At 40.7% G+C, this 72,089-nt stretch overlaps 1 protein-coding gene and 1 pseudogene across 1 annotated transcript; both read left to right on the forward strand.

The window, feature by feature from the left end:
• Window positions 1–23,371: 23,371 nt before the first annotated feature.
• Window positions 23,372–23,717, forward strand: LOC150040898 (small ribosomal subunit protein eS26 pseudogene; annotated as a pseudogene).
• Window positions 23,718–31,763: 8,046 nt separating this feature from the next.
• LOC150040899 (PWWP domain-containing DNA repair factor 3B-like) lies at window positions 31,764–40,870 on the forward strand. The gene is made up of 5 exons (XM_090326630.1): window positions 31,764–31,841; window positions 31,927–32,002; window positions 34,367–34,478; window positions 35,759–35,925; window positions 36,621–40,870. The coding sequence occupies exon 5, from the start codon at window positions 36,785–36,787 to the stop codon at window positions 38,924–38,926; it is 2,142 nt and encodes a 713-aa protein (XP_090182756.1). The 5' UTR covers window positions 31,764–31,841; window positions 31,927–32,002; window positions 34,367–34,478; window positions 35,759–35,925; window positions 36,621–36,784; the 3' UTR covers window positions 38,927–40,870.
• Window positions 40,871–72,089: the final 31,219 nt, after the last annotated feature.

Here is a 72,089-nt window from a genome sequence, read left to right on the forward strand (position 1 = left end):
TCCTGAGTAGCTAGGATTATAGCATAAGCCACTGCACCCAGCTTTTCTATGTATGAAGTACCAAGGAATCGAACCCGGCTCTCGATGCATGCTAGGCAACTACTCTACCACTAGGCCAAAGTCCGGGTCCCTAGACTTACTTTTGTTTTTATTGTAATGAATAGAGGGGTCACAGTTACATTAACCAGAGGGTAGATCACTTCTCACACATGTTTTTTGTCCCCATTTCCCTCTCCCCATTCCCTTCCCTTCCCTATTTCAAATAAATAAATAAATAAACAATATACCAGGTAACAAAGTCAGATACTGTAACAATATGAGATTAACCAAAAGGGCAACAAAAGAAAAGAGAAATAACATAGTACATTAAGAACAACCATCACATCATACAAAGATCTTGTTTCCACATTGTGAAGATACTTTCATTTAGCCTCATCCTATATAACCTTATGTATCTAGCTTTTGAGTTATTGTAGTCCTCTGCTAGGAGAGTCTTAGGTTTGTACTATTACAAATGAGGGAAACCATTGAGCCTATGTTCCTTTGTGTCTGGCTTACTTCACTTAATATGATTTTTTTTCCAAGTCTTTCCATTTCCTTACAAATGGGGCGATATTGTTCTTTCTGATGGCAGCATAGAATTCCATTGTGTATAAATACCACATCTTTTTAATTCACTTATCAACTGAGGGGCATCTGGGTTGGTTCCATATCTTTGCTATGGTAAGTAGTGCTGCAATGAACATCATTGTGCTAGTGGCTTTATTATGACCTTGTTTCTGGACATTTGGGTAAATGCCAAGTAGTGGAATTGCTGGGTCATAGGGGATGCTCTATGTTTAGTCTTTTGAGGAATTGCCAAACTGCTTCCATAGTGATTGAAGGAGTTTACACTCCCATCAACAGTGTAGTAGTGATCCCTCCTGGCCACATCCCTGCCAGCATCTGTTGTTATTAGATTTCTTGATCATAGCCATTCTAAGAGGAGTGAGGTGGAATCTTAGAGTTGCTTTGATTTGCATTTCTTTTATGGCCAGAGATGTGGAGCATTTCTTCATGTGTCTGTAGGGCATTTTTATTTCCTCTTCAGAGAAGTCTCTCTTTAAGTCTTCGGCCCATTTTTTAATGGGATAGTTGTTTCTTTGAATATTTGCTTTGGAGAGATTCAATGTTTTTAGCTGTAGAACCTGGACTTAGTTTTGAGTGGCTTGCTATACAGGTAAGAGCAATGGGAACATACATGTTTCCATTGGAATGCTGTATCGCTTTTTATAGTAAACCCCTAACTGGATATTAAACTACTTTGATGCATTTTTTATGGTTTTGTACCCCCTCACCCTATATTACAGTTTTGAAGTTCTAGATGGTGTGAGATGTGGTCTGAGTATTTTAAATCCACAGAAAAGTGAAACCTGGTATTCATTCATGAAGTAGTTAGCCAAGTCATTATGTTTGTCTTGAATACAATTACTTGCTGAGTTTTAGGTATTATTTACAAAATGAATTTGAAGCATAAGGTATAAACAACTACATACTAGGTACAAAAGCATCATGTAGCAGAGCTTGGAATAAAATAGAGGAAGTTTGTGCTCAGAGGGTGAATCTGTAAGTACTTTGCTAATTTCTTATCAAAAATTTATATCTGGGTCATGGATCACTTATGTAAAGGGGGATTGTGTAGGAGGAGAGCAAGAAGGAAAAAGAGGGAAATGAGGATGTGTGCGTGTTTGTGTGTATGTGCATATGTTTGTATGCATGTATGTATCAATCTATTTATTTTTATGCATATATAATTTTCTCCTTATTCCCCTCTTTATATATGCATCTCTCTTTATATGTGTGTGTGTGTGTGTGTATCATGAGCACTAATAGTGAAACCTACCAAATATAGGGAGAGGAATGAGAACATAGTAGGGATGAACATGTTTAAAATGTACTCGCTTTTTTAAAAAAGATTTCATTAACATTGATTTTTACATCCTATTTCAAATGCCATGTTTAACAAACAAGTATTCAAGAAGGGAATCTATGTACAATCATTGGCACATCGATTTTAGAACATAATTAAAATTAAGCTGAGGGTTTGTATGTCATAGATACATATCAATCTAAATAACATTATGTCTATAGAGTACATATCCCATCATATATGTATGGAAATACTACAACAAACCCCCTTTATAATACAAATCTACACTAATTTAACAATTAGAAATGGGTTGTTATCAGATTAGACCAATTGCCTATCATATTTAAGGTCCTGGGTATGATTCCCAGCATTAGAGAAAAGAAAAACAAAAACAAAATGACAAAAATCCTGAAACCAAACCAAACACAAAACACCAGCAACAAAGTCTAGGGCAAGTTTGCAATGGTAATTCATGTCAGTAATCACAGCACTTGAGAGGCTGAGGCAGAAGTATCTAGAGTTCAAGGCCAGCTTAAGCTATATATTGGGATCCTGTCTCAACCAATCAAATAAGAATTTACTCAAGCATATTTCTTCCTTTTATTTTTAAATTTAATGTTATTATCAAGGTGATGTAAGAGGAATTACAGTTAAATATGTAAGGTAATGTCTCAACCAACCAAACAAGAATTTACTCAAACATATTTCTTCCTTTTATTTTAAAATTTAATTTTATTGTCAAGGTGATGTAAAAAGGGTTACAGTTAAATACGTACATTGTTACCCCCTCCCACATTTTTCTCCCACTTTCCCTCCCCCCATCTTCCATCCAAGTTGTAAAGTTTATTGTCTTGTAAGTATTGCTGCTGCTTCGGTTCACCCTTTGACCTTTTTTTTTTTTTTTTTTTAAATCTTATTGTGGAGGTGATGTATAGCGGGATTACACTTACATTCATCAGGTAGTGGGTACATTACTTCTTGAACATTGTTACCTCTTCCCATGTTTTTCTCCCACTTCCCCCCACCCCCTCCCACTCATATTGTTTTTTCTGTCCCTTGCCTATATGAAATAAGCAAATAAACATGTACAACTTACCAGGTACCAAAGTCAGATACAGTAACAACATGAAATAAACCATAAACAGAAAAAAAAGAGGAAAGAACACTTTGTCCTTTCTCTCACCATTTGTTGTTCCCTTTCCCTTCCCTAATTCAAATAAATGTATACACAGTATGCCAGGTACAAAAAACAGAAACACTGACAACAGAGGATGAACCATAGGGAAAAATGAAAGAAAAAAGAAATAATTTCACATAGTACATTAAAAAAAACAACGACAGATAAAAACCCATTGTTTCTCTATGTTGGAGTTCATTTCACTTAGAGTCATCTTATGTGGTCATATGTACATAACTATTGAGCTACTGTGATCCTCTGCTAGGAAAATTCTAGAATATACTAATTATTACAAATAAGGGAAATCATGGAGTCTATGTTTCTTTAGTTCTAGCTTACTTCACTTAAGAAGTGCCATATCACAGGCATGTCTGGGAAATAAACTCAAGAGACTTGAACAGCTGCAACGTTCCCCTTGCATAAAACAATAATCAAAAATACAGTCATAGACTTTTTTTTTGCCAGTCCTGGGCTTGAGCTCAGGGCCTGAGCATTATCCTTGGACTTTTTCAAGGCTAGAGCTCTACCACTTGAGCCTTGGCACCACTTCTGGCCTTTTCTATGTATGTGATACCAAGGAATGGAAACTGGGTCTTCATGTGTGCTAGGCAAACATTCTACCCTAGGCCACACCTGTAATCCTAGCTACTCAGGAGGCTGAGATCTGAGGATTGAGTTTCAAAGCCAGCCCAGGCACTAAAGACCATGAGACACTTACTGCCAATTAACCACTAGAAAACTGGAAGTCGTGCTGTGGCTCAAGGGGTAGAGTGGCATCCTTGAGCTGAAGAGCTCAGGGAAAATGTGCAGGCCCAGGGTTCAAGCCTCATGACCACAAAAAAAGGAAATATGTTAGTGAAAAAATTGCATTAATTTTATAAAAAATAATTTCATTGAAAAAATCACATTAAATAAAGAAATGCATTCATTACCTTATATAAATGAAACCCTTCTGTTCATAACCTTCACAATAAAATAATTTTAAAAACTAAGAAAAATAAATAGGAGATCCTGGAAATAGTTCCCCTCCTGAAAAGCCAGAAACACAGCAATTGTTACATATATTAAGATGCCAAATTTCTTCAACCAAGCCTTCCCATAGTAAGTACTCTTATTTTGCCAGTCTTGGGCTTGAGCTCAGGGCCTGAGCACTGTCCTGGACTTTCTCAAGGCTAGAGCTCTACCACTTGAGCCTTGGCACCTCTTCCGGTGTTTTTCTATGTATGTGGTACCGAGGAATTGAACCTGTGTCTTCGTGGGTGCTAGGCAAGCACTCTACCACTAGGCCAAACTCCTGGTCTGTAAGTACTCTTCTAAAACTAGGTTTAACTTGGTTGTGTAGAACATTATTCTAGAACTTGTGAGCACAAGTTCAACTGCCTTATTCTCTCCAGTTACTTGGTACTACAGGCAAAAACCAGCTGACATAGCTATCTATCTATCTATCTACCTAATGATTTATCTATAGATTTATGTATCTACCATAGACTTGTCTATAGACAGATATATAGAATGACAAATACAATTTCCCTATTTAAAGTATGTAATAATTTCTAAATCCTTAACACTATAGAAGATAAGTATTTCAAAAGATTAAAGAAGAAACTGAAGGTGTGGCTCAAATTGTACAAGTAAGCAAAAAAAGCCTAAGGGAAAGGGAGAGGTCTTGAGTTCAAGCCCTAGTATCAGCTTAAAAAAGGGAGAAGGAATAAAGAAGGTAGTGTGAAGACAACTTTCTCCATGCTGACTCTACAACTGTCTTCCTAAAGCCACAACTGCGCAATATCATTGACAGACAAGTAATGCAATAGGTAATACCAATGAATCTCAAAAACACATTGTTTTGAATGCATTGAATGAACAATATTGTTGGAAATAAGGTAATTTTCTTGCTGGGCATTGGCTCATGCCTCTAGTCCTACTCAGGACACTGAATCTGAGGATCATGGTTCAAAGCCCGCTGTGGCAGGAAAGACTGAGACAGTCTTACGTCCAACTAACTACTAAAAAACAAAAGCTGAAAGTGGAGCTGTGGCTCAATGTGGCAGGGCACTGGTCTAGAGAACATAAGCTCAAGGACAATACCCAGGCCCTGAGTTCAAGCCCTAGTACCAATACACACACACACACACACACACACACACACACACACACACACACACACCCACACAAAGATACCACAGCAATACATAGAAAGTGTCTTCATAAATGTTCATAAAACTGTTTAGAAGTAGCAGTCCTTCAAATTAAATTCAATTCTTGGAGATGATCCTGTTCCTAACAGCACCAGGAATGTACAATATGTACAGAGTAGTTTTAATTTTTGTCAGTACTGAGGCTTGAACTCATGACCTGATCACTGTCCTTGGGCTTTCTCAAGGCTGGAGCTCTACCACTTGAGCCACAGCACCACTTCCAGCTTTTATTCTATGTATGTGGTACCGAGGAATCAAATCAGGGTCTTGGTGCATGCAAGCCAAGCACTCTACCACTAGGCCAAACTCCCAGCTCCATAGGGAGTGTTTAGTGAGAGCTACGTGAGTAGCTTGAGCCATCTAAAAGATAACTTGAAAAAACAGAAACGCCAGTTGCTTACTGGATTGGAAAGTTTTTCATTGTACACACAGCCACAGGTGTTCACATTTTGGCATCTTGAAAAGAACTGCAAGGATGTGTGGTGTCCACACACCACAGGTTTAGAAGTCCAGAACACACATGTTTTTTTCTTTCTTTGTTTGTTTGTTTTTCACAAGTACTTCTGGCGATGCTTGAACATTTGTTTGTATGTATTTAAGCCCTGTTCAAGTAGGGCAGCTCCTTGGTGGCCTCTTTCCTGGGATCCCCTGCCGTCGACATCCTCCATGAATGCTGCGCATGCACACTCCCCTACATCCAGGCAATGAGGGGCCACGCAGTACACTGTGGGGAGGTTAGACATGGCAGTGTGGAAACTCTGCTCGTCGCGTCTGCTGCAGCAGCTGTGAAGCATGGACGGGTAAGTGACCATACTCTCTGGCGCCCTGCAGTAACACGATGCGCCGAGAAGAGGACAAAGAATTGATGGGGTTACTTTTTGTGGTATAGTGGGCAGCGGATTTCGCCATGGCACCCCCTGGGTTACAGCTGAGGCCTCACACCTTCCGGAAAGTAGTCCCGAACACCCATGCAGTGCGCGCAGGTCCAGCTCAGTTGGAGCGGGAGGGGAGAGGGGGAGGCAAGAGCCAACGGATTCTGCGCTGGCGTCGTCCCCGTCGGCGGGATTTGCAGTGATCTCAGGAGCAGCAGATTGCTGGGACTCGCCGCCACCACCGGTGCTTCGGCTACGCCATTGTCAGTCACCACTCGGCTGCTGCCCAGATGTAGCGAACGAAGCAAATGTACAGGGCAGCGCTCACAGCGAGCGCACATGAACGAGCGAGGGTTAGGGTACACCGCGGGAGGATTTCAGGTAGGACGCATTTGTCTCTGTCTAGAAATCGCTTGCCCATGACACCGACAGTCTGTTAAGGCAGTGCTTGGGGGTGGGAGAGAGCGGGACGGGGGTAGTTCTAGGCTCAGCCGCTGAGCAGACTGCTGGTGTGCACTGACACGATTGTCCACTTGTTGAATTTGATGGAGCTGTCTCTCCCTTGACAAGCATCACAGCAGGCTGCGCTCCCTGCAGCACACTGGAAAGACAGGCTTTCGATTAGTGAGTGCTGGAACTCCAGGAATAATATAGGTGAGCTTGGAGGGTGGGATATATATTGGCTTTTCAAAGCATTTCAGCTTGTTTAGGGTTAGTTATACAAAAACAGTAATCACCAAAAGGAGTGTGGACAGGGTTTCTGGGAACCAAGAAGAACCTCGCTTGGAATGATACGTGGGAGATGCCAGAAAGGACTCGTGCGCTCTTTCTTCTTGCAGGATAGATTCTTTATTAGTGAATGTTTTTTCCCCCCAACTCTAGTAGTTTTCCTTATAATGAAGCCAATCTAAATATTATTATAGCTGCTTTTAATGTTAATGTTCAAAGGAGGTGATTTTTCCCATTGTTTCTCATTTCATTTGACTCTGTCGATGGAAGTGAAAGTGAGTTTTCATGTAAATAATTGTACAAAGGTGGTATATGAGTTTTTCTGACACTGTCAATTTCTTGTTTTTCATGGTTGCATTTAGCTTGTGTAATTTTTCCTATGGACAGGTTTATGTCTACAAATGGATTCTTTGTGTCCTTTAGTTTCATTGGTGATTTAACCAATTCTTATACATATTTTCCTGCCTTTCTGTAGTTTACTTAAACACTTTACTGTGTTCAAACAATTGGGCATGTTGCTCTGTAAACTGTCTCCGTGGTTGCTCTGGGATTTGCAATACTCACATAGGGTTAGATTTATCTCAGGCCTCTGCCAGCTATACTTCTCATTAGTTCTCCTGGACTGTAGAAACCTTAGTTTTTTTGTCTGCCTTCCCCATTTCTATACAAAGCTCTCTAGGGGATCTTAGGTTTTTTTTTTAAATCATTTGTTTTTTAATTTTCAAATGAGATTTCTCCCATTCACCACAAAATGCAACGCTATCCAATTAGGATGCTTATTTACTAGTCTACATGCATCTCTTCCACTCTTCTTTCTTGTTCCTTTTCATTTAAGCATTTATATTTTACCCTCTTTTTCAGCACAGGTCTGCTAGAATCTGTTTTCCTTTACCTGAGACTGTCTTGATTTCCCTTCACTTGTGAAATAGTGTTGCTGGATTCAGAATTTGTAGCTGCCAATACCATGACTTCAACACTGGAAACTGGACACTTCCTAATGGACCTCCCTGAGCAGAGGAGGAATCTCTAACCTCATTGCAATCACGCACATTTTTGTTCCCTCTAAGCTGGGTTTCTTTTTGGTGTTGCTGCTTTCATGTTTGGATGATTTTCAGAAAATTAACTAGGCTGCATTTCAGCATGGATTTATCTGCACATATTCTGTGATTCACGCATTTTCTAGAGTTGTTACATTCATACCTTGCACTGGAATTTGGACCTTATCAGCCATTCATTCTTGTAGGAGTAGCCCTGAGTTTTATCTTCAGTATATAAAAAAAGCACAGTAAAATGTCCCAATGAATTTAGCATGTTTTATATTACTTTGTCTTTTATTTGGTCTTGAACTAGCATACATTAATAATATGAGGGTTTTCACTGTGATGCTTCTATAGATAAGCATAATATTTATTTATTTATTTATTGCCAGTCTTGGGGCTTGAACTCAGAGCCTGAGTACTGTCCTTGAGCTTCTTTTGCTTAAGTCTAGCATTCTACCACTTGAGCCCCAACAGCACTTGTGGCTTTTTCTGTGTATGCAGTATTGAGGAATCAAGCATAGGGCTTCATGCATGCTAGGCAAGTACTCTTCCACTAGGCCACACTCCCAGCGCCAAGCATAATATTTTTTTCAACAAGTACATCCTTCTTTATTTTGTTTTGCCACTCCCAGGGCTTGAATTCATGGCTTGAGCACTCTCCTTGGGCTTTCTCAAGCCTAGAGCTCTACCACTTGAATCACAGCACCACTTCTGGCTTTTTCTCTGTATGTAGTACCAAGGAATCGAACCTGGGTCTTCGTGCATGCTAAGCAAGCACTCTACTGCTAGGTCAAACTTCTGGTCCCTACATCCTCCTTTCTATTATATTGGGTAACTTTAACAAATGCACCTTTGGGGATTGGTAGAATTTTAGAAGTGGGCTTTGTATTCACCTCCTGCCTTTGTTCTTTTGTGACTGAAAGCTTTTGTTGGTGGTAATATACTTTTTGGCAAGCTGTTTTTACTTGATTTTAAATTTTATTATGGTCCATCCTTCCCTTTGCAGGTTGCCCCATTCTGGTATCTTGTTTGCCTACTCTGTTTATCTAGGGACTTCTAAATTGGGGAAGAAATTGCTTGGCATAATCTCTCTGGGAGTCTCTGCCCATCAGACACACCTTATGACATTACCCTGACATACACACACACACACACACACACACACACACACACACACACATATAGAAGGGAAAGAGGTCTATAACAACACTTGGAAATGTCAATGCATTCGACTCAATATATAAAACAGAATGTATATAAAGTAATTGAATAAAGAAATGAAAGAAGTAAAACTATGGACAGCAGAAGTGGGCAATACATTATTAAAAATTGGAGGGGGGAGAATATTCATCGCATAATGGGCCGAACTCTAAGCAGGATTGCAAGTATGTGGAAAAGTTGAACTTGAAAATGATAGATTTGGCTATATAGCTGAGTTATCTTTAAAGCCAAGTGTCCACACAGTGTCCTGGTTTCTTCTTGTTGCTATGCATAATGTGAGAAGGATAAGATAAATTGTGGGGATAATGTGAAACAAAAGTAAACAAGACTTCATGAACTGGACAATCTCAACCTATCTAAATTAGGGAAAGTTAAAATCAATAGACTGCCTCTGAAAGTGTAGCATATGCAGAAAACAGAAACTGGCTGTCTAATTGTTTTTGGTTGTGGTGGTGCTAGCATTTGAATTCACTCTCCATGCTTGCTAGGTAGACACTACCATGAGTCATAGCTCCAGTCTTTTTGGGCCTAGTTCCTTTAAGGTAGGATCTCTCTTTAGGGTCACATCCGTTTAGGGCCACATCTGTCTTCTTTGAGATGAAATCTTGTGAATTTTTTTTTGCCTAGACTGGAAACACAACCCTCCCAATCTCACCCTTCTATATAGCTGGGGTGACTTTACCCTTAGGTGTTGTTTGATAGGGGAAGAGCATGACAAGGCTAGCTTCTAGTTATGATGATTCCTATCTCTGCCTACAAATTAGCTAGAGTGACAGGTATGAGCCATTGGCACTGGGATCAGCTGTCCAAACTTTTACTGAAAACTCAAAATACCTAAAGTGGCCGGGAATGATGGGCAAGGCCTATAATCCTAGCTATTCAGGAGGCTTACATCTGAGGATCGCTGTTCAAAACCAGCCCGGGCACTAAAGTTCGTGAGACTCTTAACTACTAGAAAACTGGAAGTGGCGCTGTGGCTCAAGGGCTAGGGTAGTAGCCTTGAGCTGAATTGCTCAGGGACAGCACCTAGGCCCAGAGTTCAAGCCCCACAACTGACCAAAAAAACAGCCCCAAACCTAAAGTTCAGAGTATTGAGCCCACAACAGATTATTTTGTTTCATCAGAAGCCTCTGAAAAGCTATCCTTTATCCATCTCAGCAGGACCCCAAATGAAGAAGGGTTTATCTTCAGAAAATGAATGGTAGAGCTTTTTTTTTTCCAGTCATGGGGCTTGAACTCGACCTGGGCGCTGTCCCTGAGCTCTTTAGCTGAAAGGTAGTGCCCTACACCTTGAGCCACAGTTCCACTTTCTGCATGGTAGGGCTTGTGTGTAACAGGGAATGCTACAGAAATTCATACAGAATTCTGCAAAGTTCTTAGAAACTTCAAGCAGCACAGACACTTCCATCTTAGAACTATTTCTGATTTCTTGAAAGGAAATCAAGAGTACAATATAGAAAAAGGTACAGGACCACATTTCCAGTAGATCCAAGAGTCAAGTATAAACCTTGTTCACAGCCATGTGAAAGGGTATCAATGTATGTGAATTAATGCACCTTCTATCTGGCAAATATCATGTAACCCTTTTACTAATTACAATAAAAAAAAAGAAAAAAGGAAAAAAAAAACAAAAAAAAAACAAAAAAAAAACCTTGTTCACAGCACCATTTATACCGATGCAGTTCTGATTAATCATGCACATATAAGCCATTACAAAACCACATGCACACAAACACTAGCTTCATATACCTCTCATAAAATAAGCCATAATTTCTTTTTAAAATGTGATTATCCATTAATGACTTCCAAGCTATTAAGTGGCCATTTCTTTTTTTTACGTTATTGTAAAGGTGATATACAAAGGGGTTACAGCTTTATAAGTCACGTAATGAGTATATTTTCTTTTGAACAGTGTCATCCCCTCCCTCTTTTGTCCCACTTTTCCCTGTCTATCTTCCCTACCCCCCTAAGTTGTATAGTCCATTTCTAACATAGTGTCTAGTGAGTATCGCTGTTGAATCGGCTCTCCCTTTGTCCCACCATTTCTGTCCTTCCCCTTCCCCTCCTCAAATCAGATACACTTTTGTTGTTGTTGTTGTTGTTTTTGCCAGTCCTGGGCTTGAGCTCAGGGCCTGAGCACTGTCCTTGGACTTTTCTCAACGCTAGAGCTGTACCACTTGAGCCTCAGCACCACTTCCAGCTTTTTTCTATGTTTGTGGTACCAAGGAATTGAACCCGGGTCTTCGTGCATGCTAGGCAAGCACTCTACCACTAGGCCAAACTCCCGGCCCCCAGATACACTTTTATACAAGACAAAGGGTAGAAAAATAAAAACAGCAATGAAAGAGAATAAATCAAAAAATAAAGGAAAAACTGCAAATAGTACAATAAAAACATCTTATTTTCATTTCTTGGAGTACATATCGATAAGCATCATTTTATATGATCATATGCACCTAGCTATATCCTCCTTTGTTCTTACTGTGTGAATATTTAGAGTGCTCTTTTTTTTTTAACCAGTCGTGATGCTTGAACCTAGGGACTAAGCACCGTCCTTGGGCTTTCTCAAGGCTAGCACTGTATCACTTGAGCCACACTTTTGGCTTTTTCTATGTCCATAGTACCAAGGAATTGAATTCAGGGCTTCGTGAATGCTAGGCAAGCACTGTACCCCTAGGCCACAGTCCTGGCCCTAGTGTGTTCTTTAATGAATTATGTTCAAACGTAATATTTGTCTTTTACTACCTGATGAGTTTACCTGTAGATTTATAGGCACATTCTAATTATTAAATACAAGGAAAATAATGTGGTCTATGTCTTTTGGCTTACTTTGCTTAGCATAATTTTTCCAATCTTTCCATTTCCTCACAAATGAGGCAATATTATTTTTTCTGATGGAAACATAGAATTCCATTGTGTATATATACCACATTTTCTTAATGCATTTATCCACTTATGGGCAACTGCGTTGATTCTATATATTAATTGTGGTAAATAATACAGTAATGAACACAGCTGTACTGCTGGCTTTAGTGCATCTTGGTTTGTGGTCATGTGGGTAAGCACCAAGGATTGGGTCATAGGGAAGTTCTAAATTAGTCTTTAGGAATCTCCATACCGATTTACAGAGTGGTTGAACAAGTTTATCATCCCAGTAACAGTGTATTAGCATTCCGTTTTAGCCATATCCTCATCAGGATCTGTTATTGTTAGTTTTCTTGATGGCCTTTCTAACTGGGGTGAGGTAGAATCTCAATGTTGTTTTGATTTGCATTTCTTTTATGGCCAGTTATGCTGAACATTACTTTATGTGTCTATTGGCCATTCATATTTCTTTTTCCAAAATTCTCTCTTTAAGTCCTTAGCTCACTTCTAGTTGGGTTGTTCTTTCTTTATGTGGCCATTTCTATTTTTTTTTTTTTGTGGATCATGGGGCTTGAATTCGGCCTGGATGCTGTCCTTGAGCTGTTCAGCTCAAGGCTACCACTCTACCCTTGAACCAAGCCCCACTTCGCATTTTCTATAGATTAATTGGAGATAATAGTCTCTCAGGTCCTTTTGTGCCGGGCTGGCTTTGAACCTTGATGCTCAGATTTCAGCCTCCTGACTAGCTAGGATTACAGGTGTCAGCCACAGCACCCGGCTTCTTTATGTGATCATTTCTTTTCTTTCCATTTCATTTCATTTCTTTCTTTCTTCCTTTTTTTTTTGCTGACGAACTTATTTTTTTTTTCATTTTATTTTTCAACATCAAGCAATGTGTTACAGTTACATTCGCCAGATAGAAGGAGCACTACTTCTCACACATTGATATCCCTTCTCATGTTTTTGTCCCCATTTCCCTCCCACAATCCCTCCCACTCATCTTTTTTCTCCCCTTCCCTTTCCTATTTCAAATAAACTAATAAATCCATATACAACATACCAGGTAACAAAGTCAGATACAGTGACAATATGAGATTAACCAAAGAGCAACAAAGAAGAAGAGAAATAGCATAGTACATTAAGAACAACAATCACTCAAGACAGAGATCTTGTTTTCATATCCTAGAGTTACTTTCATTTAGTTTCATCCTATATGACCTTATGTATCTAGGTTTTGCACTATTGTAATCCTCTGCTAGGAGAATCCTAGATGTGTACTAATTATTACAAATGAGGGAAACCATTGAGCCTATGTTCCTTTGGGTCTGGCTTACTTCATTTAATATGATTTTTCCAACTCTTTCCATTTCCTTACAAATGGGGTGATGTCATTCTTTCTGATGGCAGCATTGGATTCCATTGTGTATAAGTACCACATCTTCTTGATCCATTCATCTAGTGAGGGGCATCTGGATTGGTTCCATATCTTTGCTATGGTAAGTAGTGCTGCAATGAACATCATTGTGCTAGTGGTTTTAGTATGCCCTTGTTTCTGGACGATTGGGTAAATGGTAAGGAGTCAGATTGCTGGGTCATAGGGGAGCTCTATGTTTAGTCTTTTGAGGAACTGCCATACCGCTTTCCATAGTGGTTGAACAAGTTTACACTCCCACCAACAGTGTAGTAGTGATCCCTCCTGTATGTGACCATTTCTATGTCAAGCATTAACATCAAATCATCAACTTGATCACCACCTCTTAACCTCAGAAACCCCTGTGACCAGCTGTCAGACTATCTTCCTCTAGAAACAAGGCCTTCTGCCCTCAGGCTCCTGACCACTGCTATTCTTCCTGGCCTCATTGTGGGTGCTCTTCCCAGTCACACCAGCCTTGCTTAAATATGTCCTACTTATTTTCTGACTCTGCTTATCTCCCTAACCCTTCCTTTTCTTTATTCATCCTTTTTTTTGCCAGTCCTAGGACTTGAACACAGGGTCTGGGCACTGTCCTTGGGCTTTCTCAAGGCTAGAACTCTACCACTTGAGCCACAGTACCAGTTCCAATTTTTTCTGTGTATGTGATACCAAGGAATCGTATCCAGGTCTCCGTGCATGCAAGACAAGCATTATGCCACTAGGCCATGCTCCTGGACCCTCTTTATTTATCTTGAGTTAAACTCTTTGAACTTCTCTAAACCATGTTATAAATTTCCTATGCTAAAAAACATTAAGTGATTGATAGTACATTATTTTGCAGTTCCTCACTTCATAAGTCAGCTAGTATAGTATGAGCATTCTAATCTTTTGTTATTTAATTTTCTTATTTTTCCTTTAAAATTTTTCTGAATTTCAAAAGTCTACAAGGCGGTTGTAATTTAATGCATCCATCTAAATGTTTTGTGTTTCTTGATCAGAGTCACTTTTTCTGTCATTCTCCCCCAGCCCTTCTGTTCCCTACCCCTAGATTCATTCACTTCGTATTAACTTTATCACCTGTATAATTTAGTATTCTGTCTATATTTGCTCCATGCTCTCTTTTTCACTCATATACCCCCTCCCACTAACTCCCTCTTGCAATCATGTTTCAGCTTCCTGATATTTATTTTTTCATTTTTTGTTTAATAAGTTATTAACATTGATTTTTACATCATATTTCAAATGACATGTTTAACAAACAAGTATTCAAGAAAGGAATCTCTACATACAATCACTGGCACTTAGATTTTAGAACATAATTAAATTTAAGCTGAGGGTTTGTATGTCATAGATACATATTAATATATGTAATAAAACATTATGTCTATAGAGTCATAAATTTTTATGTCTATGTAGTTATGTTTATATTTCCAATACCATGTCCATAACATTGGCTATGCAAATCGCTCTTGTACTGTTTGGATCCAATTTTCATTTTTTTGGCCAGTCCCCTTGATTCTTTTGCTGAAGGCTAGCACTCTACCACTTGAGCCACAATGCCAATTCTGGCATTTTTTGTTTATGTGGTTCTGAGGAATTGAACCCAGGGCTTTATGGATGCTAGGCAAGCACTCCACCAAGCCACATTCCCAGACCCTGTTATTCATTTTGTTAGACTGTTTATTGTTTGAAAGGTTCACTCCATGGAATTTCACTATTGCATATATTATAATTTAGTCAACTCAATCATGTGTCTGAACGTATCCCTCTTTGTATGAATGCATATATTTATTGTAGCACAATTCACAATAGCCAAGTTATGGAAACAACTCAGATGTCTTACAACAGGTAAATGAATAAAAATGTGATACTCTCACATATACACACACACAAAATGAGATTTTAAGCAGCCACCAGGAAGAATGAAATTTTATCATTTGCAGGGAAATGAATAAATATGGAAAATATCATACTGAGAGAAGTAAGCCAGACCCATAAAGACAAAGCATGCATGTTTTCTCTCACATATGGATCTTAGAATCAAAATGCAAATTTTCATATAAACACACATAGAGGCATATGTTTCTTTTTGTTTTATTTATTTTTTGAGACAAATCTTATGTAGTCTAGACTACTCTCAATCTTCCAGTCATTCTGTGTTTGATTTCCAAGTGCTGGTGTTAAAGACATGCATCGCTATGCCTGGTACCAATACCTTTTTGGATAGCCCTGGGTAGGGCTTGAGGCTTTCATCTAGCTATAGAAATCAGAACCTTGTGTTTTACCTTGGCTATGGAGTTCAGGATGTGGTAGTTTTTTCTTAGTATGAAAAGCAGGGCTTGGTGGTTTGGCCTGGCTGTGGAAGAGTCTGGTGCTCTGATCTTCGTGTGAAAGGTAGGAATTTCTTTGAGTGCTTGGTGATAGAATAGAGTCTAGTTTCACTGTGACTTTCGAGAGCAAAGTTTAACCTTGTTGCAAAGGCCAAGGGTTTGTTTCTTGTTCTGGCCATGGAGGATAGAACCTGGTGGTTTGTCCTAGCAATGGAGGGAAGGGCTTGGTGGTTTCCCTGACTTGGGAGGATAGTGCTGACTTGGGAGGATAGTGCTTTGTGGTCTGATTTGGCTGAGGTTGGATGGGTCTTTTTTTGCCAGTTCTGGGCTTGAGCTCAGGGCCTGAGCACTGTCCTTGGACTTTCTCAAGGCTAGAGCTCTACCACTTGAGATTCAGTACCACTTCTGGCTTTTTTCTATGTATGTGGTACTGAGGAATTGAACTCCGGTCTTCCTGCATGCTAGGCAAGCACTCTACCACTAAGCCAAACTCCCGGACCCAAAGATGGGTCTATCTTGATTGCTTGACTATGCAGAAAATATCTATTGGGTTTGCCTTGTGGGAATGGCAGGGCCTAGTGGTTTGACCTGGCAGTAGAGAACCGAGTCTGTTGGACTGACACAGATCAGAATCTAATGAGAATTTTAAATTTTATTTTATTTTGCCAGTCCTGGGGCTTGAACTCAGGGCCTGGGCACTGTCCTTGAACATGGTTTGCTCAAGGCTAGTGCCCTGCCGCTTAAGCCACAGTGCCACTTCTGGCTTTTTCTGTTTATGTGGTACTGAAGAATCAAACCTACAGCTTCATTCATGGTAGGCAAGCACTCAAACACTAGACTACACTCTCAGCCACCTGATGAGATATTTGAAAATCAGGGTGTGAATTCCGTGGTGTGGAGAAGAAGACTTTCTGAAGCTGAGTCACTGCAAGGATCAGGAAATGGTACAGATTTCTGGGGTTGGAGAAAATGGCCTTGCAGTGTGGTGGTACTGCAGAGAGCAAGACAAAGCAGTGAAAGTCATTATGGATGACTTGGGTGAAACATTACTCTAAGTGCTGTTCAGCTGGGGAGATCAGTACCTGGTACCAATGAATGGCACGAGAGAGCATGGCCTGACATGGTGGCACTTTGTAGGCCTTGTAGAGATGAATGGCATTCTTGAAGAGTTGGAGTAGGATTGGCTATGGTGATCTATGGCTGTCTAAGTAGGGCAGACATGGAGATTTGGACATGTACAGTTAAAAAAGGCCAGAGTGAGTAGGTGTGACCCAAAGTCATTCCTATGGAGAAATGGGCCTAGTGGCCTGGTTTCGGAAATCCAGGCCTGCTTGATTGACCTGAACACAGAAGTTAGCAACTGTCTGTGTGGTATGGCTGGGGAACTGAGTACCTGACACAGATATGTGACAGTGCAGAGCAGAACCTGGTGCAGATGTAAGGCTTTTGAAAACAAAAAATAACAGCACAACCGTAGCAGGAGTGGTGGTACTGCATAGGACAGGACCTGAACAGGATGCCTGACTACCATTAGAAACTGCTAGATGGGGGTTGTTGCTGGGCTGAAAGCTCAGAAAAGATAACAGAAGTGCCCTTGACAGAGACCGGAAGCAGAGGGTGTTCTAGAGGCTTTTCAGTCTGGAGCTTCTGGAGTTACTTTCTGTAGAGTTGGTTTTCAAGGTTCCTGGTTGGACCAGGGGTCCACTGGGTGAGCTAGTGCCATTTGGGGGTTGCCTAGTCTCTCTGTCTGTCTGTCTATATGTATGTACATATGTACATATATGTGTATGTATGTGTGTGTATATGCATATGATTCTGTGTATGTATGCATGTGATTCTATATATGCTTATATTTGAAGTCTAATATTCACATATGAGAGAAAACATGTAATTTTTGGCCTTCTGAGCCTGGCTTCTTTTACTTAATATGATCATTTCCAGTTCCATTCAAATGATATAATTCCATTCTTCTTTATGACTGAATATGTTAAATTATGTGTATATACCACATTTTTATCCATTCATCAGTTGTAGGGCATCTGATCTGCTTCCACCACGTAGCTATTGTGAATAGCTCTGAGCATGATTGTTCAGCTGCCTTTATTTTGGACATAGAACATTTTGTTTGGGTTGCTATCACCTTTTGAATAATGCTGCTAAGAACACTGTTGGAAATTTTGTTTGATTATCTGTTTTCAGTTTTTGGTTTATATATTTAGGAGTGAAATTGTTGAGACACATGGTAATTATGTATATTTATCTTTTGAAGGGCAACAAAACTAATCTCTCCCTTGGCTGCAAGGTTTTGACTTGTTCTTTGTTCCCTTTCATTTCAACAGTGTTACTCCTTTTTTGCTTCATAAGGCCTGATTATAATAGCTTCTTTTAAATCTTTGAAAATTCTAATCTAGGAGTCATCTGGACATTGATATATGCAGCTTTCTTCCTAGTATTATTTTTGAAATATTTCTGATCCTCCATGTATAGTATAATTTTTATTCTATTTTTTTTGTATTTCAAATTTTATATTGTCAGATTCAGGGGCCCTATAATATTCCTGAAGTTTTGGTTCTGATTTGATTTAGTTGTGTCAACTTAGTTAGATTTAAACTAAAAGTTGTAGTTCATATTCATTGGATAATAATTTAATGTACAGTTCAGTTTGCAAAGTAATTGCACGGTTACTTTGACTCTCCCTACACCCTCCTAGCCACTACCTAGCCACAATTCTCAGGTTTACTCTGAGACTTGATTGCTGTTTTTTTTGCCAGTCCTGGGCTTGAGCTCAGGGGCTCAGCACTGTTCTTGGACTTTCTCAAGGCTAGAGCTCTACCACTTGAGCCTCAGCACCACTTCCAGCTTTTTTTTTCTATGTATGTAGTACCGAGGAATTGAACCAGGTCTTTGTGCATCTTGGCAAGTACTCTACCACTAGGCCAAACTCCTGGCACTTGATTGCTGTTTTATGTCATTAGTTAAGTTCAGCGTACTTTCCTTGGTTGCTCTGAGTCAATCCCGAATATTTGTAATTTCACAGGAAGTCTAAAATTTATAGGAATTCGTTCACAGAACCAAGAAATTTCCTTGTCAATCCCTTTCATCCCCTGAACATCTCCCTCAGCACATTTTACTATTTCTAGAGCACTTATCACCAAATCTTGGTCCAGAAAAATTGGTTTGTCTCGGGTTTTGTACATGCCACCACAGGGAAACTCTACAAGTAAAGATTTTCCCTACCCATGAGTAATACTCTTTCCTAGGTCAGAACTACTTCTAGTGAACTATGTCTATTAGTCTAGCTTTCTGTCTCTCTCTCTAAAGAATGTACTCCATTTGATGAATGAGCATGACAATAGGAGCAGCTCTATTTGCCGAGTCCTTTAAACTTAATTATGACTCTGTCCTCTCCTGTAAGTGTCTTTTACTTTTGTTGATTAGATAAATACCCCCATTCTCCTTGATGGACGTTTAGAAAGATAGAACTCCACCTTGTAGATTTCATGGAGACAATCTTAGCTATTTCCTGAGGTACTCCTAAGTTTCCCAATGTTCATTAGAAGTGAATAACTACCTTGGGCATAAATTATCTATAACTCAGCAGCTCTAACATAATGAAATTGTGATCAGCATCTGTATTTCCTTATGTACAAACTGTGAAATGGTAAATGGTCCTATGTAACTCAAATTAGCTGCATGAAAAAATGGTATTAAGCATGAAAATGAAAGATTTTCCCAGCTAGTCGCTAGTGGCTCACGCCTGCAATCATAGCTACTCAGGAGGCTGAGATCTGAGGATTGTGGTTCAAAGCCAGCCCAGGCACAAAAGTCTGTGAGATCTTATCTTCAATTAACTACCAGAAAACCAGAAGTGTCACTGTAGCTCAATCTAGTAGAGTGCTAGCTTTGAGCTGAAGAGTTCAGGGAGAGCTCCCAAGTCCAGAGTTCAAGCCCCATGACCAAGAAAACATAAAAAGAGATTGCCATTCACTAAAGCACTTTATGAATACAGTACATCTTGATCGATGTCATCCCTTTCATCATTCTGATTCACTCGTCCTAAAACACCCCTTCCCTTAAATAAATTTAGGCTATATATTAAACTTTTCACAATTTAACAAAGCAGTTTATGTGTATAGTGCACCTTGATCTTTGTCACTACTTCAACATCTTCAAATGAAAGATTTACCTCTATTCCCTTCTTTTTTCAATTCAGTCATATACAATGAATTCCTCTCTGTATTTCCCCCCTTTCCCTTTCATTTGTCTAACCCTCTCCCCTAAGTGCCATCTTCCCCTCAAGTAATTAAAAATAAAATACTTTTTTTCTGTGGGTCCTGGGGCCTACACTCTGAGCCTGGGCGTTGTCCATGAGCTCTTCAGCTGAAGGCTATACTGCCCTACCCCTGGAGCTACAGCTCCACGGCCCATTTTCTAGTGATTAATTGGAGAGAAGAGCCTCACAGTCTTTAGTGCCCAGGCTGGCTTTGAACCAAGATCTTTAGATCTTAGCTTCCTGAGTAGCTAGGATTACAGGCGTGAGCCACTGCACCAGGCAAAATAAAATACTTTTTAGGTGTTTGATATTTACCACTTAATATGGTTACATACTTCTTAAAAGTATAATTCTGACTGAGTGCCGGTGGCTTACACCTGCCTGTAATTATAGCTACGCGGGAGGCTGAGATTTAAGGATCATGGTTCAAAGCCAGCAGAGGCACAAAAAGTTTGTGACCCTGTTATCTCAAATTAACCTCTAGAAAAACAGAAGGGCACTGTGGCTCAAGTGGTAGAGCACTGACCTTGAGCTGAAGAGCTCAAAAATAATGCCCAGGCCCAGAGTTCAAGTCCCACATCTGACAAAAAAAGGTATAATTCTGGGGAGGCACTGTTGGGTATACCTGTAATTCTAGCTACTCAGGAGGCTGCAATCAGAGGATTGTAGTTCAAAGCCAGCCCAGGCAGAAAAATCTGTGAGTTTCTTATCTCTGAAAACTACTAAAAAGTAGGAAATGGAGCCCGACAACCAACAACAAAAAGTATAATTCTCATCCATGAAAGACTAATGTTGTACATACAAATGTATTTAATCTAGAACATTGACATTGCATTATGAAGGAATGTTATGGAACTTCTCATCTATTGCTTCCTTCCCGCTTCTTCTGCCACCCTTTCTTTTGAACTAACTTCTTTTCCCTCTCTTCTCTTCTTTTCCACCTCTACTGTCCATTCAGATTAAGTACATGAAATGTTACCAAACATTTCCACAGATTTTTTGCCTGTGAAGTAAAACATTTCCTCCTGCAAAGAAACAGGCTCATACTTCTGAGAAAAGCAGAACACTAGGTAGATCAGGATTGCTGTACTGATAAAACACCCAAATATGGTGGTGACTGACCAGATCTAGATATGCCCACAAATTAGGCACTGTACATTTAGGACAAAGGTCTTGAAGTTTAAATGAGAAGTAATGGGGACAAGAGCATTGCCTAGTGGTAGAGTGCTTGCCTATCATGCACAGAAACCTAGGTTCGATTCCTCAGTACCACATACATAAAAAAGCCAGAAGTGGTGAAATGGCTCAAGTGGTAGAGCTCTAGCCTTGAGAAAGCCCAAGGACAGTGCTCAGATCCTGAGTTCAAGCCCTAGGACTTTCAAAGAAAGTTTTTAAAAAGTCAATATGTATATTCAAGAGTATACACTTGTACATATAGAATATTTAAGTATGTAAATAAAATAAATGCGAGGAATTTGATTTACGTTCTTTTCTTCCTGCTGACTCGGGTGCTTAAGTCAGGGCCTTAGCATGGTCATATCTTTGGTGTTCATAGTTAACACTCTACCACTTGAGACAGCTCCACTTCTAGCTGATTTTGTGAGTTTCTTTTTGCAGCTTAACTGGGGGATAAAAGTCTCAGCTTGGGTTGGCTTTGAACTGCATTCCTCAGATCTCAGCCTTCTGAGTAGCTAGGATTGTGAACTTAAACCATTAGTACCCACTGATTTATTTACTTTTAAATGAGTTAATATATGGGCACAAGGATATATTTACATGTTTCATAACTTGTGAAAGCATTGGGTAATTTTTTTTCCTTTTTTACTGAAGTGGTAAACATACTACCCTGAATTTCTTGCCTTCAATAGAAAATAGCTATGTTTTACTTTACTGTGATTTACTGTAGTTCTCATGGGACTACAGTTAGTCTTCTGAGAGTTGGTTGTTAAGAAAAGAATAGAATCCCCTCTCCAATCTGTGACTTTCAGTCTTTTTTTTAATAATTTGTATATTTTATTATCTTTAATTAGTTAGAACAAGAAGTTACCATTTGATGAATGAGTTTATGAATACAATGCATGTGAGTCCTTATTTTACCCTGTGATCTCTTCCTCTTCCTCTTCCCTCAATGTATTTCTTTTTTTTTCCAGTCATGGCCTTGAGCTCAGGGCATGAGCACTGTCCTTGGACTTTCTCAAGGCTAGAACTCTCTCACTTGAGCCACAGCACCATTTCCGGCTTTTTTCTATGTATGTGGTACCAAGGAATCGAACCTGGGTCTTCATGCATGCTAGGCAAGCACTCTACCACTAGGCCAAACTCCTGGCTCTTCCTTCAAATTGTGATGCTCCCAACCATCAGGTCCTCCCCTGTTGGAGTCCTTCTTGAACGTCTGGGAGGGGGGTAAAATGGCAACAGAGCCCACAAATAATCCTGAGAATACAGACTCTGGAGACCAGACTCCAGGTGCAGATCTAACTTTATTTTAGAATACTCACTAAAATACAGATCGAGTGGTGGCCACCATGTTATACTAGCAGCGAATAGGGACCTTCCTGAATTCGACCATCAACCAATGGTGTCCTAAGACACACCCCACTTGCCAGGAGCTCCTGGGAGCTCCAGCTCCAGGCAGAAGGAGCCAGGGCCCTCTGACTCCGGACTGCTCAAGTCACTGGGTGTGCCCAGGAGCGTACATGCCTTTCGGCACAGAGTCTCAGAAGCACAGATAGCTACCTGGGCTTCTGTGCTGCCAGCTTAGGAGGCCCTACACTCCCACAAGTGTGCAAAGAGAATAGACATTTTGCTGGGGTCAGAACACATAATGGGTGTAATTCTTTACATGCTTCAGCAGAATGAATTAACACACTAAAGTTTGATACTCATCTTTGTATAGATTGCTATGAAGATCCTTCTTAACTCAGATTTTGTGCCAAATAACCATTTAACCTGAGGATATGTTAAATGGAGGCATTTTAATTTTTCAAATGCCACTGAAAAAGCCAATGGTGTGAGGGCAATATTCATGACGTCCACTAGAGGGCAATATGCTCCTGCTGGTACCCTGACCTGTGAAACTGGACTTTACTTACAAGTTGTCATAGCGCATAGCAGATGATAAATAAAAGATGCCTCTTCAACAGATGTGAGGATGTAGAGAAGAAGGCAGAAATGACATCAGTCTTGCCTCTGCCACCCATTTCCTTATCCATGATGCCGTGTAATCTGGAATCGCAGGTATTCTAGAATGCTTCCCCTGCACACTGATGGATGACTAATGCAGGACATGCAGGTAATGTTTTCTCTTAGAAAACAGCATTTGGTCTCTCTGGCCCTCTCTCCCAAGATGACGAAAAAGAGGAGGAACAATGGTAGGGTCAAAAAGGGCCGTGGGCATGTGCAGCCTATTCGCTGTACAAACTGCTCCCAATGTGTGCCCAAGGACAAGGCCATTAAGAAGTTTGGCATTTGGAACATAGTAGAGGCCACAGCTGCCAGGGACATTTCCGAAGTGAGTGTCTTTGACACTTATGTGCTTCCCAAGCTCTACGTAAACTCCATTACTGTGTGAGTTGTGCCATTCACAGCAAGGTGGTCAGGAACCGATCTCATGAAGCCCGTAAAGACTGAACACCCCTACCCCGATTTAGACCTGCTGGGCTGCTCCACGACCTCCACCAAAACCCATGTAAGGAGCTGGATACTAAAGGACTGAAGAAGAACTGTTTTTTTGGGGAAAATAATTACAATGGAAATTATACTTTAAAAAAAAGAAAGAAAACAGCATTTGGGGGAATCTCATCCTGCAGAGAAGACAGGAATAGGGTGTGTGTGGGGGGAGTGGTATGGTAGCTGATTGAGAGATGAAGACACTGAAACTGAGGCTTGAAGTTTATTAGTTTCTGTAGAATAGAGGTGTTGGTAGGAGAGCTATTATACTCATACCTGCAGCTCTTAGGAGGCTAAGACAGGAGAACTTCTTTAGCCAAGTCTTAGAGGGCAGTACGCACAGCACAGGAAGAACTGCTCTCAGGAAATAAACAGTAACAGAATAGGAGTCTCTTATCTGTGTTTCCTAGCCTTCTCTTCTTTGTCTCTTCCCACTGTGGTAAGCTGAGGGTTGTCTCAGCCACAGCATGGAAATAAGGAAAGCTTAGAGATGAAATTTCTTCATTGTTTAATACAATCATGGAGAAAAATTCTGGGCAATGGGGAGATGTGAAATAGGCAAAAGAGAGAAGAGATTCCTGTTTCCTTTATCTAGGTTGCTGCCTCCATTATCAGCTTGGAGAAATGCAGAAGACATGTCCAGAAAGATAGAAAAGACACGAAATGTCTGATGAATGTGTCAGAAGGAAGAGTATGCAGTGTCCTGTGGACTCTTGCTCTGTTATTCCTCCACTTGCTCATTAAATTGTTCTAATTCTCTTTTGAAGTGTCCCCAAATGGTACCTGATTGAATGTTCATGACAGCATCTAAACTCTACTCTTGCGTGTCATAATCACTAACTGACCTCTCCTCCATTTTTTCTAGTGTCCTGACCTCTTTTTCTTTTATTTTTGGTAGGTAATGGGGCTTGAACTCTGGGTCTGGGCACTGTCCCTGAGCTCTTTTTGGTCAAGGCTGTACCACATTGAGCCACAGGGTCAATTCTGGTTTTCTGGTGGTTAATTGGAGATAAGTCTCACCAACTTTCCTGCCTAGACTGCATTTGAACCATGATCTTCAGATCTCTGCTTCCAGAGTAGGTAGGATTGCAGGTGAGAGCCACTGGCACCCAGCCTGGCTTGATCTCTTAACAGTAATACATCATGGAAATTCTTATTGAGTGCTTGTTAGCTGAGCTCTCTCTTTCTGGCTTTGGTGAGTCTCTGGAAGAATATAATCTCTATTAGCTTGCTTTCCAACATTGGGCTTCCGTGTTTAAGATTGGTGGTGAAGTTGCAAGGGGGAAAGTTTCTGTGGCCTCTGTGCTGGCTTGCCTCTTACAGGGCATTTGCCTAGCTGAGGGACACTCAGATTGTCTTGTATGGGACAGGGCAATTTCTCCCAGGGCCCCCATTAAGGAATTCCTTTCTGCTGCACACCAACAGGGCTGGTTTAGTCCACCGAGGTTGGGTGAAACACTGAGAAGGAAACTGACCTCTGGAGTTGGTTTTCTGGGCACCAGGGACCTGTTGCTTGTTGGCAACAGAATATCCAGGTCCCATTAACAGGGTATTTATTGATTATTACACGCAGGAAACAAATTAGCAGTCCCTTTAAAGTTACCCATACAGACAAGGGAAACCATCTCAGGATGGGTGACAGATGAGTGATATAATCTCAGGATTGGTGACTTCCTTATCTTAGGAATCCAAGGTAGACAGCAAACAACCACAATTTGTTTAGGCCTTCACCTGACTCCAAGGTCCAAGGAAGTTTAGATTATGATTAACTCACATTTGGGGCAGAATCTTGAGTTTCTGTAACACTAATAGAAATTATTTTTCTCAGGCCACTCTCAGCTCTTTGGGAGTCAGAGAATGGCATTCCGATTCTCTGTTAGACTTCATGACTCAGCAATTTACAGGTTCCCACATTCTCCTCTTTAGGAATGGAAGCATCTGCTCCTTACTGGTCTCAGGCCAAGATTTTAGAGTGCCTGGCAGATACCTTTGTGGATACCCATCCAGGTGGTATTACTGTCTTGTCAAGGGTAACTCCTGCCAGGGCTCAATCCTTCCTTTATGACTTTCAGATTCAACTGTGGATTGGGATCTGGTTGTGTCTGTATTTTGAGAATACTGTGCCTTCTTATTAATCCAAAGTCTCAAGGGAACACAGGCCAATCACCAATATCCTTTTTGTTAGTTCTTATTTAATGCTATATCTCCAGTACTAAGAACAGCTTTGATTGCACCATATGGCACAGTTGAAAATGACACAATTCTATGCTTCCTTTATAAGAGTGTGCTATACTGATTGCCAAATACAGTTGCTCTGTGTTATATAGTGCTTAAATTCTTATTATATGAAAAGACACAGTACTGGGTGCAAGTTTGAGGAAGAGAAAAGACCTTGGTACTGAGGTGCTGTTTACAATACAGTGCAGGGACAATTAACATGAGATATACCCTCTCTATACATGGTTTTAGATGTGTAAGTATTTGTACCGGAACTTGAACTTGGGGCCTCATGCTTTCACTTGCTGACAGCTGGCACGCTACCACTTGAGCCACACCTCATGCCTGGCTTTTTGCTGGTTGATTGAAGAGTCTTTGGAATTGTTTTTGTAGACTGGCTTCAAACCAAGATCCTCCAATCTCAGCATCCTAAATAGCTAGGTTTGGGGGTGTGAAGCTGGTGCACAAAAGGATGCTGCATAATTAAAACTGTTCCCTTTGATTAGCAACCTTCCATAACCTTCTCCCCTATGCCCATGATAAGTATTGTTAAAAATGTGGAGGAGAAAGGAAGGTAAACAGGCTGGACTCAATCTTCCAAGGGTGAAGGCTTTTTACTGAGATAGAGCAGTAGTGAAGGACACAGCCTTCCCCCAGGCTTGAAGACTGTGTGTCCCATCTATGATAAGAGATGGGTTTTATGGGGTCTAAACAAGGAGGCAGAGGTTAGTGCAAAAGCCACTAGGTTAAGGGAGGTGGGGCTTTTGTGCTGGTCCCATGATAGAATGTTTACAGCTGGACTTAGATATACTGCCCTGCTGGAGTCATGCAGTTTGCACTTACAGCCTGTTTGTATGCACCTAGGAAAGCAGGGTGGGGAGTCAGTTCTTCAAGTATCACTTTACTCTCTCATTCTGTGAATTTTCTACTCAAGAACCCTCCACAAACAGAATGAAGCAATGCTTATTTTTTAATGCCTTTTTCCCTTACAGTTTTCACAAAGGCCAGATTTTTTTTTGCCAGTCCTGGGCTTGAGCTCAGGGCCTGAGCACTGTCCGGGATTTTCTCAAGGCTAGGGCTCTACCAGTTGAGCCACAGCACCACTTCCAGCTTTTTTCTGTGTATGTGGTACCTAGGAATCAAACCCGGGTCTTCATGCATGCTAGGCAAGCACTCTACCACTAGGCCAAACTCCTGGCCCCCAAAGGCCAGAATTTTAAAAGTGCCTAAATATCCATGGGTAGATGAATGGGAAAGTGAGAATAACATACATGCACTATTACCAGCCTCATAAACAAGGAAACACTGGAGGAAGACCTCATACTGGAGAAGGAGGACACAAAAGGACAAACACTATATGAATTCATTTACAGAATATATATCACATATGCAAATTCAGTTACGGAAAATAGATTCTGGCTGTGGGGGGGAACAAATAGGGAATTTTGTACAATGGACAAAAAAATCTCTGCTTGAGATCAATCAAGAAAATGGTTTGAAAATAAATGAATGATGATCATGAATATGTTTATGATTCAGAGTTACAAATAGCAATTGCTAATATGATAAATTTCATGTTATGTTTATTCCAACTCAATGAACCTTTACCCCAGAAGGACAAAATGAGAGGAAAATTTAGGGCCACTTTTGCTAACACTTATCTCACTACTTCCTTGACTTGGTGAGATTCTTTTTTTTTTTTTCCAGAATTGTGGTGTTCAGTTTATTTTTTTTTAATTTTTTTTATTGTAATTAGTAAAAGGGTTACATGATATTTGCCAGATAGAAGGTGCATTAATTCACATACATTGATACCCTTTCACATGTCTTGGTACCCGTTTCCCTCCCCCCCACACCCCACACCCGTCTTGGTTTTCCCCTCTTCCCTATCAAATTTCAAATAGCCAAATACAAATAAATTCAATATATCAGATAACAAAGTGAGATACTATACCAATATGAGATAACCAAGGGACAGCAAAGGAGATAAGAGACAACATAGTACATTAAGGACAACAATCATTCATTATATGGCTTTTGTTTCAATATCCTGGAGGTCCTTTCAATTAGCTTCACATTATATGGCCTTATGTATCAAGATTTTGCTCTATTGCAAATCTCTGCTAGTAGAGCCCAAGGTTTCTACTGATTATGACGAATGAGGGAAACCATTGAGCCTAAGTTCCTTTGAGTCTGGCTTACTTCACTTAATATGATTTTTTCTAAGTCTTTCCATTTCCTAACAAATGGGGCGATGTCATTCTTTCTGATAGCAGCATAGAATTCCATTGTGTACAAATACCACAACTTGTTGATCCACTCATCAACTGAGGGACATCTAGGTTGGTTCCATATCTTTGCTATGGTGAATAGTGCTGCAACGAACATTGCTGTGCTAGTGGGTTTAGTATGTCCTTGTTTCTGGATGGTTGGGTAAATGCCAAGTAGTGGAATTGCTGGGTCATAGGGGAGTTCTATGTTTAGCCTTTTGAGGCACTGCCACACTGCTTTCCATAGTGCTTGAACGAGTTTGCACTCCCACCAACAGTGTAGTAGTGATCCCTCCTGGCCACATCCCCTCCAGCATCTGTTGTCATTCGTTTTCCTGATCCTGGCCATTCTAACTGGAGTGAGGTGGAATCTTAGAGTTGTTTTGATATGCATTTCTTTTATGACCAGAGATGTTGAGCATTTCTTCATGTGTCTATAGGCCATTTTTGTTTCTTCTTCAGAGAAGACTCTCTTTAAGTCTTTGGCCCATTTTTTAATGGGATGGTTGTTACTTTGGAGGTTGGTTTTGGAGTGATTCAATTTTTTGAGTTGTTGATATATTTTAGATATGAGGCCTTTGTCTGTTGTTTGGTTGGTGAAGATCTTCTCCCACTCTGTAGGCTTCCTGATTAGTTTACTAGCTATGTCCTTTGCCATACAAAAGCTCTGCAGTTTAATGCAGTCACACTTATCCAGCCTTTCTTTGATTTGTTGTGATTCTTGGTCCTTATTAAGAAAGTTTCGACCTGTGCCAAGGAGGCCTAGTGTATCTCCTATTCCTTCCTGTAGAGTTTTCAGTGTGTCAGCTTTTACCTCCAGGTCTTTGATCCATTTGGAGTTAATTCTAGTGCAAGGTGACAAAGAAGGATCCAGCTTTAGTTTTCTGCAGGTGCTTAACCAGTTCTGCCAGCACAACTTGTTGAAGAGGCTGTCTTTCTTCCATTCTATTTTTTTGGCTCCCTTGTCAAAGATTAGGTGGCCATAGGTCTGTGGTTTAATATCTGGGTCCTCAGTTCTACTCCATTGGTCTTCAGGCCTGTTCCTGTGCCAGTACCCAGCTGTTTTGAGAATTATAGCTCTGTAATAGAGTCTAAAGTTTGGAATTGAAATTCCTCTGGCGCTGTTCTTTCTGCTAAGAAGTGTTTTTGCTATATGGGGTCTTTTATTATGGCCATTTTAACTGGTGTGAGGTGGAATCTTAGAGTTGTTTTGATTTGCATTTCTTTTATGGCCAGAGACATCATGTGTGTATAGGCCATTCTTATTTCTTCTTCAGAGAAGACTCTCTAAATCTTTGGTTATTTGAAATAGGATAGGGAAGAGGGGAAAACAAGATGAGGGGCAGGGTGGGGGGAGGAAAATGGGGACCAAGACATGAGAAAGGGTATCAATGTTTATGAAGTAATGTACCTTTTATCTGGTGAATATAATGTAATCCTTATATTAATTACAATAAAATATATGGAAAATAAAATATTAATAAAAAAAGAGGAAGGTTTATGACTATGAATGTCTATGTAAAGCAATCAGAAAGATATCAATTAAATAATGAAGCAATTCAAGCTCTTAGAAAAAACAAGAACACGCCGGCTGTGGAGGGCAGCTGCTGCAGCAGAGCTAAAGATGTCTACGACCCTCTTCCCCCCACCCCCATCTCACCTGGCCGGACCCTCATTTCTGACTCCAGGTCCCTCCTTTGCCTGTTTCCCCTCTGGAAATAAAAGTTGTCTGAAACATTAAAAAAAACAAAAAAAAACAAGAACAAGCCAAACCCCAAAGCATTAATAGATGGAAACTGTAAAGATTAGACCAAGAATTAATGAAATGGACAGTAAAAGAAAAATATAGAGCTGTGCGCCAGTGGCTCATGCCTGTAATCCTAGCTGCTCAAGAGGCTGAGATCTGGGGCTCGAAGTTCAAAGCCAGGCCAGGCACTAATGTCTGTGAGACTCTTATCTGTAGTTAACAACCAGAAAACCAAAAGTGGCTCAAGTGGTAGAGGGCTAGTCTTGTGTGCTAAAGAGCTGAAACAGCTCCCAGGCCCAGAGTTCAAGCCCCATGATGGACAAAAAAAGAAAAAAAAATAGGTCAGTTACGTTTGATAACACCTTTATTTCCACTTACTTGGGAAGTACGTATCAGGAGGATCACTGTTTGTGGCCAGCCATTCAGGGTACAAAGTAAGACCTCATTTTAAGCAGTAGGTGGTTGTAAAAGAATTGGTTTGTCATTGTGGCTATGCTGAAAGTATAGATAGGAGGATCATGGCCCAGGCTGAACTGGAAAAAAAGGGAGACTTTATTCTGCAATTAAAGCAAAAAGGGCTGGGTATGGGGCTCAAGAGGTAGAATACCATCTCTGAGTTTAAACTCAAGTACCATTAAAAGAAAGAATTTAAAGAATCAAGGAAACTAGAGGACATGGAAATCAATTCATCTTTGCCTCAAAAAAATTTATCCTAGGGAATACATTTAATAAAGGCAGTGAAATATCACTACAATAAAAAATGTAAAAATTTCAAGAAAATAACTGGAAAAGATACTAGAGGACAAAATGACCTTTCCTTTACATGGATTAGCAAAACTATTATGAACATGGCTCTCCTACAAAAAGCAATCTATAGATTGAATACAATGCCTATCCTAATTCCTAGATCTTTTATAAAAAAACTAATCTTTATATTGAAGCAAAAAGAGCATGAATATCCAAAGCAGGCCTGAGTAAAAACAATAGTATTGAATGTATAGCAATAGCTGAGTTCAAATGACACAGCAGATTCTTATAACAAGTGCATGGTACTGGCATAATACGAAAAATGAAGTTATAAATGGAATAGATTAGAAGATCCAGAAATAAACCTACACACTGATAGCAACTTGATTTTCACTGAATTTCACACCAACTGCGGTACACTGATTATCAAACAGCTGTGTTCAAGTGTAGACTCAGGACCCTTAGGGCTTACCAGCACTTAAGTTTAAGCTTCGCCTTTCTCTAGTATGTAGGTGTTTTGTCTTCACAAACATTTTTAGCATGCAGTAGTTGTAATAAAGGGGTTTATCATAACATTTCTATATATGCACAGAGTGTACCTTGATCAAGATCAACCAACACATTTCGTTTCACTTCTTCTCTTTCATAAAATGATATCAACAGTTTTCTTTGTTCTATATTCATGCATGCATATTAGTTCATGTCTTCTGGTAAGTGAAAGAGGGTACTTCTTAGAACCTGTTTCCAGTCTTGTTTGTCTAGGGAGAACAGAACCAATTATTGCCTGACTTTCCTTCTCCATAAAACACATTTTGTGAAAATTTCCTGTCACAAATGCCTATTCCACGGAGAACAATCTGTGTATTTCTGGAACATTAGCTATCCATTCTTCCCTCCTTCCATCTTTTCCTTCCTTCTGCCCTTTCTTCTTCCCTCCATCCTTCCCTCCCTTCTTCTCTGCCTCCCTCCATCTTTCGACTGGGCTGGAAAGCTACAGTCATTTCTGTATAGAGCTGACATCACAGAGACCATTTTGATGACATTCTTGTTTCTATGACAACCACGATAAGCCATTCTCTCCTGGTGGTAGACATTTTGCAAAGAAATTCAGACTGGCAGGATGGAATAACTAGAAATCTCACAACTACTCTGAGTCTGCTCTCAATGTGAGTATGAGCATGTGGGTGTGTGTTGGGAGTACGTGTGTTCTTTAATGTGACATTAAGGGCTCTCATCCCTCCTGTTTGTTAGAGAGATTGGTGACTTCTGCTGAAATCGAGACTGAAGAGACTGAGTAACACATCACCAGCTGTCTCACTGTCTGGAGGTAACATCTGTTGTCTGAAAGCTTGCTCGACTGAATTCTTTAAAACATGGGTCCCCTGGTATTTTTGAATATGTCATTGTTTCCCAGTGATTGACACCATACTCTTGAAGATGGTACCACTTATTATTTCACAATTCCTTACCACGGAAAATGATTTTCAATGGATGTGGTTTAACTTGAAGGCAGTGAATGATGGGACATATAGTAGGACTGAAAGATCTCATATGATGTACATATCCCATGAAAACATTCTGTGCTGATATAGGGTATCTGGTAGCTGAACTAAGAAATGTATTCTACAAAAAAAATAGTTTGCTGGTTACCATATTACTAATTATGGTTATATAAATTAAGCTAAGATTAGTATCGTATAAAGACCATCATACAAGGTGTGTGTGTGTGTGTGTGTGTTTGTGTGTGTGTGTGCACATGTAAATGCCTTGCTGAGATATTAGTCTTTCAGGATCATGGCATTGCTGGAGAAAAACCTTGGCTTTATAGGATGTGCTGCAGGAGATTTTCAGGATGTGTGCATTTGGAGGAGAAGGATCTAGGCCCAGGAAATCAACATCTCTTAGTCTATTCCTATATGCTGCTTCTTAACGTAAGACTAGAATTTGCCAGCCCCACATGCATTCTCAACCAGTCAGTCCTCATCATTCTCTTATTCTTTGTCAGTTGAATCAATCTCTTTCTCTTTGTAGCTATGTCTGTCTCTGTCTGTCATTCGATCTCCCTTTCTCTCATCATGTATTTGTCTCTGCATGCCCATCTAGCATTTATTCTTCCAGTCATCCATCTCCCTGCTTAACTCCTCTCTCTGGAGAGCACACAGTTGTTTACCTATCAGCAGAAAGCTGAACAGAAAATTATATGCAAAGACTGCACAATTCCCTAATGGAAAGTGGGCTGTAGGCAAGTAGTGAGAGGAATATGTAATGATTTCATAGCACATATCCACCATGGCTTTTACAGTTGAGGAGCCATTACGGTTGTTATTAGAAATATAACTGAAAAATATATTTTGATAATATGCTGGATGCACCCTGTTAAAATGTATTACCTTCAAAAAGATACAGCCAGGGCTGGGAGTTTGGCCTAGTGGTAGAGTGCTTGCCTAGCATACACGAAGATCCAGATTTGATTCTTCAGTACCACATACATAGAAAAAGCTGGAAATGGTGCTGTGGCTCAAGTGGTAGAGCTCTAGTCTTGAGAAAGCTCAAGGACAGTGCTTAGACTGTGAGTTCAATTTCAGAAATGGAAAAAAAAACCAAAAAAATGTTCAAAGCCTTTTAAACACATTTAGACATAGACATGTATAAATTTCATATTCATGGATATATGTGCATGCATATACACATTTATGTATACTCTACAGAAGTATTTAAGGAGAAGAAGGGAAGGGAAGCGGGGAAAAAAGAATGAGGAGGGTAATAATTTTGGAATACAGAGCAATTGTATGAGGATAGAATAATGCCAGTGAATACTTTGTTTTGCCAGTCCTGGGGCTTGAACTCAGGGCCTGAGCACTGTCCTGGGGCTTTCTCAAAGCTAGAGCTCTACCACTTGAGCCACAGCACCACTTCTGGCTTTTTTCTATGTATGTGGTATTAAGGAATCGAACTTAGGTCTTCATGCATGCAAGGCAAGCACTCTACCACTAGGTCAAAATCCAAGTCCCATCCAGTGAATACTTTTAATCAGTAGGAGGTAGTGGGGCAAGGCTGTGTTGTAGGAGAATGTATAGCTAAAGAAGTGGGTGATTAGGTTTGTGTTTAAGGTCATTACCTGGCATGTATAAGAATAGAACAAGGGAATCTGTTGAATTTGTTTTAAGAAAAGGGAGTGGGATGGAGAGAGTGATAGAGGGGATGAGAGTAATGGGGATGCCATGTATGCATATGTGGAAATAAAACCATGAGACCTAGCTGCCAGATAATGCATACTGATACAATATATATGTATAGATGGGTTAAGAATTGCGCAGCATGTAGACTAATTTGCTTGTAGAATGTTTTCTTCTGTGAGTGAATATGTTGTGTTGTAATCCTAGACATCATATTAGGCTTTCCCAAGCAAGTTTTCAAAATCACAGAAAATAACATTCATACTGGAAACAGAGAGGTGGAGAAGAGTGGGCATGTATTCTGCATAGCCTCACAGGGTATCTGTTGCTTCTAATACATGTGCATGTGTGTGTATATATTTGTCTGTTTGCATGTGCCCATACCTGGGGTTTTGGTTGTTGTGGTTTCAGGTGCCCAAGAATATTGTTTTTTTTTCCTGTGGTAGGTGGTTGAAGGGAGGTTGAAGTGGCTGAGTCACTTGTTAACCCTTTTCCCTTTTGCTCTGTGTTCTCAGGGACATCTGTGTTTGACAACCATATAGTCAGTTTGCTTAATCAGAAGACAGAAAACCTATATGATCACACACCGTCATCAGAAAGTTATTGTGCAGATTATCCCTTAAGCAGGTACAGATTTTCCTCTTTAGACATTTCATATTCTTTCTATTAGGATTTGTGACCCAAAACATGCTTATCTACATTTACATATGAAGCAACTTGTTTTGATAAACATATTATTCAAATTCAATCAGTTTGAGAGAAAATACAGCAATGAGTTATGGTAAGCATTGTGCTGGGATGACTAGAGAAAATCACAATGTTTCTGCCTGTATTTTAAGTGTGGGGAGGATGAGTAGAGAAGGACTGAAGGAATGATTGCATAACCTTCCCTTCACATTTCTAATAGTGTTGGTAAAAACCAATATATAAGATTTGAAGGGAATGGTAGGGGAGGGAAAGTGGGAGTAAATCATGAGAGGGGTTAATAATGTTCAACAAGAAATGTACTACTCATTATCTTACATAGGTAACTGTAACCACTCTGTATATCACCTTGGCAATACAATTAAGCTAAAAAGAAAAAGAAAAGTTTTGGACACATAAAAGGAAATTTCAATGTTTCAGGCATTACCTGACTCAAGTAATTGTAATGCCTCTGTACATTACCTCTATATAGAAATAAAGTAAATAAATTTTTTTGCCAGTCCTGGGGCTTGAACTCAGGGCATGAGCACTGTTCTGGGGCTTTCTCAAGTCTAGTGCTCTACCACTTGAGCCACAGCACCACTTTCAGCTATTCTATGTTTGTGGTACTGAGGAATCAAACCCTGGTCTTTGTGTATGGTAGGCAAGCACTCTACCAGTAGGCCAAACTCCCAGCCCAAGTAAATCAATTTTTAAAAGAGGAGATGGGACCCAATCTACTTCTGCATTAGCAACTCTAGGTTCATGCTCACCATGAATGAATATGTTCTAGGCTTCGGGTAGTATGTTGGAAGCACATATAAGCTCACATAAAGAGAGAGAAGTTGTCAGATGCTGACTCTTTTCATTCCCTTCTGATATATTTTGTCTTCTCTGTAATCCAAGGTGGCATTATTTGGAAATTGGACTGATGCTGTTTTTGTTTCCCTTCTGACAGCACACAGACTGGTGACACCAAACAATGTACTCCATTTCATGTACTATCATGAAAAGAGTAAGCCCTACCATTCTAAGACATGAGAGATTCCCCTCCATGACACAGACAGAAGAGAAAATATAAGACGCAAAAAGAATTTAGCAAGCAAAGCAGGGCATCTAAATCATATATTGTTTCAAAATGTGCTTTGAGGTTAAAGAAGTAAAAGTGATAACCCAGTCTTTACTTGATTGGGTTGAATTCCTATCTGTTTTGTGTTTTCCAGAGCTACTGTTAGATGGTCCAGCTTGAGGGCATCTGGAGCAGCTGCTCTAGATTCCCTTCAGTTTTCTGCATTTCAGAGGCACAGAGCAAGCAAAGGACCAGCAGGTGGAGAGAGAGTCCTGAAGAGTCAGCTCAGAAACGGGACCTTTTGTTCTCCATGTGACTGAGGTAAGCTTTTCTCATTTACTAAGCCTGCCATTTGATGTTTAGAGGCACACATTTCCATGCTTCTCTCGATGGGAATGCTTATTTTCTTAACAAGAACCAAAGATTTGGTGTTAGAAAACAACAGATTTCAATCACAGTACATAGGGGTGCATGCCACAGCCAAAGGACAGTGCCTGTAGCCATATCTATTTAGTTATGGTTGCCAGGAATCACCAAGAGGAATTTCAAGAACCCTCAAATCTCCACCGCTAGCCTCAGAAAAGGACACTGGAATGAGGTCCCATTTGAGTGAGCGGAAGACCACTTCAGGTAACCTGGGGTGGGCTGGGCAGGAATAGAGCTCAAGGAAAGAAAGAAATAAGGCATTCCTCAAGAGGAATGGCTAAGGAGTTCCAAAGACAACAAAGTGTAGCCAAATGTGTCATTGTCAGGCCAACCACTTCCTGTTCTTATGATCATCAATATACAATTCTCACAGTTGGGACAAAACATGGGTTCGCAGTGTTAGAAATTTCTCTGATGCCTTCTTTACTTTCTCCCAAGTACATGGCATCTATCTACCCCTTGGTCTATGTCACACTTTATTATTTAGTTATCTACTTTCCTGTTAGTCTCACTGAGAAGAGTCCTTCTCCCTTCCACCAAGGGAAATGAGTTTTCTGACTGTTATGTGCTATTCCTTTTCCATATTGTAGTGTGCTGGTGAATTTTGCTGAGATCCTGAGTTCCAGTGTCTATTCAGGAGGAAGGAGAGTCCTTGTAAGCTCGGAGGGAAAGGAAGTGTGAAGTGTCTGCGCAAGGGTCAGATAAGCTAGAGTAGCAGTGGACTCTCAGCTTCTGTTAATCTGCTCCAGGCACTATGAACACTGTTGAGTATGTCCTGTGCAGTTGGAAAGGCCACTTGTGGCCAGCAAAGGTATTACCCAGCCCAATAAGTCCAGCAACAAGTAAGGGAAAAAGGGGATTACCCCTGGAAGTGGAAATCCTTGCTGTAGATGAAAGGGTGCAAGTGAAAAGCACAGATGTAAAGGGCCTCACTGAGGCTGAAGTTGAAGCCATTGCCTCTTCCGCAGGAGTGCGCTTGGGGACCACTGACCCACCAGGAGATAGTCGGTGGAAGGCCACTACCCCACCAGGCCAATCAAGGGCTTACAGAAAAGCACTTAGACTAGCACTAGAGATTCTATACTGCAGAAAACTAGTTGAGCAAGGGACGAATGTAGTGTCTTCAAAAATAGAACGAAAAGGTACCCGCTCAGGCCCTCAACCTGACACTGGCTCTGGTTCAGGCTCTGGCCATCGTCCTTGCAGGAAATACCGGAAACGCAAATTGTACTACAGGTCAAGGCTTAGGAAACAAGCATACTTACAGTCCCAGCAGGTGTGTCAATCAGATAGTGAACATGACCTGCATGACAAGAAATCCAAGGCACACACAGCCACGGCCTCCTCTCCAGGTGAAACTCAAGAGAAAATATTAGAAAAATCCATTATAAGCCCAAATACTCCAATACTTACAAGAGCTGCTAGCGAAAAAGAGAATGAGGAAAACTTGGGCATCTCAACACTTGTATCCTCTCCTCATGCTGCTAGCAAAAAAGAGAATGAGAAAAGGTTGGCTGCCTCCACACCTGTGTCTCCTATTCAGTCTGTGGTCTGGAATCATGGATATGATAAAGCTGAGTTTCCAGGTCTGTCTATGCGACCGGTTGTAGTTCTCACCAGACACAACATTCTGAGCCCGAAGTCTCAGGACACCAGCCAAGAGAATACAGCTTCTGAACCCCAGAGAATCAATACCTTCACAGAGATTAGAGAGCACTCCGGCAATGCAGTCTTGGAAGGGGCAGTCTTGACATCCCCTAACTCTTGCCCTATTGCAAACCGAAAACGGAAGTGCTGGAAACCAGCTTTGAAGAGAGGAGGAAAGAAAATTAAATCTCCTGAGCATTCACCTGAGACGAAAGTTGTTGCTTCCAGGAAAAGGGTTGGTAACAGTCAGGAAGGCCTAACCAAAAATGTGGCTCGTGGTAGGAGGCCCTCTCCCATTAAAAGAGGAATGATGGTATGGTTTAAACTCCATGATCAGCCATTTTGGCCAGCTGTGGTCAAGAGTGTCAGCCAGATTAAAAGTGTAGCCAAGGTACTCTTGATTGAGGCCAATTTGTGCCCTGAACGAAGTGGCATTCAGGTCAGCCTTTGCAGACTAAAGCACCTAGAGTGTAAGGAGAAAGATGTACTTATGAAGAGAGCCAGCAAAGTCTATGGCTTCGGTGTAACCTGGTGCTTCTCACTCATATCACATTACCAAGAAGAGGTCGCTCAGGGATCTTTCACAGGCTCTTTCCTGGAGTACTATGCCACAGATGCTAGCTACCCAGCTCGAAAGGCTCTTGAAGAAACCGACATGCAGCTTGATTTTCCAAAGGTTAACTATGCTGACCTGGAAGAATCAGATGATGAGACTTTCATGGGTGTGAAGAGGCCTCGAAAGAAACTTCTCCCTGATCGCATGAAGGCTGCTTGGGACCGAGGCAATGGGAAGCTCGTAGACTTCATCATTAGGAGAAGGGGGTCTGACCAACATCTGCTGGACATCATAAATGGCAAGAAAAAGTCCACATGGCTGACCTCCTTTTTGAAATCATACAAGTCCTCATTCTGCATTGAAACATACCTGGAAGATGATGACCAGTTGTTTATAGTGGTCAAACACTTACAGAAAGTTTACGAACAAACAGAAAAGGTCATGTTCCATCCCACAAAAGGTGACAATGTAAGTTTTGTTATGGAAGTGCTTCTGCCAGAAGCAATGATTTATTCAATTGCCACAGTGGAAGACATCAGTTACCAGGAGGCAGAAGAGAAATACATGCAAGGGCCACCTGTGCACTACAGAGAGAAAGCCGAATTTGACAAGAAAGTCATAAAGGAGCAGAGGAGGAAGAGGTTAGAAATCTCAAGTCAGTTCTTTAGGTCTCCTAGCACATTTAATCCTTAGAAGGAGTCCTCTCTTCTCTGCATCCATCTACAATACATGCTTGTTTGTGATGATTACTGCCCTCTTACTGCACTTACACCCTAGAAGCAATCCCCTCCTCTCTGTGGCCAGCTACAACATCTGTTATTATTATTTTCCTCCTTGGCATGTACATAAGTTATATGGATTTGAGACCTTGGGAACAAAAATTCTTCCTTTTGGACCTATCTCTAGTGTTAGTTTGTTGATACCATGCTTACTGATTAATATTTCTTCTAAAATTCTTCAGAAGCAATTTGGCCCAAAGATGACTGATTTCCTATCACCTGATTCCCATAGCGTGTGTGAGGAAAAACACCATTTTTTTCACATAATGCTTCCTTTGACGGCACTTGATATTATCATGTTGGACACACATTATATTAGTACTGGAAAAAAACACTGAATCCTGCAATTAAACAGTAATTGTGAAACATCAGCATCTTGTGTAGTTTTACAGAAATGCCAATTATACCTTCGATTTTTCCAAGAAGACACATGGATCCAAACTATTAGAATACTTAATTTAATCACTGAATCATCACTGGTAGGACTATTTATTTTTCAGAAAAAGTGCTGAAAGTTGAAACCAGCAACAGAGATAGGGGTTTTCTCTCTCTCCTTCCCCCTCTCCCCCATTCTCTCTCTTTTTGTTGGTTGTAAGACTTGAACTCAGAGCCTGTACACTATGCCTGAGTTTTTGCTCAAGGCTAGCACTCTATCACTTTGAGCCACAGCACTACTTCTGGTTTTCTGGTGGTTAATTGGAGATGAGTCTCATGGACTTCCCTGCCTCGGCTGGCTTTAAACCACAATCCTCTTGAGTAGCCAGGATAATAGGTGTGAGCTAGCAGCACCCAGTGATACTTTCTCTTATAAACTTGGGGTCCATCTTCAAGTACCTACTCTGAAATTCAAACGAAATACAGACTTTCTAGATCATGTGCAGCAGGAACTACTACTGCAAAATACTAAACCCACCTCATTTTTGCTCTGGACCTTGGAGTGATTGTGACAGTGAATGAGTGAGTGCGCAGTGATGACTCCATCAGCCGTATTGACTAATCATTGGCTCTCTGTGCCAATTTCTGGGAGGGTCCTTTTGCAAGGGCCGAACATACCATGGCCCTCTTCACTGTGGACAGGGGTCTGGTTCATCTTCACATGGCCGTTTACCCCCATGTCTAATGTGTGGAGTCATCAGAACTTGAGGAGGTACTCACCACCTGGAAGCCATAGCTTCCTGCTGAGCAACCCATCAACTGAGCACTTTATTCTGGATCCTGAATGGTCTTCAATATTGTGCCTTTGAAGACAACAATGTGCTCTTTGGACTTCACATAGGCTAGGCACCCCCTGGTGATCCATCAGCGGAAATGAAGACTAGTCTCTGTCAGGCTGGGAGTTGCACTGTGTGGTTAGCACCTGCAGATTTGATCGTGGAGTCTATAAACATTCTCCATTCTGCTCATTGTAGCCCTTTACCAGACACAATTAAATACATACAAAAGATGTGTGTGAAGCCTTTGATTCTGATACTATTAAAAATAAATGAGCATTTCTTTAAAAATATTCCTTCGTGAAAAAGCTAGTTTATTTCAAAAATGACATGTGAAAAGGGTATTATGGGATCCATGGGGTCATCAGTACATTGGAAAGTGTTGGAAGATGATCATTATATGCTATTCATCTGGCTGGTGAGTGCTTCTGTAAAACAGTCTAAAGTCTCTGTATTTATAACAAAACCATCATGCTATTCACCTTGAACTTCTGCTTCACTGTACTGGAGAATGTAACTCAGTATAGGTGATACATGTATAACAAGAGTTTAAGAACACCTTTAAAAATAAAAGCTGAGTCATTATGATGGTTGTTATCATCTTTGTATGCTTATTGCAAACTCCAGCTTGGCTTTAATAAATGTTTTCATTCATAGTTGTTGTTGTGGAATTTTATATGTGGGCTTTCCAAATTGTATAAGGACAAGGTGAGATATACCTGTCTCTGGACTTTGTGTGATGGAAACCAGGTCTTCTGGGCTGGACTGCCTTGAAACTCAATGTGACATCCTTATGGCCCTGAGAAGTATGAGGAACAGACAATTTCTCTGCTCTGTGAGGGCTTTATGCATGCTAGGCAAGCACTATACCACTAGGCCAAACTCCAGGCCCCTGGGATGGCATCTTTTGACACAGGTAACAGTTCAATTTCTTTTCTGCTAGTCCTGGGGCTTGCATTAAGGGCTAGGCACCATCCTTGGGCTTCCTCAAGGCAAGTGCTCTGCCACTTGAGCCACAGCACCACTTTTTGCTTTTATTGTGTATGTGGTACAAAGAATTCAACTCAGGTCTTCTTGCATGCTAGGCAAGCACTCTACCACTAAGCCCCACTCCTGGCTTCAATTTCTGTGATATTCAGGATGAACTACTTTATACTGTTATTGAGAAAGGCTTATCACTTTCATATGTTGACAGCCTATAGTTGAAACCAGACTCCAAGCATAAATGAGGTCAAAGGTATCTGCCAGCCTTAGTCATAGGGGTGACTGGGCTCTCTTGAATATCATCTAAACCTGTGGCATTTATCAAGTCAAGGCAGGCACAGACAGAATTCTGTTGTGCATTTGTATTATAATTTAAATGATGTTTGGATCATGCCAGGGCACTGCTGGTTGTGTATACTAAACTTCCACCCTGAGTAAAGTTGCTCAGGTCACATCTGTTGGGTTTAAACTAGTGTGTGTATGCTTGTGAAGGGAAATCCCCAACCAGTACTTCTGCTGAGCCCCTGCACTCTCTGTCTCCTTTCCTCTGATCATAATACCCTTAGTGGAAGATCAGACTCTCTTGATAATGGTTGGATTTCAGTCCTGTAAGGAACGAGAATGCGCAAGGCATCTAGTCTCTCCATGAATATGACTGACCAGAGAGGACGAAAGCCTTAGCTGAATTCCTTTATTTTAGTTCAACCAAGTTTCAGGTCTTTTATAACCAAATACGTTTACAGTATGGTGCCTAAGATTACTTAGGCTGTGTTTGCCACAATCTTGTTGGCCTCTCTCCATATGCCTTTACTGTTCAGCGTGTCTTCAGCCATGGTCCATGATCAAGTGTGAGCTTCCCTCACAGACCCATGAGTCACTCCCAAACTCTTTCCTCTTCCTTTTTCTCATTCTTGTCTCGTCCATGAATCTGTTGGCCTTCATAAGATGGCCACCACCACTGAAGAGCAAACAACACCCACCATCTTGGCACAAACACTGTGAGTAGAGCAACAGTCCAATATCCATTATGGAGAGCTCTAATTTATATTAACTAGAACTTTTATCATGTTGATATTTTTCTCTATGTGTGTTATACTTCTTGTTCTCGTGGTTTCATTCTCAGAATGACCTTCCTCTAGATCTTCTCAGTCAAGACAATAGTATGAACTATTCCCCAGTAGCTCTCTTCAAATGATATTGTAATCCCACTGTCAAAACTGTTGTTCTGAGAGGTTAAAGTGCCAGTTAAGCTACCACATTCTTTTTTGCCAGTCCTGGGGCTTGAGCTCAGGGCCTGACCACTGTCCTTGGGCTTTCATAAGGCCAGTGCTCTACCACTTCAATCACAGCATCACTTCTGGCTTTTTCTATGTATGTGGTACCAAGGAATCAAACCCAGGTCTTCATGCATGCTAGGCAAGCAATCTACCACTAGGCCACACTTCTGGCCCAAGAAGAGCATTTTTGATTGATAAAATGCTCTGAAGTAGACTGTAGTGGTTGCTGGTGTTCTAAATGCCATGGAGTTGGTAGATTTCCTGTTATAACTATACCACCACCATAAAAATTCAAAGCTGAAATAACCTACCAGGTCAACAGGCCAAAGCAAATGAATTCCAAAAAAAATGCTTGACAGTATCCTACACTCACAGGAAAATTATCTTAAAGAAAAGCCTGGAACCAACTATGAATGTAACTTAGTGATAGAGTGCTTGCCTGGCATGCATGAAACCCTAGGTTCAATTTCACAGTACCACATACACAGAAGAAGCCGGAAGTGGCACTGTGGCTCAAGTGGTGGAGAGTGAGCCTTGAGCAAAAGAAGCTCAGGGACAGTGACCAGGCCCTGAGATCAAGCCCCAGGACTGGCAAAAAGGAAGGAAGGAAGGAAGGAAGGAAGGAAGGAAGGAAGGAAGGAAGGAAGGAAGGAAAAAAGGAAGGAAGGTAGGTCGGAAGGTCATAGAACCCAGTAATTTCACCAATTATCAAACATTTAATGAATGGTTTATACAATATATTTCAGATAACAGAATAAGAAGTCATTCTCAATGTATACTGTGAAGTCAATGCCCTGCCACCAAACCCTAAGTGATGCACCAAAAAAGAAAAACCCAACAGACAGATATCCTTCATGAAAATAAACTTAAAAGAAAAAAAATGCAAATATTTCTCACATTTTTGTGTTTTAACTGAGGCTTGTTTCTGTAAGCCAACAATATAAAAATAAAGGGAGAAAACAAAAATAAAATAATGAAAAGATTGGGAAGGCAACAAAAATCTGTCTATGAAATCTAGGAAGAAAATTTCTTTAAAAAAACCTTTATGGAAGCTGGGCATCAGTGTCTAGTGCCTGTAATCCTAGCTACTCTAGAGGCTGAGATCTGAGGATTGCAGTTCAAAGCCAGCCCAGGCACTAAGGTCTGTGAGACTCATCTCCAATTAACCACCAGAAAACCACAAGTGGTACTGTGGCTGAACTGGTAGAGCACTAGCTCTGAGCTTCATAAAGAGCTCAGGGCCAGTGCCCAGGCCCGAAGTTTAAGCCCCACGACTGATAAAAAAAGAAAAAAATAACTTCAGAACTTTCAAGCAAGGACAGATAAATTGTACCAGGCAGGGTGGCAGACAGAAGAATGATGCAGATTTTGAGTTCCAAAGTTCCAGGAAAGTCTGTTCTAGGACAGTATAAAAGATTCTAGAAATAGAGCTGTGGCTCAAATGGTAGAGCATTAGCCTTCAGCAAAATGAAGTTTAGGTTACTGGTCCTGAGTTCAAGCCACTGAACTGGCACAAAAGGGAAGGCATTTAAGAATGGAACTAATTCAATGTATGTTTTAAATCATAATACAACTAGAGCAGAATTAAAAACAAAGACCTGGTTCCAGTGGATTATGCCTTGAATACTAGCTACTCAGGAGACTAAAATCTTAGGATCATGATTTAAAGCCCATCTGGAAAGGAAATTCCATGAGATTCTTTTAAAAAATTTTTTTGGCTAGTTCTGGGCCTTGGACTTAGGGCCTGGGCACTGTCCTTGGGCTTTCTCAATGCTAGAGCTCACCAATTGAGCCTCAGCACCATTTCTAGCTTTTTGCTATGTATGTGGTACTGAGGAATTGAACCCTGGTCTTTGTGCATGCTAGGCAAGCACTCTACCACTAGGCTAAACTCCTGGCCTCCATGAGATTTTTCTATCAAATTAACAACCAGAAAGCTAGAAGTAGAGCTCAAGGGATAAAGTCCCAGCCTTCAGCAGAAAAATATTAGGGGCAGGACCCACGCCCTGAGTTGAAGCCCCAGGACCAACATAAAACAAAGACTAAACTAAAACAAAGACAAAAACTAAAACTAGGGAATTAGTTCGAAACAACCCCAATATAGTTCCAAACAAAAATTTTGAATTTTATCAAGAACCCTTGAGTTAAAAGTGTAAGATTTAAGAAAAGTTGAACAATAACGGCAAATGAATGAAAAGAAAATGTACATATGAAAATGTGTGTGGCTCAGAGGGAACAGATTAGCTTCATTCCTTTAGTTTTTCCTTCCCAAAATGGAAAAAAAACCTGGCATACAACACTATAAACATCAGAATCAAAGGGGAAAAGATGAAGTAGATAGGGAGAGACAGCAATCCTGTGGATTGTGGCCTTTGCTGAAGATCCTGAGAAACAGAAATAAGCTCACACAGAAGCAAAGCCTGTGAGCACCCTAGAGAGGACGCTGGCAGAGATCATGCAGAGGAACTGAACCTTGTAAGGAGGATATAAAGAGAGATTATGGGCCAGTTGTTTAGCCTAGTGATAGAGTGCTTGCCTAGCATGTACGAAGACCTGGGTTTGATTCCTCAGTATCACATATATAGAAAAAAGCCAGAAGTGGTGCTGAGGCTCAAGTGGTAGAGCTCTAGCCTTGAGAAAGTCCAAGGACAGTGCCCAGGCACTGAGTTCAAGGCCCAGGACTGGTAAAAAAAGGGAGGGGAAAAGAGAGAGAGAGAGAGAGAGAGAGAGATCACAGGAGCATATGGCCTATAAACAATCCCTGGGCTTCGGTCTCACTTACACTAACAAGACTGTACTCTCCTTTTGTTCCTCTTTCATCTGTAGGAAAATTGTCAAGACCTCCTATGGCATAAGTAGTTTTCCTACTTGGGGATCTTTACCAGCCTAACAATAGCTAGAGAGATATTCATTGCTAAGAACCTTCCCTCAGTTTTCCTGGCACCTTACACTTACTAGTTAATAACCTTTTCTTTGGGAAAAAAAAGCAATGGAAGAACCATGAATGACATTAAAAAAAAAACCTGAAAGATGGGAGAAATGTTACCTATTTCAATGCTTGCCATGAATCCCACATAGCCATGCAGGCAGGGCTCTCAAAAAGTTTCCAAACTCGAAGTACCAGTGGGGAAAAGAAAAGGTTAAAGCAGTTTCTGTTCCCTAAAACCTGGGTAGAAGAGGTTTGACAGTCTGAGATACACTTGGGAATACCATCCTAATCCCTCCAGAGGAAGGACACATGAAGGTCAAATGTTGTTTGGAATAAAACACAATGTAGGTTCATCCATCCCATGTCTTATTCTAAATTACAGTTAAAGCTCTCTGTTTTAATGCTATTTAGATCTCCTGGCCTCCATCATTTCCATCTGTCTCTGTCCTTTTCTCTCTCTCTATCACTTTTGAGATCTTGTTGCTCAGAGTGATATCAAACTCCCTGGCTGATCTTGGCCAAGAAATATGTGTCCACTTTCTCTGCTGGGTATACTTTTATAGATGTAATGAAGCATATCTGGGATCATATATTTTCTGGAAGATTTTTTTTATTTATAAGAAACAGACAGGACTGTTCTTTCTGGTTATAATTCCTAGATTGTGTATTGTAGAGAAAAGCATCTAAGCACTACCCAAACTTTAGTTACTTTTGTGTTACGAAAGAAAAAATCCAGCTGGGCATGGTGGCTCACACCTATAATCCTAGCTACTCAGGAGGCTGAGATTTGAGGATCAAGGTTCAAAGCCATCCCGGGCACAAAAGAACCTGAGATTCATATCTCCAATTCACCTCTAGAAAACGGGAAGTAAGGCTTGTTTCAAAGTAGGGTGTTAGAGATTCACAATAGATAAAAATCTAGATACATAAGGCCATATTGTATGACACTAAATGTAAAGACCTCCAGGATATAGAAACAAAAGCCATATAATGAGTGATTGTTGTCCTTAATGTACTATATTATCTCTCATCTCTCTTGCTGTCCCTTGGTTATCTCATATTGTTACAATATTTTACCTTGTTATCTGATATATTTTATGTATGTTTAATTGGTTATTTGAAATAGGAGAGGGAAGGGGGGAAATCAAGTTGTGCGGGATGGGGAGGGTGGGGAGGGAATTTGGGATCATGACATGAGAAAGGGTATCAATATTTGTGAAGTAATGTACCTTCTAACTGATGACTATAATGTAACCCTTCTATTAATTACAATAAAAATATATGAAAGAAACAAAGTAGGGTGTTAGCCTTGAGCTGGAGAGCTCAGGGACAATGCCTAGGCTGAGTTCAAGCCCCGTGCCCCCTCCCCACAAAGTCCACTAATGTGACATTGCTGATACAGTCCACGGGAGGGCGATATTCCTGTTAGGAGTCTGAGACTGAGGCAAGAGAAGACAGGCCTCACTCACATTCTCTCAATTTCTTATGTTTCCAATGATGTGACATCTCTCATGATGTTCACTGAAAGGAGATAATCTTTAGCTATCAACACACAGTACAGTGTTTTGTGAGGACTGACTTTATTTATAAACAAGACTTAAGTTGTCATAGCACAGAATATCTAATAAATAAAAATGCCCCTTTGGTAAATGTAAGGATGTAGAGGAACAACAGTCTTGTCTTTGTCTCCATTTTCTTACCCATGGGTCCCGGGAAGACTGGAATCCCAGGATTCTAGGACTGAAGTCCTAGAATGTTTACCATCCATGCAGTTCTGTGACTACTTACTATAAACCACAGAGGTCACAGTTTCTCTTAGAACATAGCTTCCCCTTTAGTACTTTGGGTGTTTATTCCAGCAGAGAGAAGAGAATTTGGTGTGCTTGCTATTTAACACTTAATGATTTAGTTCTCACTTATGCTACTGTGGACCTCAGGTGTCTTGGTTCCTTGGCTCATGTAGGTGTAGCCAAGGGCTGGCACTCATATCCAAAATTCATCCTAAGTCTGCTATCCTCTGAAAAATATTTATTTCCTCTCATTGAATCTCTCAGAAACTATCATTCAACTCTCTGCTTCTAAGAGTTCATTTGAATTGATTTTCAGAAGTGACCCAAATAGCTGGGTGTCTTGCTGCATGTCTATAATTTTAGCATGAGGGAAGCTGACTAAAAGGGATGATCAAGTTTAGAGCTAGAGTCAGGCGTGGTGGCTCACACCTGTTAACCTGGCAACTCAGGAGGATGAGATCTGAGGATTGCAGTTCAAAGCCAGCCTTGGTACTAAAAAGTTCGTGAGATTTATCTACAACTAATCACCAGAAAACCAGAAGGGGCATTGTGGCTCAAGGAGTAGAGCGATTCCTTGAGCTGAAGAGCTCAGGGACAGCACCCCAGGCCCAGAGTTCAAGTCCCACAACTGGAAAAATAGTTAGAGCCAGATAGAGCTATACGGGGAGAGTTATCTCTCAAAGAAACATGGCAGAATATGTTGCTTCATAGAAATGCATTTCAAACATGAGTAGATAGGTAAACTGAAAGTCGCTTGCATACAAAGATGCAACCTTAATTTTGTAAATGGTAGAAGGAACATTAGTTTAACCCACTTAAGAGAAAAATAGTTTTCAGTTATGGGTGGGTTGTTCAATAATCACACATGCATACATTGACAAAGGAGTTTACCAACTGCAAATATGGATGTAAGCAAAAAAAAACAAACCCCAAACCCTTAAAATACAGGAAAGGAAAAGTGGTACAGCTGAAAAGAGCCGGGCACCAGTGCCTCACTCTTATAATCAAAAGTACTGTGATATGGAAAGGTTCAAGGTATGAGAATAAGCCAGGGATCAATGGCTACATCTGTAATCCTAATTATTCAGGTAGTGTTCATAAATTTATATTTTACATATATTTTTATTGTAATTAATAGAATGGCTACATTATATTCACCAGATAGAAGGTGCATTACTTCACAAACACTGATACCCTTTCTCATGTCTTGGTACCCATTTCCCTTCCCCCACCTCCATCCCTCATCTTTGTTTCCCCCCTTCCCTATCCTATTTCAAATAACCAAATAAGCATATATAGAATATATCACATAACAATGTAAAATACTGTAACAATATGAGACAACCAAGGGACAGCAAAAGAGATGAGAGGTAACATAGTACATTAAGGACAACAATCACCCATTATATGAATTGTGTTTCTATATCCTGGAGGTCCTTTCATTTAGTGTCATACTATGTACCTAGGTTTTGCTCTATTGCCTATCTAGGTTTTGATCTATTGTAAATCTCAGCCAGGAGAGCCGAAGGTTTCTACTGATTATGACAAATAAGGGAAACCAATGAGACTATGTTCCTTTGAGTCTGGCTTACTTCACTTAATATGATTTTTTCCTTACAAATGGGAGGATGTCGTTCTTTCTGATGGCAGGATAGAATTCCATTGCTTGTTGATCCAATCAACTGAGGGGCATCTGGGTTGGTTCCATATCTTTGCTATGGTAAATAGTGCTGCAATGAACATCATTGTGCTAGTGGATTTAGTATGTCCTTGTTTCCAGACGATTGGGTAAATGCCAAGTAGTAGAATTACTGGGTCATAGGGGAGCTCTATGTTTAGTCTTTTGAGGCACTGCCATACAGCTTTCCATAGTGGTTGAATGAATTTGCACTCCCACCAACAGTGTAGTAGTGATCCCTCCTGGCCACATCCCCTCCAGCATCTGTTGTCATTAGATTTCTTGATCATGGCCATTCTAGCTGGAGTGAGGTGGAATCTTAGAGTTGTTTTGATTTTCATTTCTTTTCTGGCCAGAGATGTCAAGCATTTCTTCATGTGTCTATAGACCATTCTTATTTCTTCTTCAGAGAAGACTCTAAGTCTTTGGCCCATCTTTTAATGGGATGGTTGTTTCTTTGGAGATTAGTTTTGGAGTGATTCAATTTTTTGAGCTGTTGATATATTTTAGATATGAGGCCTTTGTCCGTTGTATGGTTAGTGAAGATCTTCTTCCACTTTGTAGGCTTTCTAGTTAATTTGCTAACTCTGTCCTTCGCCATACAGAAGCTCTGCAGCTTAATGCAGTCCGACTTATCCAGACTTTCTCTGATTTGCTGTGTTTCTGGGTCCTTATTAAGAGAGTTGTGCCTGTGCCAAGGAGACATAGTATATCTCCTATTCCTTCTTGTAAAGTTTTCAGTGTATCTTCTTTTACCTCGAGGTCTTTGATCCATTTGGAGTGAATCCTGGTGCAGGCTGACAAAGAAGGATCTAACTTTAGTTTTCTGTAGGTGCTTAACCAATTCTGCCAGCACCACTTGTTGAAGAGGCTGTTTTTCTTCCATTCCATTTTCTGGCTCTCTTATCAAAGATTAGGTGGCCATAGGTCTGTGGGTTAATATCTGGGTCCTCAGTTCTATTACATTGGGCTTCAGGCCTGTTCTTGTGCCAGTACCAAGCTGTTTTGATTATTATAGCTCTGTAATAGTGTCCAAAGTTTGGTATTGAAATTCCTCCTGCACTGTTCCTTCTGCTAAGAATTGTTTTTGCTATACGGGGTCTTTTATTAGTCCATATGAAATTTTGGGTTGTCTCTTCTATTTCTTTAAATATTGACATTAGGATATTGATGGGTATTGAATTGAATTTGGAGATAACCTCTGGCAAGTTTGCCATTTTCACAATGTTAATTCTTCCAATCCAGGAGCATGGGAGGTTTTTCCATTTCCTCAGTTCTGCTTTAATTTTATTTTTCAGGGTTTTGAAGTTTTCATCAAAAAGGTCCTTTGCATTCTTAATTAAGTTAATAACTAGGTACTTTATTTTCTTTGAGGCTATCGCAAAGGGAGTTGCTTTCCTGATTGTTGCCTCATTCCTCTCAATGTTGGCATATAGGAAGGCAGTTGATATTTGAGGGTTTAATTTTATACCCTGCTACCTTGCCAAAGTTTTGAATCAGTTCAAGCAGCTTGGGAGTGGAGTCTTTAGGGTTCTTTAAATACAGAATCATGTCATCTGCCAAGAGGGAAAGTTTCACTTCCTCTTTCCCTATTTGCATCCTCTTTACTCTTGCTTCTTGCCTTATTGCTCTGGCTAGCAATTCTAATATTATATTAAAGAGTAGTGGAGAGAGTGGGCATCCTTGTCTCGTTCCTAATTTTAGCAGAAATGGCTGTAGGTTTTCACCATAAGTACAATGATAGCTGTGGGTTTGTCATATACAGCCTTTATTATACTGAGGAATGTTCCATGGATTCCTAGTTTCTCCAGAGCTTTTAGCATAACGTTGTGTTGGATCTTGTCAAATGCCTTTTCTGCATCTATTGAGACAATCATATGATTCTTGTCCTTGCTCCTGTTGATGTGTTGAATTATATTAATTGACTTGCATATGTTGAATCAGCTTTGCATCTCTGTGATGAATCCTGTTTATCATAGTGTATAATTTCTTTGATGAGTTGCTGAAGACGGTTTGCCAGTATTTTGTTGAGAAGTTTTGCTCCAATTTTTATCAAAGAAGTGGGTTTATAGCTCTCTTTCTGTGACGATCTCTCTCTGGTTTGGGGATGAGGGTTATTGTGGCTTTGTGGAATGAGTTTGGCAAAGAGCCTTCATTTTCATGAAGCTGGCAGATCTGAGCTGCTCAGAAGCTCTGTCTGCTCAGGTGTCGGAGGCAGGCTTTGTCCTCGAGGCGGCTCCGAGCAGCTGATGCCGCTCCATGCAGTCTTCTTGCACTGGTTTCCTGCCTTTTTCCCCTCTGACCGAGATCTCCGTGGTGCTAATGCTTACTTACAATTGATCTTTTGGGCATAAACTTTCCCTTTTGATGCTAGAACTGGTATCTTGGCGAGAGCTCAGAAAGACTAACACTGAACCGCTGCCATCTTCCGCCGGTCTCCATAGTCCCATAAATTTCTTATCAGTGAATAAAACTATAGAATAGAAGTATATTGAATATGCTATTAAATGGAGTTATCTGCAAATATTCATATTTTAAAGTTAAAATAAGCAGCATAATTTCAAGTGTCTGCTTATGTGAATGTGAACATCTTAAACAGTAGAAGTAAAATCCAGTCTTGCTTTGAGAAATTAAACCTGCCTCTATACCCTGGAAGTATCACTGATTTTGAAATTAGTATTCAGATATCCTTTCTGTTTAGGAAATGGTGAAAAGTAATGCTAGATATGAAGAAAATGAAGCTTAGGACACCACATATATTGTGTGATTTTTATGCTGGATTGGAAATGTGAAAGGAAAGATAAATTCCAATCATTATAACTTTGTCACAAAGGCTTAGTTATAGTATTTATATAATTCTCAAGTTAAAATCAGCTTCAGTTGTAACTTTTTCTTGCCCATGGCCTCACATCAGAGGACTAGGACACACATTCCCTACTGAGACAATCCAGAAATTTAGGTATCACAGATGCCCAGGTTTATTGCAAAGCCTGGATATACTTAAATCTTGTAACTAGACACATGCTTTTCTAGGAGCCAGGAATTTGGCCTAGTGGTAGAGTGCTTCCCTAGCATGCACAAAGACCAGGGTTCAAGGTCATAAGACTTGGCCTCATGACAACCTGAGAGGATATGTGTGAGCCACAACTTCTGGCTATAGTTTCTAGATATTGAATAATGTTAAGAAGTGTGAACTCTCATTCCACCAAAAGGATCAAGACACATAAAATTCAGTACCAAATTTTCTTATAGAAATGTTCATTTATAGCTGGCAGTAAGTATTTTCCAGTTCAATAACCTGAATGAGTGAAATCTCCCAAGAAAGTTGCTCCTAACAGTAAGGAGGAATTTGTTGCCTGTTAAAACTCATTTGTTTTAACCCCTGAGAGGGGATGGGTAAGTAAGTCCTCTATAGAATATTATTTAGGTTAACAGGGGCACAGAGCAGAGGATCCCATCTGCCTGATCATAAATTGTGCACACACACAGTGCCAGACTCTCTACAATAATAAAAATGGATTGATGTTCTTGTCCCTTACAAGGAACTCATCTTTCAGTAGATATTCAGCAAACACATCTGATATACTAATCTCCTTGGCAAGATAGTAAGCTGAAAGGCCATGTGGATGGTAGAAATCCACCTGTGGAGCTACATTGTAAATTATCTTCTCTTTCAAAGTAGAACAGACTGAAGATATCTGTTGAAAGGCACTGTGGAGTGTTAGAGATTTATGCAAAAAGTTGTGATTAGAGGAAAACCTAATACCATCAGGAAATAAAAGAGAAATAAAATCCATCTGGTTATGGTACTATGTGACTGTAATCCCAGCAAGTGGATCACTAATTTAATGACAACATGGACTCTACCAAGATTACATTACAGAGAGGAAGGAAGGAAGGAAGGAAGTGAGTGAGGGAGGGATAGAGGGAGGAAGGGAGGAAGGAAGGAAAGAAGAGAAGAAAGGGAAAGAATAAGGGAAGGGAGGATGGAAAGAAGGATGAAAAGGAGGGAGGTATAAAGAGGAAGAGGTAGGATAGTGGGAGGTACAAAGGAAGGGAAAAGGAATGGAGGATAGGAGCTGAAAAAGTTTTCCATTTAAACAGAAATCATAAAATACCTTATAAATTGTTACTTAAAGCACACCAAGAATAAATAAGAAAATATGGTAGTATAGAGAGGGACATTTCCTAAAACTAGTCAATCCATCAAATATATAAAATGTTGGCCAGAAATAAAGTGGTTCATACCTGTAATCCTAGCTTTTCAGAAGGCTGAGTTATGGAGACTCTTCCTTCTTCCCTTCCTTCCTTCCTTCCTTCCTTCCTTCCTCCCTCCCTCCCTCCCTCCCTCCCTCCCTCCCTCCCTCCCTCCCTCCCTCCCTTCCTTCCTTCCTTCCTTCCTTCCTTCCTTCCTTCCTTCCTCCCTCCCTGCCTTCCTTCTTTTTTCTTTCTTTCTTTCTTTCCTTTCTTTCTTTCTCTTTCTTTTCTTTCTTTCTTTCTTTCTTCTTTCTTTCTTACATTCTCTCTGTAATTCTTCCCTTTTACCCTCCCTCCTTTCTCTCTCTCTCTCTCTCTCTCTCTCTCTCTCTCTCTCTCTCTCTCTCTCTCTCTCTCTCTCTCTCTGTGTGTGTGTGTGTGTGTGTGTGTGTGTGTGTGTGTGTGTGTGTGAGCATCCTAGGAATGACAAACCAGGATGTCAAACAGAAAATTAAGACATATTTCTCCTTGTGTCTCCTACTGAAAAACCAGAAAACCTTTAATAAAATTATTGGCATTATACTACTCATATTTTAGGGAGGCTAAATAAAATATGCATCTCATCACTGCCATAAGGAAATATCCTGACCGAGCATGGTGACACACATCTATAGTCACAGCCAGTTGTTCAAGGAGTTTGAAGTTGGCCAGAATAATAGAGGTAAGATTTCAACAACTGGGAGAGAAAATCAAATTTTTGCTGTTTTCAGCAAAATATCTGACCAGAAAATTGTTGTAGATGAATTATTTCATTTTCTTTCTTTCTTTCTTTTCTTTTTTTCTTTCTTCTTTTCTTTTTTGTCATGGGGCTTGAACTTGGAGCCTGGGTACTGTCCCTGAGCTCTTCAGCTCAAGGCTACTGTCCTACCCCTTGAATCTCAGTGCCACTTCTGGATTTCTGGTGCTTAATTGAGATAAGATTTTCACAGTCTTTAGTGCCCAGGCTGGTTTTGAATGGCGATCCTCAGATCTCAGCCTAGCTGTCACAGTACTTTCCTTACACACCAGTGCACATGTATGCTCTCAGTCCCTGCCATGGTCTCAGTTCCTGTGGAGCTCACATTGTGGGGAGATTTTCGTCTAAACCAGACACCATGACCATCTGACGAAGGTGCTTACAGCAATGGAGAATTTAAGATGCCCTGAGAAGTCATGTCAGAAGGGGAGCAAGCAGGAGACTTTAGTCCCTTTTCTATAACAAAAAAGTTCATTTGCTATAACAAAATCCCTCAAACTAGGTGCTTAAAACTAAGATGCAAGGCCAGGAGTTTGGCCTAGTGGTAGAGTGTTTGCCTAGCATGCATGAAGAACCAAGTTTGATTCCTTGGTACCACATATATAGAAAAAAAGCCAGAAGTGGTGCCGTGAGAAAACCCAAGGACAGTGCCAAGGCCCAAAGTTCAATCCCAGGACTGGCAAAACAAGAACAACCAGTCAGTAATACGATCAAAGTTTACAAATATTTAAAAGTTTTCCAATACAAGATAAGACACTGTTAAGATACCAGTATAGTCAGTCAGGCTGGAGAGGCATTCAGGGTTCTTTATCGATTACATATATTTAACAGATATTATGTTTATTATTTTGTATTAGAAACCTGCCAAAGTTTTTTCAAAATTTAATTTTCTTGATCTACTTCCCCATACTTTGCTGTAGGAGAACAAAACTCCTAGGCACTACAATAGATAAAAGATGGATTCTAGGAAGATGACAGACAAAGAACAGGGAACAACCTAAGCTTTCCCTGAAGAAGCAAGTATTATACAGGGTCCAGTTCCAGAAGTCAGGTTATAAGTACAAGGCATCTTGACCAATGTTACCCTTTACAGCATTCTGCCCCATCTTTCCCCATCTTATCACTACTCTTATTATGTAGTTCAATTTTTACATAATGTATATTGAATAGAATGGTTTTTTTGCCAGTCCTGGGCTTGAGCTCAGGGCCTGAGCACTGTCCTTGGACTTTCTCAAGGCTAGAGCTCTACCACTTGAGCCACATCACCACTTCTGGCTTTTTTTTCTATGTATGTGGTACTGAGGAATTGAACCCGGGTCTTCATGCATGCTAGGCAAGCACTCTACCACTAGGCAAAACTCCCAGCCTGAATAGAATGTTTTTGCTCATTCTTCCTCCCTCCATTTATAGCCCTCCCTCTGCTTATTATATTTATTATAATAAATACCATTATTATAGGTCAGCTTCCTAGGATTCATTTGGCTCAACGGTCCTTAGTTGTTCTGGAAAGAAAACATTGAAGTCTTTCCCTAAGTATACTATCCTTGAGTCAGTTTTGTATGTATAATATGCTTATTCACATATTATTGAAGCAGGAGCCTGCCTTTTCAAAACACAAAAACTTCCAGCATCTGTTTCACATTAGATGTTTCCTTCACATCAGATGCTTCTTCCACTTGGAGCCTCACTCTTTTACTCCAAATCTTCTCTTTCTTTTGTGCTGTGCACCAGGGCTGCCTTCTGTCATCCTTGTAGTCCTCCTGGGTTTGTTTGAGCATAGCAAATTTGCTTCTTCCATCTCAAAGATTTATATATCATTCCCCCCGCTACTCATAAAAATATGCCCCCTTATCTCTACATACTCGCCTATTATTTGCTTGTGTTGGTAGTCAGGTTTCATTGTTTCACATGTTAATTTTGCCTGGTCCAGTCTCAGGCACGGCCCTTTTTTCACTGTCCTTGGGCTTTCTCATGACTAGAACTCTGCCAGTTGAGCCACAATAACACTTCCATCTTTTCCTATGCATGTGGTACCAAGAAATCGAACCTGGGTCTTCGTGCACTAGGCAAGCAATCTACTACTAGGCCAAACTCCCAGCCCTGTTTCTTATTTATTTATTCATTCAACACATATTTATTTGTTCTAATGTATTTTAACTGGAGTGCTAACTTCAGAGTTGTTGGTCCAATCATGATACTCTTTATCATAGTGTTAAATAATTATTTCATTACTGCGAAGAAACTTACATCAGAATTTACCTCTGTATGCAAGTTTAACCTCTTAGAGAAATGGTTATTTTTTCATTTACTCATATAGTCACTTCTTCATTTATATATGTATTTAATGTGATTTAATTATTGATCTAATATGAGGTTTACCATGCTTCTCAGATTGCTTTCAGAAGGAATTTATTATCAGTAAATTAATTCTTTCATGGTATTTTGATTTAACTTAATTTGTCATCTAAAGTTCCCAGGGCAATCACAGGCCACCCTTAGAAAGTAATTTTATTAATTTGTTAATTTCCACCCTCAGGATTAATTTCAATACCTCATCATGTGGATAATTTACTATGTTTTGTTTGCTCATCTGCTAAATTCCTTATTTACATTGCTAAAATTTAAACAAATGTAGAAAGTGAAAAAGAAAGGGAGTGTAGGAGGCAGGTATCCTGAAATCCCTTACCACTAAAAAGAGATGAGGCCAGGAAGGCTGGGATATATAAAGGAGGAGGGCACATGGTCACCGCTAAGAAAGAGGGAAAGCTAAAATATCTTTGAACACAGCCATCTTCTGTTCAGTGAGGAAAGCTTAGTAGTCAGATGATGAGCCTCTTCTTTTACTGAATTCCAGGGCTGGGCAGCCAGCACTAAGCCCACTTCCTTCAGAGAGCCTGTTCTCTTTTCTTCCCACTGGATTTTATTGATTAACTTGTAATTTGCTAGACAGGGCCTTTGTGGTCAATTCACAGCAAGGAAGAGGTCTATGGAAGGGGCAGGAGGGACACGATTGCAAATCAGTGTGAAGAGACAGTTGGAGTGATGAGTGTTTGTGTGTTTAATTATGACTCTTTGGCTCAGGGATCCAGTCAGGTAATGCAAGCTATCCTTCAGGTGTATTCACTCAAGGCCCACACTTGCTGTTCGGATCCCAGCAAGACAAGTGGCTTTAATTAATGGTGGTGATCATGACAGTAAAGATGATGATGACTTAATTGATTGTGGGACTTACTGTGCTTAATCAGAGATAAAATTCTCAGGGACTTTCCTACCTGAGCTGTAAGACTTCAACCTCCAGATTCTTCAGGATGAAAGATGTGAGTCACTGGAGCCTGGCTTCCCTGCTGGTAATCATAATCAACACTGAGAAACCACAAAAAGTTGGCAGGCCCGCTTCCCCTGACCATAGAAGCTAGGGTAATGAGCAAGAAAAGGAGCTGTGATCATGTTAAACTGTGGTTGTTTGACAGATCCAATGACCTATTTAGATAATAACTATCAACTGGATTTTTGTGGGGCATGCAATATATTGGAGAGGTCCTGGACCTCTCAATCTCCTGCAACTTGCAAATTAGACATGGCTAAAAGATGATGGTTCTTCTAGGAGTAATTGTTATAGTTTAGGATTGAAGGCAAGGGATCTTTTTTGAATGGGGAACTTCTTTTTTGCCTGTCCTGGGACCTGAACTCCAGGGCCTGAGTACTGTCCTTCGGTTTTCTCAAGGCTAGTGCTCTACCACTTGAGCCTCAGCACCACTTCTGGCTTTTTTCTATGTATGTGGTACTGAGTAATCGAACCTGGACCTTTGTGCATGCTAGGCAAGCACTCTACCACTAGGTCAATCTCCCGGCCCCTGAAAGGGGAATTTTAAGGGTTCCTGTGTAGGAGTCTACAGTATTTTGGGAATTTCATTTTTGAGAAGTTGGCTAAAGGCTCCATCATGGACTCTGCCTCCATCATATAGTCCCAGCTGTGGGAGATATGTGCAACATATCCACCCCCCCACACACACCATGGTAGATATTCCCCGAATGCTTTCCTTTGCTTTGGCTCACTCAGTATTTCTTATTAGCATGCTCACAGATAGCAGGAGAATAACCGGCCCTTTTCTTACATGTATAAGAAGAGAAAGCCTATTTCTGAGAAACTTTGGTTATGGATTTATTACAGGAGTCTCCTGACACAGGGAAGAGTGCTAAGAGTAGATATAAATAACTAGAAAATGGGAAACCAATGGAAAATATGGTAAACTGTGATGAATAATCCACATGATTATTTGAAAATTGAGGGAGATGAAAAGATAAAATAACAGTGGGTCTAGTCCTAGAGTCTACTGAAGTTCTAGAAACAGTATGAGAATTGAGAAAAGAGTACAGAAAACAAACTATCCTAAATTCAGGGTTATTTGATGAGAGAGTCCAGTCAGGTGGGGCCACTGTTCCCAAGCCAATACTCAGCAGTGTACAAGTAAACAAAACACAGAGTACAGTCAGAGAATATAAAGGATTTTCCCATTTTTTCTTTTAGGAGAATAATATGAAGAGGAGACAAAAGGGAAAGAATGGTATTTGTTCTGGGGTAAATTCAATGAAAGTTACAAGAAACCACGAATCCTGGAGGAGCTATAGGGTTTAAGAGAGGGAGAGGTTATAGTCAGTGGAGATCTGATAACTCTAGTGAGAAGCATGGAAAGGGCAGAGAGAGAGAAGCTAGGTGAAAGACTCTTCTTGCACCATGATGAGGGGGACTCGTAATCTTCCAGAACACAGGTCCTGCAGGAGTGGAATGGTACTGTTGTGAATTTGTGAGCTTAAAGTTTGGACATGAGTATCAAGGAGGGCTGTCATTTGAGCCTAGCTGAGCTGGGAGTGGTTAAGATGACGCTGAAGGGGCCTGTCCATTTAGGTTGGAAAGAAGAGGAGTATGTCCACTAAAGAGAAGTCAAACTTGGTCTCTCCAACCTGTAGTGGAAAAAGTATGGGATTCTTGGGGGAAAGGTTAAAGTGGGAGAACAGTCAGTGTAGTCCCAAAGTGAGCTCTGGAGATGAGATAAAAGTGGAAAAGGGGCCAGGAGTTTGGCCTAGTGGTAGAGTGCTTGCCAGCATGCACGAAGACCAGGGTTTGATTCCTCAGTATCGCATCCATAGAAAAGGCTGGAAATGGTGCTGTGGCTCAAGTGGTAGGTCTCTGGCCTTGAGAAAGCCCAACGACAGTGGTTAGGCCCTTGGCTCAAGCCCAGGACTGGCAAAAAAGTAGAAACATCGTGGTGAGAGTGTAAACTTGTTCAACCACTATGGGAAGCAGAATGGAGATTCCTCAAAAGACTAAACAGAAAGCTCCCTATGACCAAGGTATCCCATTACCTGGCATTTACCCAAAAGTCCAGAAACAAGGCCACTAGCACAGCAATGTTCATTGCAGCACTATTTACCATAGCAAAGATATGGAACCAACCCAGATGCCCTTCAGTAGATGATTAGATCAACAAGATGTGGTACTTATGCACAATGGAATTCTATGCTGCCATCAGAAAGAATGACATTGCCTCATTTGGAAGGAAATGGAAAGACTTGGAAAAAATCATATTAAGTGAAGTAAGCCCGATCCAAAGGAACATAGGCTCCATGGTTTCCCTCATTTGTAATAATTAGTACACATCAAGAACTCTCCTAGCAGAGGATTACAATAGCTCAAAACCTAGATACACAAGGACATATAGGATGAGACTAAATGAAAAGGTCTCTAGGATATGGAAACATGAGCTTTATATTGAGTGATTGTTGTTCTTAATTTACTATGTTATTTCTCTTCTCTTTTGTTGCCCTTTGGTTAATCTCATATTGTTAGTGTATCTGATTTTATTATCTTGTATATTTTTTCTTTTTTAAATAATTTTTTATCGTGATTAATAGAAGGGTTACATTATTTTCACCAGATAGAAGGTGTATACTTTCACATTGATACCCTTTCTCATGACATTGTCCCCATTTCCCTCCCAGCTTCCCCCCCTTCCCTATCCAATTTCAAATAACCAATTCAGCACATACAAAACATATCAGATAAAATGGTGAAATATTGTAACAATATGAGATAACCAAGGGACAGCAAAACAGATGAGAGATGACATAGTACATTAATGACAACAGTCACTTGTTATATGACTTTTGTTTCCTTATCCTGGAGGTCCTTATATTTAGTGTCACACTATTTGGCCTAATGTCTCTAGATTTTGTTCTATTGTAAATATCTGCTAAGAGAGCCCAAGGTTTCTACTGATTATGACAAATGAGGGAGACTATTGGGCCTATGTTCCTTTGAGTCTGGCTTACTTCACTTAATACGATTTTTTCTAAGTCTTTCCATTTCCTTACAAATGGGGTGATGTCTTTCCTTCTGACAGCAGCATAGAATTCCATTGTGTATAAATACCACATCTTGTTGATCCACTCATCAACTGAGGGACATCTGGGTTGGTTCCATATCTTTGCTATGGTAAATAGTGCTTCAATGAACATCATTGTGCTAGTGGATTTAGTATGCCCTAGTTTCTGGACAGTTGGGTAAATGCCAAGGAGTGGATTTCTGGGTCATAGGGGAGTTCTATGTTTAGTCTTTTGAGGAAGTGCCATACTGTTTTCCACAGTGGTTGAAGGAGTTTGCACTCCCACCAACAGTGTAGTAGTGATCCCTCCTGGCCACATCCCCTCCAGCATCCGTTGTTATTAGTTTTCTTGATCATGGCCATTCTAACTGGAGTGAGGTGGAATCTTAGAGTTGTTTTGATTTGCATTTCTTTTATGACTAGAGATGTTGAGCATTTCTTCATGTGTCTATAGGCCATTTTTATTTCTTCTTCAGAAAAGACTCTCTTTAAGTCTTTGGCCCATCTTTTAATTGGATGGTTGTTACTTTGGAGATTAGTTTTGGAGTGATTCAATTTTTTTAGCTGTTGATGTATTTTAGATATGAGGCCTTTGTCCATTGTATGGTTAGTGAAGATCTTCTCCCATTCTGTATGCTTCCTAATTAATTTACTACATCCTTTGCCACACAGAAGCTCTGCAGTTTAATGCAGTCCCCCTTATCCAGCCTCTCTCTGATTTGTTGTTTCTTGGTCCTTACTGAGAAAGTTTCGACCTGTGCCAAGGAGGCCTAGTGCGTCTTCTATTCCTTCTTGTAAAGTTTTCAGTGTGTTGGCTTTTATCTCGAGGTCTTTGGTGAATCGGTTACTTTCTATCCTTGGGATTAATTTGGATATTTCTTCATGTTGGTAATTTTCATTTTTTTTGTCTGCCCATCTGCTAAATTTCTCATTTACATTACATTTAAAAGGATATAGGAATTGAAGAAAGAAGGTGGCTAAGAGAAGATTTTAACCTGAACGTACTTACCAGGAAAAAGGAGAGGATGCCAGGAAAATCAGGATATGTGGATTAGTGGATACCTGGGCATCGTCAAGAATGAAGGAAAGCTAACCGTTCTTTAATATATCAACATTATATTCAGAGAGGTGAGTTTACTATCCTGTCGCTGAGCCTCTGTTTACTGAATGGCATGGCTGGGCAGCTGGCACTAAGCCATCCTGCCTGAGAGGTCCTTTTCATTTTACTTAACCCTGGTCTTTATTCCTCCAATTACAAATTCCCAGACAGAGCCCTGTGTGGACATTGCACTGGGAGGAAATGCAGATGGGGATGGCAGATGGGACACAACTGCCAGTAGAGTGGGAAGAAACATGGGGCTTAGCCCAAGAAACATGGGCTGACTCGCCCAGCCCCAGTCCACTGTAAAACAAGGTGGACATCACAGTACCCAGAATGTCTGCCCCAAACAATTCCTCTCACAACCCCAGTCACTCTGTGTATAGGTGCCTGTGTGGGAGTCTGTGTGTATTTGTTGGCTTTTGTATACGGGTGTGGTCGAGTGACAGTATAAATGGTGTGTATTCGTGAGTACGTGTGCAACTCTCTGACATGTAGCTCCAATCAGGTCATGGATGCATTCCTTTAGGTTTATTCCATCAAGGCCTGCCCTTGCCACTTGACTCCCAGCACCATAAAGTGTTTTTAGGTAATAGTGATGGTGATGACAGTGAATTTGATGATAATGCACATGATTGTGGGTTTTAATCTGTGTAATCAGAGATAAAGTTCTAAGGGACTTTCCTACCCAGGGTGTAAGAATACAGTCTGCAGGGTGTATTATTTTTTTGCCAGTCATGGGACTTGAACTCAGGACCTGGGCACTGCCCCTGAGCTTCTTTTTGTTCAAGGCAAACACTCTAACAGTTGAACTTCAGCACCACTTCTGGCTTTTTCTGTGTAAGTGGTACTGTGGAATCGACCCAGGGCTTTATACATACTAGGCAAGAACTCTACCGCTAAGCCACATGTGGGATATTTGTAAACAGCTATGTGGAGCCACAAATTGACCCAGTAGGTGAATAAGGTTGCAGGCCTAGCTGGCCCATGCTATAGAGGCCAAGCAAATGTATGAGAGAAAGGGCTGTGAGCACCATCAAGTTGTCATGGTTCCCTGATCTGGTGACCTGCTTAGGTAGGTCCTAATTATCAGCTGGTCACAATGAAAGCAGTTTTGACAGTCATAATGATTTCAGGAACCTGTGCATAGATGGGGGGCATGTATTTGGTGGGGTCAGGGATTTGAACTCGACAGGTCTACGTGGGAGAGTCAAGGACAGGGGTTGGGTGTAGGGATTTCGTTTGCCCAAAAGCAGTCTTCTTTGGTGAAGATGTGACCTGGTGAGGATCTCCTGAGGAAGGTCAGTGGATACCATGGTAACCTGTGATCTGTATTGTGGTACATTATGGCAAGACACAATCCAAGGGAAGGCAGGCTGGCCTGACAAGTCACTGTGGAGTGCCACGCCTCATTCATACCCAGTGTCATACAATCTGGGCAATCTGAGGGTAAATGGAATAACAGGAATAAATAGTGCATTTGTATTATATCAAGCATCTATAGGAACCCAGGGCTGTGTGGGAGTGTGTGTGTACACATGGCTTTCTGAGTTTTGGTATGCAGGAATTATGTGTTTGGTGAGTGTGTGTGTGTGTGTGTGTGTGTGTGTGTATGTGTACGTCATACATGCACACTCCTCTAGGTGCAGGTTTCCAGTCAGATCATGTACATTGTTCTTAAGGTTTATTTGCTCAACGCCAGCTCTTAACTCTACAACTTGACTCACAGGTGATCTGTTATATATGGGCTATGATACTAGAGTTTGATTCAGTTTCTTCTCTTAGTTTTTCCTTACCCAATCTCAGAAACATTCTAGTCAATGTTTATTGCTCACTTATCCATTCATTTATTTATTAAATTACATATTTATTTATTACAATATATTTTTCCTGGAGGGTAATCACAGACTTAGTAGTCTAATCATGAGGCCATTCCTGCCAGTGTTAAATATTTATTTACTTAAGGCAAAGACATTTTTTCCATATATTTTATTGTAATTAATAGAAGGGTTACATTATATTCACCAGATAGAAGGTGAATTACTTCACAAACATTGATACCCTTTCTCACATCATGGTTCCCATTTCCTTCTCCCCTCCCCCCCACTCATCTTGATTCTCCCCTTTCCTATCCAATTTCAAATAACCAATTAAGCACATATAAAATATATCAGATAACAAGGTGAAATATTGTAACAATATGAGATAACCAAGGGACGGCAAAACAGATGAGAGATAACAGTACATTAAAGACAATAATCACTCGTTATATGGCTTTTGTTTCTATATCCTGGAGGTCCTTACATTTAGCGTCATACTGTATGGCCTTACATATCTAGGTTTTGTTCTATTGTAAATCTCTGCTAGGAGAGCCCAAGGTTTCTACTGATTATGAAAAATGAGGGAGACTATTGAGCCTATGTTCCTTTGAGTCTGGCTCTACTTCGATTAATATGATTTTTTCTAAGTCTTTCCATTTCCTTACAAATGGGGCGATGTCTTTCCTTCTGACAGCAGCATAGAATTCCATTGTGTATAAATACCACATCTTGTTGATCCACTCATCAACTGAGGGACATCTGGGTTGGTTCCATATCTTTGCTATGGTAAATAGTGCTGCAATGAACGTCATTGTGCTAGTGGATTTAGTATGCCCTAGTTTCTGGACAGTTGGGTAAATGCCAAGGAGTGGATTTCTGGGTCATAGGGGAGTTCTATGTTTAGTCTTTTGAGGAAGTGCCATACTGTTTTCCACAGTGGTTGAAGGAGTTTGCACTCCCCCCAACAGTGTAGTAGTGATCCCTCCTGGCCACATCCCCTCCAGCATCTGTTATTAGTTTTCATGATCCTGGCCATTCTAACCGGAGTGAGGTGGAATCTTAAATTTGTTTTGATTTGCATTTCTTTTATGACCAGAGATATCGAGCATTTTATTTTATTTTTTCTTTAGAGAAGACTCTCAAGTCTTTGGCCCATCTTTTAATGGGATGGTTGTTTCTTTGCAGATTAGTTTTGTAGTGATTCAGTTTTTTGAGCTGTTGATATATTTTAGATTTGAGGCCTTTGTCTGTTGTGTGGTTAGTGAAGATCTTCTCCCACTCTGTAGGCTTTCTAGTTAATTTGCTAGCTATATCCTAAAGGCAAAGACATTTTTATCAGAGCTTTACTTCAATATGAAAATCTATCCTCTTCAGGGAAGGTTAATCTCTCTCAGGGAATATTTCATTTCATTTATGTATGTATTTAGTTTTTTTGGCTATGAATAAAGTTATGGAACTGGAGTTCAAGAGCTAAGAGCTAGGTTAGAGGAAATAAGCCTTAAATTTTCCATCCATGACCTGATCACACTCCCAGAACCTAGAGGAGGGCATACATATACACACTCTTTCTCCTACCATACTCATTGTCACTCCTGCACACTGACATTACAAAGGCACATATACACACTGACTCCTATATGCCGGTGAGTTGTTCTCTCTGTGATGTGTGACAATACAGGTCACAGCTCACAGTGATATTTGCTGGCCTTCTTTGGGAATACTGTCCCAGGTAAGGCCTATATTCTTGTAGGGTCTTTATGGGCCAGTTAATACCCTACACCCATTCCTTGCCTCCACTATCCCATCCAGACCTGTCAATTTCAAAAGCAATCTCCTTTACATTCCCATAAGCTTCTTCAGGCCCACCATGCCTAGAAACCTCTCTCACTGTCAAAACTGCTGACCTGGTGACGAGCTTATGGCTAGGATCTAAGCACTGGATCAGGTGGAGTGCCATAAAATTGCTGGGGCTCACAGCACCTTCTTTCCCCCATTGCCTTGGTCTATATGTACACGATGAGCCAGGCCTGTAAGCTTACCACACCCCCACTGAGTAATTTTGTGTCTCTGCAGTGCTGATTATAAACATCCACTGTAGATTCAGTCTTCACAAACATTCACCATCCCAAATGTCCAGCATACCCACATGAACAATATACAAAGACCACAAAATTTCCATGCAAGCACACACACCAAGTGGCTGGAGTTGTGTGTGGAGTTGTGTGGCTGGGACATCTATTCTGGTGGCTGTTATGTACACCTTGTTTTGGGGTATACTAGGCATGGTCTAGGCAGCTCAGCCCCATGTTTCTTTCCTGTTGATTTGGCAGCTGTGTCCCACCTGTGTTTCCCTAAGCCTCTTCCCACCTGTGCAATGCCCACAAAGGGCCCTTTCTGGGAAAACACAATTGTGTGACCTCTCAGAGGTCAGTACCTCTGAGAGATGTGAGCTGCCCAGCCTTGGCATTCCTTAATCAGAGGCTCACCAAGTAGCTGCTAAGCTAGCCTTACTGAATGTAGAATGGCTGTGTTCAAGAACATTTTAACTTTCCCACATTCTCTGGGTACCCTCCTGTCCTATATGTCCCTATCTATGTGACCTCTTCTCCTTTTTCTTGGCAAGTGATTTTAGGTGACCCTTCTCACTCTCACACCTTTTTATTCATTTTTCACCTCTATTTAAAAATTAGTTATATATATAAGATTATATATACTCTATATAGATAAGAATTTTAGCAGCTGGGCAGACAAAATAGAGGAAATTATCAAATAAACAGATATCCAAATTAATCCAAGGATGGAAGTTAACAAATTAATGACTCTCTAAGGGTGATTTGAAGAATCCTGGGCAGCTTCAGGTGACAAGTCAAGTTAAACCAAAATACCATAAATTAATTAATGTACTCTTAATAGTTTTTCCTGAAAAATGTCTGAAGATAACCCGTGCAAGCCTCATGTAAGATCCAGTTATAATTCACAATAAGTACAACATAAATGAGTAGCTGAATGAGCAAATCTATAGATACTCTCTCTCTCTCTCTCTCTCTCTCTCTCTCTCTCTCTCTCTCTCACACACACACACACACACACACACACACACACACACACACAAACATTTCCATGGGGTCAGAAGTTTGACTTGTATACTGAGGAAAAGCTCTAATGCATCACTCACAAAGCCACACATACAGACTTCCATATTGGCTCTTGAAAGGCCCATGCATGCTTGTGGAGGTGTGACCAGGTATGCAATTGACTACACTCCTTTGGGTTGGGCATATGGGAAAATGCTGGAGATGTAGCTTGGCACTCTGCAGGGATGCATGCAGCGCATGTGCATTCCAAAGGGCTATGGATGCCGGTCATAAGACAACATAACAATATCCACTAGCCTTCCTCAGGAGCTTCTTGCCAGGTTATACCCATCCTGGGTCAGACCTCTTATGGGAAAAAGAAATCTCTACACCCATTCTGTGTCCCTGACTTTCTCATCTGCCTTTGTGGAGCCAAAACCCTGCTATCCCTCCATCTTGCACCTTCTCGGAAGCGTCTCCTCCCTTCTCTCAACACCTGACCATGTGCCAGGCAACCACTTTCACTGTTGAAACTGCTGTGATTGTTACCAGCAGATGGCAAAGACCTAAGCAGGTCACCAGATCGGGGAAACTGCCAAAACTTGACTGCACTTGCAGATCCTTCTCTTCACCCATTTCTTTGGCTTCTAGGGCTAGGGCTTCCATTGCACAGATTACTAATATAAGCCAGGAAGCTGGGCTCCAGTGGCTCACAACTCTCATCCTGAAAACTCTGAAGCCTGAAGTCGTCTGAGCAGGAAAGTCCCTGAGAATTTTATCTCTAATTAAGCACACTAACACCCACAATCACAATCATCATCATCATCATCATCATCATCATCATCATCATCATCATCAACATCATCTCCACTGGTACCAACCCTGCCATCATCTAAAAATACTTGTGGTGCTTGGATCAAGCGGCAAATGTAAGTCTTGAGTGAAGAAATCTAAAAAACAGCCTCCCCCCACCTATGATTGGAACCATAGGTCTCAGAGTCACTCACACCCACACAAACCCTAATCACTCCATCAGCCCAGTACAACCACTGGAACCACACACCACATACACAGACTCTACCACCCAGATCCATGAGTCCAAAGCCCCACCCTCCTGCATCACTCACCTTCATGGAAGCAACATCTCTTTGTCCCTTGGTGCCTGGGAGCCACAATCACTGTAAAAACAGTTGAGGTGACCTGGCTCAGGGTTAAGATCCAAGAAGTTCAACGGATTAGGTGAAATGCCAAAACTTGATGGCACACACAGATTTTTCTCTTGCCTAGTGCCTTGGCTTCTACAGCCACAGCCAGCCATGCCTGCAACCTTACCTGCTGACCTGGTCATGTTGTGGCTTGCAGTGCTGATTACAAATAGAAGTTGGGATGCTGCGCTCTGATGCCTCTCACAACTCCCATCCTAAATGCTCTGGAGGCTGAAGTCTTACAGTCCCAGCAAGAAACTCACTGAGAATTTAATCTCTGATTAAGCACAAATAAAGCACAATTAAGTTTATCCTCATCATCTTCACTGTCATCATCACCACCATCACCTGAAGCTACTTGTAGTACTGGGACTGGAGTGGCAAGTGTAAACATTGACACGCCTTTTTGCTCCTAAGTGCTTTCAGGTTACCTTCCTCTCTCAGTCACCTTCTGGCTTCACTTCCTAACTCAATTTAAACTTTAGTAATTAAAAATAAGAAATTTAGCAGATAGGCAGACAAAGTATAGGAAATGAACATGTGGAATTATCTAAATTAATCATCGGAATGGAAATTAACAAATCAATAAATCAGTTTCTAAGAGTGGCCTGAGGGAGCTTGGGAAGCTTTAGATGACAACTCAACTTAAACTAAAATGCCATAAGTGAATTAGTAAATTTATTAATAATGAATTTTTCTGAGTGCTGCGAGTTTGGTCTAGTGGTAGAGTGCTTGCCTAGCATGCATGAAGACCCAGGTTCGATTTCTCAGTACCACATACATAGGAAAATGCTGGAAGTGGTACAGTGGCTCAAGGGGTAGAGCTCTAGCCTTGGGAACTCCCAAGGACAATGCTCAGGCCCTGAGGTCTAGCCCCAGGACTGGAAAATTATTTTTTCCTGAAATATATCTGAGGAGGAGAAACCTGATATGAGGTCCAGTGTTAATCCACAGTAAATGTATTCATAAAGGAATAGCTGAATAAATAAATAAACCTTTCCCTGGGCAAGTTAGACTTGCATATGAGATAAAGCTTTGATATAAATTTATTTTAATTGTATAAACATTTTATGCTATGAGCGAGAGCGTCATGACTGGATTATTGAATCTGAGGTTAGCCCTGCAGTTAAAATACATGACAGTAAATAAATATGTAATTGAGGAAATAAATTAATTAATAAATAAGTAATAAACATTGATGAAGAGGTACCTGATGTTAGGCCTGGCAAATCTGAGAAAGTGACTCAAACTGCAGTACCATAACAATGAATCACCTGTGAGAAAAGTTGTGAACTCAGGCTCAAGTGCTAAGAGCTGGCCTTCAGCAAATAAACATTAAGAACAATGTCAGTGGCCTAATTGGAGTCCCAGCACACACACACACACACACACACACACACACACACCATACACTTTCAATCCTGAACACCAATACTCACGAAATTACACATACACTCAAACTTCCACACAGGCTTCCAAATGGCCCCTGGGTTCTTGTGGAGGGGTGTTCCAGTGCAAAGGCATTATTCCTGCTGCATCATGCATGCTCAGATTGCCCAAATGGGACAATGTTGGGGAGGTTGCTTAGTGCTCCACAGGGATGAGTTCAGGTGCTCCTGCATTCCAATGGGCTATGCCTTCCCGTGATGCACCAAAGTAACACAGGTAACACATAGATACCTGCAGGCCATCCTCCAGAATTCTGTGCCAAGTCCCTGGGGACAGACTTTGTATGGCAAATAATACTCTATGCCCATTCTCTACAGTGGAATCTCCCACTGAGACTTGTAATTCTATAAAAACAATTACACAGGCAAAAGACCCTTGGTGCCCTCCCATCCCAGAAACCTTCTTTATTAATGGGACACAGTCTTGTCTTATCACTGTCTACTCGTGAAATGAGAGGGCCTATGCATCTTCGTCTTCCTCATCCCTTAGACATATTACCAAATAACCAGAATCTCCCATTCCCCTAACTGCCCATACCCTTCAGAAAAGGGCATTACAACTTATACCATTACTCATCTGACTGGGAAAAGTAGTAGAAGTTGGCACAGTGGTGGCAAGAGTAAACTCTTCAGTCCATTACTATCAAAGCCTGTCATAACAGACCATCAAAGATATCCAACATGTAACTGTCTTGATTTTGGCCAAACAACACCAACTTGATTACAAGTTGTATTACAAAATATATGAGTACTAGACCTACTTGTGGCAGAGGAAGGGGAATTTTTCCTGTTTCCGAGGGATGAATGTTATGTTTATGTAAACCAATCAGGACTGGTTAGAGGTATCATCCAACAATTGCATGACTGACTCAAACAAAGAAGACAAGGACTTGCTGGTTTCTGCAGTCAGGGGGAAAACATCTGGAGTGGGCCTCCTATCTGCTGCCAGTACTGGCAATCATGGTGGTTACCTTGATTCCTTATAATCTTTTTTTTTGCCAGTCATGGGGACTGAACTCAGGGCCTGAGCACTGTCCTTGGGCTTTCCTCAAAGTTAGATCTCTACTACTTGAGGCACAGCACCAGTTCGGGCTTTTCTGTATATGTGGTACTGAGGAAATGATCCCAGGTCATTGTGAATGCTAGATAAGCACTCTACCACTAGGCCAAACTCTTGGCCCCACCTTATAATCTTTTTGCTCTGTATTCTAAATCTCCTGTAGTAATTTCTCAATTGTGTACCAGCCCTCACTCAGGCCACAACTTGGGGACATATAGAGACTGTTCTTCTATTGCAAGTGACTAGAGAACAAAAAACCTTTTCCCCCTCCTTCTTTACAATGCCCCACGTAAGCAGGAAGAAGCTCGAAAAAAACATGTCATCATTCCACCTTTTATATCACTTCAGGATCTCAAATGATGGGAATCTCCTTTGTTCTCACAACTCCATGCTGCTCCCATGGCTGTACTTTCTTGCTGTTCATTTGGCAGTTATTTCCCACCTGCAATCGCCATAGGCCTCTTCCCCCTGTACAATGCCATCAAAGGGCCCTGTCTGGCAAAATGTAATTGGAAGAATAAAGACCAGGATTAAGAAAAGAGAACAGAGCCAGACACAGTGGCTCATGACTATAATCCTAGCTATTCAGGGGGCTGAGATCTAAGGATCATGGTTCAAAACCAACCCTGGGCACTAAAGTCCATGAGACTCATCTCTAACCTCCAGAAAAGTGGAAGTTGTGCTGTAGCTCAAAGGGTAGGGTGGTAGCCTTGAACTGAAGAGTGCAGGGACAGCACACAGGCCCAGAGTTCAAGCCCCATGACCACCACCACTACCACCACCAACAACAAAAACAAAAACAAAAAGAGAACAGGACATCTGAGTGAGGTGGGCTTAGTTAAGCTGGCTGTCCAACCCTGACATTCTGTAACTAGAGCCTCACCAACTGGTTGTTAAGTTCCCCTCACTGAACAAAAGATGGCATTCTCCTCAGTGACCCGCTCTCATCCTGCTCCATGTATCTCCATGTATCATCCTGGCCTTCTCTCCTTTTTCCTATTATGTGTTTTCATGTTACCTTTCTCCCTCACATTCCTTCTTTCTTCTCACCTTATCTCAGTGTATACTTTAGTAATGTAAATAAATTTAACAGATGGGCCAACAAAATATAGGAAATTACCAAACATAAGGATATATCTTAAACCCCAAGATGGGAATTAAGAAATGAATAAATTAACTTCTAAAAGTGGCCAGAGGGGGACTTGGGCTCTGCTTTAGGGGACAACTCAAATTAAATAAAAATACCAGAAATTAATTTACTAATCATAAATTTCCTGAAACAATTCTGAGAAAACCTCAGCAAGCCTGATGTGTGATTGATTGTTCCCAGGGGTTAGAGGTTAGACTTGCCTATTGGTATAGACCACTAATATCAATTTGTTTACTATAATTAAATAATTATTTAACATTATTCGGATACATATGAAGACACTATTTAACACTAAGGACACAGCATGATTAGGGAAGTCAGATATGTGTCCTCCAGTTTAAATATATTACAGTAACTATGTAATTGAAGAAATAAAAGAATTACTGAGTAATAAATATTGTTGAGGAAGCTCCTGAGTTTGGGCCAGGCAAAAGTAAGATGAGAAAGTATATTAAATCCCAGTAATATAAGAAGATATGAATCATCCATGAATAAAGTTGTAAAACTGGGCCTCAAGCATTAAGAGCTGGCCTTGAGGAAATATACCATTTTTCATGTCTTCGTTGGAGTCCCAGGGCCTAGAGGGTCTTACACACACACACACACACACACACACACACACACACACACACACACACACACGTGCACACATGCAAAACCACACATACACTCAGACTCCTACACAGGCTCCCAAACCGTGTGGAAGAGTTATTCCTGCTGTTCTCTGCCACCTTTGCTTGCACAGATGGAATGATGAGATGGATTATGCTTGGTGTTTATGCAATGACATGTGCAGGTAAGCCGGCATTACAATGGGTGGTGCCATACTGTGATGCATCTTGATGTGACATAGGTCATAAGTTACTATAACAATACCCTCTGGCCTTACTCAGGAGCTCTGGGCCAAGTCATGCCCAAACTATACGGCAGACCAATTATGGGAAAATAAAATCCCTACACTCATTCCCTGTCTCCA

Source organism: Megascapheus bottae, chromosome X (assembly GCF_031878675.1).
Source record: "Megascapheus bottae isolate mThoBot1 chromosome X, mThoBot2.hap1, whole genome shotgun sequence".
Taxonomy (NCBI): Eukaryota; Metazoa; Chordata; class Mammalia; order Rodentia; family Geomyidae; genus Megascapheus; species Megascapheus bottae.

What these genes read in the sequence shown, in the direction of transcription:
- LOC150040899 (XM_090326630.1), top strand. Translation starts at nt 36,785, where the DNA reads ATGAACACTGTTGAGTATGTCCTGTGCAGTTGGAAAGGCCACTTGTGG.